Raw genomic sequence first — 60,948 nt, 5'->3', positions numbered from 1 at the left:
GGTCTTGGTATTATTTTTATCACAATAGTAACATCAATAAACAAGTTAGTACAACCCCATCATTTATTGAATTGTAGCATCAGAAACAAACCTAAGTTCTTCAGTCCCTATCATATACCTAATTATTATAGTCATGTGTAGCAGGAGACTGGCTTGGAGGGTTCTCTTTTCTAAGGTCATCAGCATGTCAGCTTGTCACCTAAGCCCTTGCTGCCTCATAGCAGGGTGCCCTGCTCCTCTTTCTCAGTCTTTGATCTCCTCATTCTGTTGCTTAAAACCCTCAACTTTCTTCTCTCCTGAGCAGAGTCTACATAATTTAGTGGGGCATAATTTATTTTTCATAATCTCTCAGGGCCTTAGTGGCCTTGGCTTCTGCTGCTGAGTCTATAAGTGTATGTTGACTATTCCTAGTTTTGGGGGCTCTTGAGGACATGCTGAGTTCCTCTGTGCTTCTGTGGATTTACACATTCCTCCTCTTTCTAGAGAGGCCCTTTTTCACTTCTGCCTGGATTTTGGGCTCAAAAATCCAAGTTCCAATCATTCTCTCCCCCCCCCCCCCCCACATCTAACCTTTCAGTGTTTCGATTCTCCTTTGTTTCTCAGAAATGTTTACATGGAAAGAACTGGAGTTTTCCTACCCACATGATTTTTTTTTCTTTGAGCTTTTCATGCATAAAATAGGGTACTACGATGCTGGGCACATTGTAAGTACTCAGAATAAACAGTCATTATTTAGCTCCTATGCAATTAAGACTCGCATGTATTATTCTAGCACAATAACTTTGAGTCCACTGCACTTCCTTAGTGATGCTCTGCCCATCCTTCTACGTTCAGCACAAACTATTCTGGGATTACTTCTCTTAGTTTTTGCACGTGCATGTATGCACTTGCACGTGTAGGGATGGATGCATGCGGGACATGGGTTTGTCCTGAAGTTGCTATCCTAGTCTTCCTCAGTCACTCTACACCTTATTCTTTGAGGCAAAGTGTCTGCACTGCACTCAGATCTGGTTGATATAACTACTTCTAAGTAGCTGGCTTGCTGTGGGGTCCCTTCTCTGTATCCTCAGGGCAGGCTGCCATGCCCACCTTTTGCAGTTTGCCAAACTCGGGTCTCCATGTTAGCACAGCAAGTACTTGACCCACTGAGCCCCATCTCCAGCCTCCTTTTTGGTAAACGCTCTACATTTACTCCATGGTTGTCCATTTTCCTTAAGCTCCCATCTCTTCTGCTAGCCCAGAACTCTGTGAGTACAGGGACTATTGCTTATCTACCCCAGCCCAGTATAGATTGGTATTTAATAGACGTTGGCTGATTGGCTGAACGGATATATTCATGAGTGGACACAAATTAGTCTCACAGGACTTATAATGAGTAGCAGCATGCCCGGTAGTATTGGTCTCATTTGGCAATGTTTACTGAGTATAGTCTGCTTTATACTTTCCTATCTCCTTCACAGTAACAGCTTCATGCATGGTAGCCAAGTGCTCTTCTCCCGCATGACATCCCCAACTCTTTTGACCTTCTATTTTGAGACTGGATCTCACAAGGGTACCCAGGAAAGTAGTCTTGAACTCATTCTATAGTACAGCCTAGAAATTGTGATTCTTCTGGTCCAGTCTCCCAAACAGCCGGGAGAACATACTACCAAGACCGTTGGTGCCCACTGATTCCATTTAATTCCCACAGTAGCTCAGTTAGGTCTTGCCTACATGAAATCTATTTTTAAAGTTATTCAAGATTATTCTCATTACTTTTTAGATAAAGTAACTGAGGTTGAGGGTAATGACATAGAATTCTTCAAGCCACATGGCTAGTTAAAAAAAAGTAAAAACTGGCTTTGTTGTACCAGTTAGTCAGAGGACATCTTGCAGGAGTTGCTAGAGGTAGGTCTGAGCATTTTATGCCTGCAGTGATCCGATAGGCAAGGTGGCCCTGAGTTCAGTCCCCAGCACTGCACAAGGCTATAATCAAAGCACTTGGTAGGTGGAGGCAGGTAGATCAGAAGCTCAAGGTCACCCTCCATTCTATAGTGAATTTGAGGCCAGCACACATACTGGTTAAAGGACACTTGGCGGGAGTCATTTCTCTCCGTTTACCACCAGGGTCCCAGGGATTGAATTTAGGTTGTCAGATCTGGCAGCAAGTGCCTTTACTCATTCAGCTGTCTCTTTCTCACTGGCCCTCAACAGTTGACGGTTCTGAGGTGAATGGACTAGGGTATGGTGACTCCTTAGAAGGGAAAGATAGGGAATGACTTTAGAATTGTCACTGGCTGTTGTATGGTGGAGTTGATATCAGATACATTCTGAGAGCATGGGGAAACAGCCAAGACAGGTTAAGGTAAGGATGAGCTAAGTCAACACTGGGTGAAGCCATCGCCTGGATTAGGAAGAAATGAACCGAGTTTAAAGGTTAATTGCAAAATAGAGTTAATTGTCAGAGTAGAAAAGCACAGGTGTCCTTGGCTTCTAGGAGCCACCCAGACTTTGAAATGAAACGCCCAAGGGCTCTGGAATTGTGGCAAGAGCTGTGTGAGACATAAAAGCTGAAGGTGGATCAAGTAGAACACTGTATGTATGTGTGTGCATGTTACCTCTGTGTGTAGGTGTGTTCACCTGTGTACATGCTTTTTGAGACAGTGTCTCCTACTGAAGCAGGAGCTTGCCTTTTTGGCTAAAATAGATGGCCAGTGGGCCCCTGGGATCCTCTTGCCTCCCAGCTCCTCGAGATTGCAGGTATGCCAGCATATTAGGAAAGGACAAAAGGGCAATGCATTTAGAGAATAAAACACAGGCTAATATGCTACTACCAAGAATTCACCAAAGCGGGGAGGGAGAAAATTTAAAAGGACAAATAGGATAAAAATCCCTTAGTGTTCGATATAATCAATGAAAAAAAAAAAAAGACTAATTCTAAGATACATTATTGGGATGTTCAGGCTTCCAAGCATAATGGGAATGTCTGGGAAGAAAGAGTCAGAGGAACTGTAGGAACTGTGGAAGCTCCTTTGTCTCAACACCACTGGGAGAACAGCAAATAGAAATTTTCCCAGACTGTGCCTTCTGTGGACGCCTCTGAAGAAGGTGCTGAGTTGGCGCTTCAGCAAATCGAGAGTGGAGTCAAAGTGACAGGTTTGGGTGTTGGAGGGTGTTACTGATGGGTATTTGATGGCTATGCTAAAAACTGAATAGCATTTAGGCTAGATACATGTTCTAAAATATCCAAAAGAGCCGGGCCAGTTATTAACTCCCCCAAGGAGGGCAGTCAAGAAAAATGTTATCATGCACGGGACTTGACTTGCCAATGAGTTCTTCTGTTCACCTGGTCAGGATGACGTAAACCCTAATTACTGTTTATTGATTGTGATGAGGCTAATTTGGGATCAAGGGCAGGGCAGGTGTTGGGGGAAAGAACTAGATCCTCAAATACTGTGACAAGATGCCAGTCTAGAGCTGAAAATCCAGAAACATAGAACAGTATTGGGAAATACAGAATCCATAGCAGAGTTTGAGGAATGTGGCTGAGGCCAGGTGAGAAAGTAGGCAGGCTATAGTTTTTACTTGAATCTTTAAGAATCATTTTAAAATGTCATATAAATTTTAAATGACTCATATATATGTATATATATGAATTTCATTTAAAAATAAAATGTAGGGACTGGAGAGATGGCTCAGTGGTTAAGAGCACTGACTGCTCTTGCAGAGGTCCTGAGTTCAATTCCCAGAAACTACATGGTGGCTCACAACCATCTATAATGGGATCTGATGTCCTCTTCTAGTGTGTCTGCAGACAGCTACAGTGTACTCATATATAATAAATAAATATACCTAAAGTAAATACATCTTTAAAAAATGTAAACAAAGGCAATGCACATATATTCAGGGAGAAAAACATAAATGTAAGCACAAAGAACTCAAAATTTATCCAGAATTTTACCCCTACAGGGATAACATTTCTTAATATCTTCAAATGGCTTCTTCCTAAAACACAGTTGAAAGTAGTTTTGAATAAATACCCATAAAATTTGGCAAAAAGTTCTTAATATATAAAAGTCCTAGAGCAGTTATTCATTTTTGTTACTAACTGAACCACGCCCCAAACCTGCCCTCACCCCTCTCTTCCTCCTCCCTCCCAGCCACTCCTGCTTGGGCTGTGGATGAGCCTAGGGCTTTGTACAGCCAGGCAAGGGCTTTGTCTCTGAGACAGCTCTAGCCCAAACTTCTGATCAGAATGTGTGGTATCATTTAGGCCCCACCTCTCTAACAGGAAGAAGAGAATGAAGCAATTTTTTCTGAGTTCCATTGTTATTTTAAAAAACCAAGTTGGGGGGGGGGGTTGCTGGAGAGATGGCTCAGTGGTTAAGAGCACTGACTGCTCTTCCAGAGGTCCTGAGTTCAGTTCCCAGCAACCACATGGTGGCTCACAACCATCTGTAATGAGATCTGATGCCCTCTTCTGGTGTGTCTGAAGACAACTACAGTATACTTATATACAATAAATAAATAAATCTTTTAAAAAACCAAAGTAGTTTTCAGTCTCATTTATACAATCACCTGTATTAGAAGTATAAAGATTTTTTAAAAAATTATCAGGGAAATTTGCATCATTTAAGAGAATTTTATTTTATTTTAATTTATTTATATATTTTATGTATGAGTATTTTGCCGAATGCACACCTGCACACCAGAAGTGAACATCAGACCCCTTCTTTATGGTTGTGAGCCACCATGTGGGTGCTGGGAATTGAACTCAGGACCCAGTGCTCTTAACCACTGAGCCCTCTCTCTGGCCTTTACTAGTTGATGAATAAATATTTCTACTTCTCTTGAGCTGTTTCTATGACTAAAAAGCATAGAAAGTACAATTTAGCTTTGATGCATGCAACACATGGAAAATGCAGGACTTCGTAAGGTAAATCCAGAATTTTGCAGAGGTTTTGTGAAGAGTAACTAGAATTTAAAGGTGAATAACTGAAACGACCTAAAGAAATTAAATTGCATAAAAAAAATTCAGAAAACATACAATAGGTATATTCTCTTCTAAAATCACCTTTTAAAAACCAGACTAAAATTTAACGTTCAGCCTGGGCATGTATTAAGGTGGATCTTACACGAGTTAGACGTCAGCCCGGGCTAGCTGAGACTGTCAGATCTGGAGGCAGTGGGGGAGAAGAGTAAGTTTTGAAATTCAACTAGTACTTTCAGATCTCAGGCACTATGTAATCTCAATACACTCTTGCAGTTTGGCAATGCATTTATAGCGGCCCATGAAGAAACAATGGGACAATCATATTTCCATAGTGTATTTCTATAGGTTTACCTGGCTTGTTTGGTTAACTGCTGTTGGTGTTAGAGGATTAAGAGACGTTAAAGGCAATGATGGTGCATTTATCAGAAGAGAACAGGGCAACTGCCCAACAGTGATGAGCTAGGACAAGATGACAGCCATGAACTAGCACTGTGAAATTTGTCCTACCTGAACTGACCCTGTAGATATCTGCTTAGCACCATCACACACCCACACAGCTATGAGATGGGCACATGAGTACCCGAAGCAGCTATGGGGCAAAGCAAAACAATCAGGGGCCATGCAGGTTGTGAAATATCCGTGACGAAACAGGTGTGGCCATGGCATGGCTGTCCTGGAATGCTGAGACTCTTGGGCAGAGCTTGGGGAACAATCCTCATGGTCTTTCTGGCTGCTTTCCTGACCATGTAGCTGATAGAGATTTTCTCTGTGGTTCTGCCCTGACCGGGGGCTTTCAGAAAGAGTTGAACTGTTCCATTTCTAAGATGAAGAAGTGAGTTTCAGTGAGCTGGGTTAGCTCAGTTAGCTGAAGACAGCTCCTCTAAAAAGAACTCCAGGTTCTAATAAGTAGGATTTGGGTTCTATTGTTTCCCATGTTGAATATAAATACAGATGTGGTGTGAGATCATGTGTGCATTTTCTGGCCTAAATCGGCAGCAGATGGTCCCTGTGTGTATACGTTAGGTCAAATGTGTAAGCTTTATTGGTAGGTATTTCTCAACTGTCCCACATCATTAATGGTGGACTTTCCAAGTGATTCGATTTATGTAGAATTTACCTCTTTCCAAAAATAGGACTTTTAACTGCCTTTTTGCAAACCATGCAGCTTGTGTGTACCGCTGCATTATTTAGTTTTACTCCAGGTAATTCTATCTGCTTGATACAGCAGGTCAGAAAGCATCGTTTATGGACTCCGCAATTTGGCATACTAAGCCAGTATACATAAAACAAACAAAATCCCAAACAGTCCAGTCTTATTTAAACATCCTGACCACAGATGGGCCCACGATGTAGATGGATTGCTAGTGTACCCGTTTTTGTTACGTGGGGAATCGAATCCAGGGCCTTGGACATGCTAGGCAGGGGCTACACTCGGACTGCTTGGGGTGATCTCCAGCGTTTGGGAAGAGGCTGCTCTGAGACGTCCACACACTTGCCTCCTACCCGGTTTGGCTCGCACCTGCAGCCTCAAACCAGAGCGGGGCGGAGCTCGACTTTGGCCGTGTCAGACGTGGCAGGAGAGAGAAAAAAAAAAAAAAAAAAAAAAAAAAAAAAAAAGATCAGTTGCCCTTTCATCCCCTTCTCGGTAAAGCACACCATGCCGATCTTTTGCACAGCGTTTGGGCATATAAGGCAGAATTCGCCATTGACAAAAGGGCTTTGGTTTACGTGGCGAGCCGGGGCGCTGACCGCCGCGGAGGCGGACTCACGCACTTCTCCCCACTTGTGAGGTCTGTGACTTGCTGGGAAAGCCCGTGAACCGCACACTGCACCCGGGTCGAGGTGTGAGCTCTCCGGGTTCCGTCCCAACCCACCGCCGAAGCTCGCGTGCGGCTCTGAGCCCCTCGCGGTGCTCCCAAGTTCCAGCGCCGGGAGGTGGGCCCCACGCGCGGCCTCCGGGCCCCGCCCACTCTGGCCTGGGGTCGGAGCCCCGGGCTAGCGCCAGCCCAGTCCGAGCGGCCGCGGCCCCTTTAAGGAGCCGCTCTGCGGTAACCCGAGCCCGCAGTCCGGGCGGGCGCGGCGGCGGCGGCGCGAGCCTCGGCGACAGCTCCTCCAGGCTCCCCACCACCCCCGGCTTCCCGCGAGCATCTCGCGCGTGGCTCCGGCCGGCGCAGCCCTCGGGCCGGGCTGGATGAGCAGGCGTCTGTGAGCCCCGCTGCGCTCTCCCGGCGCCGCGCAGCCGCCTCCCGCGGGAGTCGTCCCGGGACTCGGCACAGGTGACGCCGTTTGGACGGGATCCGGGAGGAGGAGGGCGGCCTCGCCCGGCACAGCTCCGGGCACGGCGCCGCGTCGCACCGGCCTAGCGCGGCCGAGCTCGGGCGCCCGGGGCGGGTGGCAGCGCGCGGGAGGCTCCCGCAGGTGTGCGGCGGCGCAGCATCCTTCCTGCCGCCGGCCCCGCGCCGCTTGCCTTGGAGCAGATGACGTCCCGGGCCCGCGGTCCCCGCGCCGGCCCGGGATCCACTCGGTTCTCCCAGGCAGCTCGGTCCATCCTCCCCGGCTTTCCTGCTTGGCTAGCGGCATTCGAGGGGTCTGAGCCCAAAGCGAAGGGGTGCAACCTTTGGGCCTGCGGGAGACGCTTTCTTGCAAGAGACCCGCTCACAGTCAGGAGCATCAAGTGGCAACCCCTTTGTCCCCCATCCTCTTTCTAAAACATATAGCTTTTATTTATCGCCCCCTCCTCCCACCGCTGCTCTCAAGTGGGTCCCACCCGAGTGCTGAAGTCTAGTGGAGGGAGAATTGGTTTCTCTTTCCAGCCACCGTAACCCCCTGGCAAGTTGATTAAACTAAGTGCCTTCGTTTACCCTGGCAGGAAATGGGGTTTCTAATTCCAGTATTTATTTTCCCACCTTTCCAAGATGGTAGGACAACCTCTGTGAAACTGGCTTTGAGTTAAGTTCGTTCAAGAGCCACTTGCTGGCCTGTGTTTTTGTTTTGTTTTATTTGTAAGCATTTTCGAGCCAGTGGGTATGTGTATGTAAAATTGCAGAATATTAAACAGTAATCTTTGATGTTTACATTATTTCAGATACTGGTTTGGAGGCAATGTAGAAGAGTTTGTGTGAATGGTGGAATGTTTATAGTGGACATGTTTGTCATTTTATTTAGTAAAACCTTTACATAGTCAGATCATTGAAAAATAAAAAAAAATGAATCTAGGATGGGGATGCTTTAAGGTGAAACACTTCTGTATGAACATATAGTGCTAAGTGGAACATTTATCAGTAGTTTCTAAGTCAGTATATTCAGGAATCCCACTTCCCAAGTTCCATCCGGTTAAAGATTTTATTTTTCCTCTTTGTTTCTGTTTTCCTTGAGTTGTATGGATGAAACGAAATAAGAATGTGTACCTGCAATGTGGAGCCTCCCCTCCCCTGTGCCATGTGATGATCCAGAGAATTTATCTTCTCTGGATCCCTGCACCGACTCTTTCACCACACTGCCTCTGTCCAGTGACCCTGCTGTGCCATCCTTCATGGGTTTTATCCGTCTGGGCTGGCTGCCTTTGCTCCAGTTGCTTAGTCATTATTATTAGCTTTGTGTTTCTGCTCCTTCCAGTAAAAGCCTTCATCTGGGGGAAAAGAAGGAAGGATGGCTTTTGCCACCAAAGTCCTCTAGTCACTTGGAACTGGCTAGGGATAACAGTTGTCTGAGGCTTGAAATGTCAATCCTCAGAGAAGATGGACATTTACTTAGAGTTTTCTGAATAGACTCACAGAGTAAGGATGCAAGAGCTGGCCTGGCCTTGTATCATTTGCTGAGATCTCCACTAGAGAGATTCCACTGGACTATCAAGAGAAGCCCTGTGGGGGAACTGCTGAGCTTTGAGAAGTCCTACTGTGCTAAGACTGCGCTAACCCTAACTCCTGCAAAGGAGTGGGAAGGCAGAAGAGTCCTACAAGAAGGGATGGCCACCTTCCCAGACTAACATAACCAATGGAGCAAAGGAGCCTGGGTTTCTGAAGGGAGGCAGGAAAGGGCCTGGGATGCAAAGAGGAAGTGGAAGAGTCTGAGGTTTGCTCTGTCACTCTTTGAGAATTTATTGTCCCTCACCATCAAGCGCAGCTACATTATAGTCATCAGACCTGTTCCCTCCCCTTCCTTGGTGCCCTAAAGGAGGCCTGGCACTCCTGTGTCCTCTCAAAGCCCTGTTTATTAGGGGACACCACGCAGTTTAAGTTCATAAACCCCTCAGACCTCAAATCTCCCTCCGCCCTGCTTCCAAGTTAATGTTCTGTCTTACAGGTTAAAGATTCAGTGGATCTTTACTATGGAGGGTTAGCTGAGCAGACTGCACTGAGATACAGAAAAGTTATCCTTTTCTACAGTTTTCCTTTTGAAGAAGACAGTGAACTAATTAGAGTGGTGGCTGCCTGGAGGGCAGAGTTATGTGAGTTCTATTGAATAGCCTGTGCCATCGCCCTTGGGCAAGGCAGGGATCCCAGCAAGTGCAGACGGTTTCCCGCTACTCTCCCCACTTCCACTTGTCCTGGGGTGGGGGAGGGAGGAGCAGCATGGGAGGTGCACATCCCATCTGTCTGTGGGATGGCAAACGGGACTTTGGGTGATAAGGACAGCGGACACGTAACTATTTGTTATGAACACGCCCCATCAGGAAAGTGAGGTGATTTCATAAAGAAACCCAAAGCATGTTGGCAGTGTTTTCTCTTAAGCCACCGCCTTGGAGATCCCAGCAGACCCCAGATCCTGCGAAGTCAAGATAAGGCAGCACTAGAAAAGAGGTTTCTTTGCTCAGATGGCATGGTGCATTTAGGAAGAGGTAATCCTGTGGATACACGAGGAGCCTGTAAAGCAGTGTAACAGGCCAGTGCTCTTGAAAGTAGCCCCTGAAGATCGCTGCACATCTGCTCAGAGCTTAAACCACAGGGGAGAGGAGATGTTGAATAATGGGACCAGTGCCCCAGACCTGATGATAGAAGCAGCGTTCCAAACGTTACTGGGCCAAGACACCAGAAAGTGCATTTTTACTTTGAGGCCCAGAGCACAAATAAGTACATGAGTATCTATCTAAAACAAGTTTTTATTCTTGTTCTGTTTCTAGTTGGAATTTTTAGAAGACCCCTCTAGTCCACCGTTTGATCAGTGGAAAACCCCTAGCAGGGTGGCCTAGAGATGCTGGAAGAGGTCTGTCTGGATCTGTCTGTCGACAGAAGGGAGTGTGGGACCTGTCTGGTTTGTGAAGGTATGAGACTCATAGAGCCACAAGGCAGCTAGACCGGACAGATGCAGGCAGGGACCTCCCGCTTGTTCCTTCACTGCAAAGCTTTTGAAGGCGGAGGAGGACAAAGTTGCAGCGTGGAAAGGAAGTTGCATTTGGATTTCAAAGCAGATTTCTTTGGAGCACTAGCTTTTTCTTTGTCGAGTTTGTGAGGAAACAAATGGGCCAGAACAAAATAGCTGATAGATTTAGGTCATGTCCACTTCTGTGGGCCGCTTAGGGGAGCGCAGGGGCTCAGATGTGGGAAAGATGTGTAGGAGGCTCATGCTTCCTGGCTTGGAGAAGTTCTGAGCGAGCTCAGGGGGGTGCGTTGTTCCTAAGCCTCACTTGCTGGTTGTTCTCAGTAAGAAGTTGGCTGCTTGCCTCACCAAGAATTGGAACAGTATTCTCATTCCCGTTTATGACACGGCGAGGCTATCGGGACTCCCTCAGAGGTCTATTTTATGGTCTATGATCAGATTCAAGCTTCTGCCTCAATCATTGTCAAGCAGCTAATTCTACTGGGCGCCCTAGAGTTGGCCAAGAGCAGAGACTATTCTTTGGGCTTTTGATTTCCCTTTTCCTAACAATTAACATCTGACTCCCACAGCCTAACACTCCCAACACAGGTAAAACAGAGCTTACCGAAGAAACTACACAGGTATCAGAGCCTGTTGCTTAGTTACTGATAGATTTTTTTTCATTGACATCTGACCTACTTGGATTCTCCTTTTGAACCATCTGGATTCCTGATGACCCTTTCTGACTGCAGGTGATATTTTTTAGGTGTTTAATGTCACCCCTCCCCCCTTTTAAAATCTGTCTGGCATTTGTCTACTGTTTTCAATACAGGTTTCATTAATATTATCTTGTATCCTCCAACTTATTTTTAATGCCCAGATGCTCCTGTGAGCCCAGTTTTGGATCACAGACTCTAAAGACAACTATATGCTGATGAGTTTTTTGTATTGGCTTTAATTGATCTTCCAGTTTGGAAGCATAAGGAGAAAGTACCTTGGGTCAGGCTCATTCCAAATGATTCTCTCCAAGGGTACTCAAAATCCATCGAAAGAAGTGTTTTGGGGGCAGAGACTGCACATAGTAGGGGAGACCGTTCTGTAAGGCTATGTGCTGAGCCCTCTGTACTACAAAGAAAAAGAAAAGCATATCTTGAGAGCACTGATAATTTCTTCTGTCTTGGAGTGTGTTTATTTGATGAAATGGCAGCAAAAAAGAATTTTAATTGATAAATTTTTAGTTTTTTTTATTATTATTAAATTTCAAAAGCCCCCTAACGGTTGCATTTTAGGTAATTTGCCTTTTTTTTATTTCCTTCTTTCTTTTCTTCTTCTTCTTCTTCTTCTTTTTTTTTTTTTTTTTTTTTTTTTTTTTTTTTTTTTTTTTTTTTTGTCTTTTTCTCCTCCCCGAAATCCCCCAGACTTGGTTTCTCTGTGTAACAAACTCACTCTGTAGAGCAGGCTAGCTTTGAGTTCAGAGATCTGTCTGCCTCTGGCCAGCTATTCATGTGAGTGTGTGTATGTGTGTGTGTGTGTGTGTGTGTGTGTGTGTGTGTGCCAGGAGTCCACATCTAAATTTTTACCAATCATTCTCCACCTTGTTTGTTTGCTTGTTTTCAAGACAGGGTCTCACTATGTAGCTCTGGCTGTCCTAGAACTCAGCTATTGTAGAACAGGCTGGCCTGGAATTCACAGAGATCTGTCTGTTTCTTTAGGCTAGGATTAAAGGCTTGGGCTCTATCACACCTACCTGGCTCTTTCCACCCTGATTTTAAAGACAGCATCACCCACTGAAACTGGAGCTCAGTGTTTGGCTGAACTAGCTGGCTAGAGAGCTCCTTCTATCTCTGTAGGTGGGAGCTACAGAGGAGCTCACCAGGGGAGGATGGAGATCCAAATGTCCTCAGATTCTCATGAGGATAGAGCAGGCTCTTTATCGACTGAGCCATCTCTCCACGCCCACTTTTCATGTTTTTTTGAAAGCCTGTGTATTACCAGAAAGATGGTTTGTAGAAAAATGGCATGCTGTGGGGCCAGATAAAGATCGAGTGGGTGGTGGAGAGGAAAGACTCATCTCCTAAGCAGAGGCGGCGTACTGGCAACTCCTAGATTCACATCTCAGAAACAAACCCTTAAGACACTGAGGATTTGGAAAGCTTGGTAATGCCTTTGAATGGCCCAAGATAATAAATATTTCCCCAAGCAGGAGTATCTTAGGTACTTGGGAGTCTGAGGCAAGAGGATTGCAAGTTTGAGGCCAGCCTTGGCAACTTAGGAAGACCTCTGTCTCAAAGTAAAAGTGAGTAGAAGGAAACCTGGGGTGGTGACACAAACCCACAATCATAGCCCTTGGAAAGATGAGGCAGGATAATCAGGATTCAAGGGCAGTCCCTGCTATGTAAGGAGTTTGAGGCCAGTATGTGAGATCCTGTCATAGATAGATAGATAGATAGATAGATAGATAGATAGATAGATAGATAGATAGATAGATACACACACACACACACACACACACACACTCATACATGAATGAATTGGGATGTAGCTCAGTGATAGTAAGCTAGTATATATCAAAGCCCTGGGTTCAGTCACAGTGTTGGAGCTGCGCAGAGAACAATTTGAAAAGATCTATACACTACAGCAACATAAACTAGATATAGGGGTAAACAAATCACAAACGCAATGGAAGTATGAGTAAGGCTGCCTGGTGCACTATGAACTCCTCTTCTCTCTACAAGCTCTGCTTTGTAATGCTCCAGTAGTTCAGGATCCTGGGCTGGGAGATGAGAGCAGAAAGCCTTTGGTTCTGAAGGTCCTGGGAGATGGGGAAGGGAGTGTGGTTTGGGCCAGCTAGTTTAGCCAGTCGCCGAGCTCTAGTTTCAGTGAGTGATGCTGTCTTTGAAAACAAGAGGGAGAGTGACTGAGCAAGACACATGTGGACTCCTGGCTTCCACACATACATTCTCACACACCTACACAAGGTAGATCTCTCCTTTTGAGTTTTTAATTGGCAACACCATACCTGCAAAGGCTTGGTGAACATACCAGCCATCTGTGCTTCATACAGTAAAACCTAGTGGCTTGACTTTCTGATGCCATCTCAGATCAAGTTCTTCGGTGCTAGCCAGGGGCCTCAGGAAAAGGTCAGTAGGGTGAGGTGTGAGTTCATGGGCTTAACCCAGAAATAGCTTTAACAGGACCTAAAGGGACACATGATCAAGATAAGTAGCAATGTGATCCTCTACCTGGATAGTCCTTTTACAAGGCAGTGCACAGTGTACAACTTGAGTTTATAAAGCTGGGGACCTTGATTACTCAGAAGTCACCTGGATCTCAGCTTCTGTAGTTACCAGACACGTGTCTCAGTAACCGCTCCCTAGAATAGATCTCTGTAGCCCCGGCCAGGGGGTCACCCGTGATCCTCCTTCCAGTCTCTCAGGTAGCTGGAATTAGAGACCTGCATTATCAAGCCAAGTCTTCAGGACAGCCCTTCACGACTGAGGCTGTGGGCCACCCTTAGTTTCTTTTGCATGATTCGCAGTGTTTAATGAATTCAAATGTGAGACTTGTAGTTAAACTGTGATGTTAACGAGACATGTGCTCGATTTGTACTGTAACTCTCTAGGCCAAGAACTGGTTAAAACAAAACAAAAGGAAACCGCAGCTGTTGGGTGTGGTGGCACACACCTTTAATCTCCTTGAAGGATCACTGTATGTTCAAGGCCAGCCTGGTCTATATAGGGAGTTTCAGGCCAGCCAGCTCTGTGTAGTCGGCTTCAGACAACAAGAAACAAAGCAGGAACAAAATCTACTGTGTGTTTTTGACTATCCGACAGGTTCCACGCTGGATGCTGAGTCAGGTTGGTAAGTATCCAGTCTTGGCTAATAGTAGTAAGATCTGGTGTTAGGTGAAGGTGTTTTCATCGGGAGAGGTCAGAAGAGAACTTGCTCCGAGTACTTTCAATAGTTGTGATGGCTCTTAGGTAGCTGAAGGAAAGGCTACCTAAGAATGAGTAAACTCCTTGGCTATCTCAGTGTTTGTTTGAGAAACATTATTCATGTCATATATATTAAACAAAACAACCTTGATGCCACATGAGAAGACATGCAAGATCTGTCTTTCTCCTACCCATTCCCACAGATGCTATAACTTTCTCCTTTTTTGTGGCCGAGTAGAATTCTGCTGTGATGTCAACCAGATTTCTTCATCTGTGGATGGACACCTCAGTTGATTTCACCTTGGGCACTGGGAATAACTATACCGTAAATATGGTCATGCAGGTTTTCTCTGTGCTGTTCATACTTATGATTCCTTTGGGTCTATACCCAGGAGTAGTTTGGCTGGATCCCATGGCGGTTCTATTTCTAGGCATCAGAGGAGGAACCTTTGTAATGATTCTCTCAGTGGCCTCAGTAATTTACATTACTGAGGGAATTACACGTGGGAACCCAACAGTAAGTCCCCCCCATCCCCCTACCTTCTCTCGATTGTTTTCTTGATGTTTAGCTCTTAGGACTGGGCTGAGATTTGCATTTCCATGATGACTAAACATGTCTGCCATATATCTACTGGCCATTTGTACTTTGAGAATTATCTGGTCCACTTGCACATTTATAGGCTCGATTTCTCGGTGTTTGATTTTGAGTTATTAATATACTGTTAGAGTCCCCTGTTAGAGTATACCTAGCAAAGATGTTCTTCCATTCTATAGGCTGTCTTTTCATGCTGTTAGTTTCTCTGCTTTGGGAATCTTATTTAAACTTTCAAACTCAAACCAGATCATAAATATATATGAAGAGCTTTTAGGCCTAGGAACGATTTAATGGAGTTAGATACAGAATGTCAGATCGTATGGTTCAGGGCTAACAGTGAGCTTAGGTGCGATTTTTCTTACTTAGGAAAGGACTTAATAGTTGGAGGCGCTGCATGTGTATTTATGTGTGTATTCTTTATTTTTTTTAAAGACAAGAGTCTCACTGTGTATCCTTGACTGGCTTGGAACAAACTATGTAGATCAGGCTGGCTTCTGCATACCCAGTGCTGGGATTAAAGGCATGAGACACTAAACCTAGTCAAGCTCTATTTTACTTTGTTTTGAGAGGGGGTCTCTGATATCCTCTGTTGGCTTTGGACTCCTGTGTAGCAAAGGATGACCTTGCATTCCGGATCCCCCTGCCTTTACCTTTTAATCTTGAATATTTTGCATGTGCCATCATACAGAGATCAAAATTCTTGATTGGACATCTTAAAATAATGTTATTTCTTGGGAATCAGGGGACTGGCTAGGAAGGTCTTCATAGGGGAACTGCAATAGCTATTTCTGGTTGACAACTTGACTATATCTGGAATGAACTACAACCCAGAATTCGAGGGCTTACCTGTGATCCAGATTTTGAGGCTGGAAGTTTCTGACCTAGATCTTGTTGGCATAGTGACCATGAAAAGTTTAGGCCCAGGCAAGGTAGTACACACCTTTAATCCCAGGAGACTAAGACTAGTAGACCTCTGAGTTCAAGGACAGCCTGGGACAAAACAAGTCCCACATGTAGGCATGGAGGTACACACTTTAATCTGGGCCACACCTTCTGCTGCAGACTGCATACTATGGAAAGAAGACTCTCTCTTAGCTACTTGTACTTACTTGCCAGCACATCTGTTGGGATCTACTTCTACAGAAGGCCAGCTGAAACAACTAGCCTTGTGGGACTGAGCAACTACTATATCCTTGGACTTCCCGTCCACAGCAGACCATTGGGGGGGGTAGTTGGACTAAGACAAATTCAAATTTGGCATCACAACAAATTCCCTTAGTGTATAGAGACATTCCATATGTTCTGTGGCTCTAGAGAACCCTGAGTAATACAGGAACAGACTCAGGAAGTAGGTGCGTTAGCTTCAGGGTCAGGTCACTGGGCTGGAAGATCCCAGATGGCCTACTAGTGTGGCTAGTCATTGTTTTTGAATGTTGGCTACCAACTGCAATTTCCAGCCTCAGTTTCCTCATGGGCTTGTGGCCAGCACTACAGTTTAGAGGAAGAACAGGCATGGAGAGCTGCCCTGAGAGCTGCCTCTGTGCTGTAACTCTCACACCCTCCCGTCTGCTGGATTCTGTGTATCAGCAGATGGCGAGGCCAGCCCTTGTGATGAAGGTACAGACTCCTGGTTGGGAGTCATAGTGTCAAATTACAAAGTAATTGCGAGCCATTTGACCCTACTCTTATTGTGTAATATAATGGTGACTGTTAAGACATTAAAACCACACAGACTTTTGGCCACTTAGGCATTCTTAAGCATGCCTATTGTATAGAGTTTGTAGTTTACAGAGGATAACTACTACTTCCTCCTTCCCCTCCTTTTCCTCTTTATCTTCCTCCTTTTTCTTCTGACTGAGACCCACCTGCCTCTGCCTCCCTGAAATTAAAGCTTACTGGGCTTAAAGGTGTGCACCCCAAGTCTGGTCTACCCAGGGTGTATTATTTCTAATTGACCTGGTTCTTTCCTGCTACATGGAATAAATCTTCCAAACCCATGGAGTGGGCCCTTCAGCTTCTTTAACCTCAGAGAATGCTCTCCTGAGGGGAGCAGGAAGGAAAAAACACAGAGGGAAGAGGGCGGAGTCTTGCCTCAGCCACTCCTCAGCACACCAAGGACTGCTGATTGGATGGTGAGAGGAATCTCCCAGCTCTTTAGGTTCTGACTTCCTGGGAAGCTCAGCAGGCCTCCAGTTGTGTCTCCCTCTCCTCCCTTTAAATAGAGAAGAAATTATTCAGGGAAAAATTGCGTGTTGTCCAGTTTTTCCTTGATTTCATGGCGTTGGCAGAGGGCCAGAAGATGCTCTAAGCCAAACAGCTCCTGCTGGGATCTCTCTCTGGGAAGGGAAGGGCACTGATTTGAAAATAAGCATATCAGAAGCTTGGAAGAAAATGCTGGCCTCCAGCCTTCCTAGCTGCTGCTTTGTCACCTGGTCTCTCAGCAAGTGACAGGACCCTTACAGCACAGACTCCGAATGCTCAGGTCTAGCATGCACTGGAAATGTTAATTTTATTAAAGACTAGCTTTCAAATGGTACCAGCTTTTAAACCTGCAATTCTTTTGATTTGTGCCAGAAACTGCAGTTAGTAGTGTGACTTCCCAATTACCGTGGCCCCTCCCCCAAGAGGTTCTGGTTTATCCTAAACTTGGCCACTGTACTCGGAACTTAGGAGTTTAAAGAACAAAAGCTCCTTTATGAAAAGAAAACAGTTTTAAGTAGGGTGAGATGAGAGAAAGCAACTTTGATCCCTTGTGTACTCAGAGCCTCTGGGCCCTAGAAAGCCAACTGGATTTCCTAGGGGGAGGCAGAATCCAGTGTGGCTGGAGCAGAGGGGCATAGGGAGAGCTGGTAAGGAGGTCCTCACCGGTGGGGGCCATGTTTCTTGTTAGGCATCCCTGCAAAGTCTGGGGAATAAATGCCAGCTGCAAAGAATACAAAGCAGGAAGAATACAACCCAATACGCCAAGAAATAAAATAAAAGGCGATGTACAATACACGAATGCCAGATATCATTTGTTTTTAAGATAAAACGCTAGAACATGAATCGGAATGGGAAGGCAAGGATGGAAAGTTCAACGATGGGCACTTGAGAGTCTGTCTCAAAATGGAAAGTAGACTGAGTCGGTGGTGGAGTGCTTGCCCAGCCTGTGCGGGGTCCTGGGTTCAGTATTGAGACCTGAAAACAAGCAAACGAACAGGAAAGACCCCAACAATGACAATACCTCAAATTAAAGCATATAAAGTACAGTCAAGGAAAATAAAAGTTATTTAAAATCCCAATTAATAACCTCTGAAATGGAAAGAAAACCTGATCAGAGGGAGCAGGGATTTTCGGGGGAGGGGAGTAAGGAGATGGTGTAACCCCCCTTTTGCCATGTCAGGTAATGTTGGCACGGACTAGCTCTTTGAGAAAATCTTTATCAGAAAACTCCTATTATAATAAACTACAGGAAGACCTTGAGATGGGTATGGTGGCTCATCCCTGAAATGGTAGCGCTTGGATGCCAGAGGCAGGAGGATTGCAGGGAATTCAGGCTTTGCCTTGAGTCTATCACTCGATCCTAAGCTAGAGAGTCCCGTTCACTTCCTCCCAGCAAAAAAGTAAAGACAGCAGAAAGGACCTGAGCAGAATTCAGGGAAAGAATCCTAGAAGTCATTTAAGATAGCAACAAAGAGACAGGATTGTGTCAGATAAGGTAAAATCTGTGATTAAAGAGATTTTCAGTAGATATAGGAATTATCAGGTGTTCTCTCTGACCGGTGGATAAGGTGGGGCCACCTAGAGCTGAGTGCAGATACTCCCTGGTAACCCACACAGAGCTTCTATTAGGGACTACATTTAGTTTTTCCTGTGCTTAACTTATTACATACAATTGTGAGGGCACCTTATGCTTTGTTACTATTAACACAACTGCTAAGTCTCAGTTGCCAGGGTCTTAACAGGAAGAATTGGAGAATTTGTCTTTAACTTAAATTTTGTTGCATGCTGCTGGGGACAAAAAGATTGGAAGATTGTTACCAGAATCAGGGGTCACAGTCTGTGCTCCAACATGCCAGGTTTGGCTCCTCATCCTCAATAAACTAAAGGAGATACATTAATAGTGGAAGGCTGGACAAGGAGATTTGTTCAAATTGGGAAGACAGAAAGAGATCCAGTGACTTCCCTAGTCGATCTCCAGGGGGTCCTGACTTGAGGGTGTGGCTTAATTAACAAGAGAGGGGCATAAGGCTAAGGCATGGTCTCCTGCCCCCCATTGTCTCAGTAAAGTCTCTGAGAAGGACATTTTTCTCCTCCAAAAAACTCCAGTCATTTTATGAGTTGTAACTCTTTCTCCTAGAGGCAGGTTTCTTTTCTGGATGCCCCCAAGGTGTCCTCCATTTTTTTTAAGCAGAAAAGGGAATGCTAATTTCTTGGGCTTATTCATCCACAGTCTGAGCCAAAAGAGGAGAGGCCCTGTCTCTTTAGAATGTATTCATTCCTGCTGGGTAGGTCAGTTGTTGGGTAAGGGACCAGAGGGCAGACATAAATGACCTCTTATTCCTGTGGAGTGTTTGAATCTTCAGGGAAGAGTGAGCCTTGGAGAATTTTCTGCAGTAATGAGTGTTTCCTTGTTAAACCCTGATCGAGATCACGTTCCAGATAAAGGACTTAGCTTAGGGTTCCTGAGCTTTTCTTGGCCATTTTCCCATTCAATGACTTCTGGTTAAAAAGCAGTGCCATTGCTAGGTTTAGTGGCACATACCTTGGCAGATATCTGGGAGTAGAGGGAGGGGGCTGTTAGGATCTATGTATCCATATGGGTCACCTGTTGATTGTAGGCTCTGCAGACTTGAGCAGAAATGCTGAGGGTTCTTTAACTTTGCTCAGAAAAGAAAACAAACGTGCCTGATAAATGTTATTCTCATACATAACCTTCAAGGCATAATTTAACAAAAACAAGGGTCCCTTAGCTTTTAAGAGCAGTGGCTGCTCTACCAAAAGACCCAGGTTTGATTCCTAGCACCTACAAGTAGGCTTACAACTGTTCTTAATGCCATTTCAGGGGATTTGAACCCTCTCGGTGACTTCCTTGGGTGCCAGGCATGCATGTAGTGCACAGACTACCAGCAGAACACCCACTAAACATAAAATAATAAAATAAAGTGGGGCTGAAGCCAGAATATACAGAATGAGTTCAAGGCCAACATAAGCAACTTAGAAAAGAGCTGAAGACATAGCTTGGTTGTTTTGCATATCTGAAGCCCCAGATTCAACCCCAAGTATCACATAAAAATTAAACAAACAAACCCGGTTCTACATGAATGAGAAGTTCAAAGTGTTGGTTATTCTTTATAGAGATTGTAAAGCCTGTGACCAGTTGTGGACATTGTGTCAGCATTGTAATGAGCCCAGAGTCCCTACAGGGCCTTTAATAGGTTTTTAGTTTGTTTCCTGGGCTTGGTAAGAAGCTCATCTGCTGTTCACTTATTCATGACTTAGAGTTTGCAGGGAAGAGATTTAGATCCTATGTGTTAGGCCCATTAGAATACTAACAGTTGCGTAAATACCTGGGCAGTTGGTCTTGGAAAACAGTGCTGATTGTTATATGCACACATGAAACTTTGGAACGCACGTCATGTGTTGAATGGAGGGGATTAAAGATGGGAAAGTATTACCGTAGTATTACCCATTCATATTGGCACTCAGCTTTTGGACACTTTTATAAATGAGGTCTTTTTGACGTCACCGTACATTTATGCTGCAGTAGCTAGGTTGTAACTTAGAACATAGACGGTAAATGATAAAGTTTTTGAAGGATAGAAATCACATCACAGCAAGAATGTATTCCGGCATGGATAGGCAGGTAGTTCCTGCGGCAGATGGAGTTCTTCACGGGTGTGGCTTTTGGGAGGACTTTGTTGGGTTGATTGTGGGCTGCACAATTTCAACCTGTGGGCTATTTAAAAAAAAAAAAAACATGAAGTTAGGAGTGGGATGTCTATATATGGGAAGATCTAGGAATAGGTTGGGGTGAGGGAGGAGGTGAATATGAAATTCTCAGAGAATAGATAAGTATATCAAACAGTAAACTGACCAGAAAGAATATGAGTGCCTGAGAACATGATTTTATTAACCGGCATTGAATAGATGTGTGCTTATGGGAGACTATACCTTAGATCTGAGGAAGTGAGGGTGGAGTGAGTGAGGTTGGGAGTCAGGGAGCAGGGTTGGGAGTGGAGGAATAGATGTACAAAGGCCTTGTAGAGGGAGGAAGGGAACCCTGTATAAGATGAGGCAGAGCCTCCCTTAGGGGAACATTGGGGTAGTAAGGACTGTGAGGATGGGCTTAGAGGTGCCATGATTGGAGAGGATCTCACAAGAGTCCCTGAGCCCTTCAGTCCTTCACCGTAAGGAGTAAGTGTGGGGATGTGCCAGAAAAGTGAGGGCGTGGCTAGGGGAAAAATAGATCTTTTGAAAGCTATTTAGGGAATAAAGTCTACAGGACTTTATAGTAGACAGGCTATGGTAGCGTAGAGAAGGCCATTCCCATAGCAGATGACCTTTAGGAGCTGGTTTGAGATGGCCTCGAGATGGCCCTATGTAGTAAGGGCAAGGAACAGCAAGCTCTGTGTACCTCAAGAACTCTGGGGATAGAGGTTTTTAATTTTAGTTTTCTCCATCTAAATAGTGACTAAAGCTACAGGTATCTACTGGTGGATTCACAAAGGAGGCCGAGTGGCTTAGAGAATTCTCGTATTTAATGGCTGAGCTGGGAAGCACGGGACTAGGAAGACACAGTTCACAGGAGGACCAGGTGGCATGAGCACCGTGTGCAGGAGGCACAGCTGAGCTAGCCACTGAGAACAGCTGGTGCCACCGGAGAGTGGCCATGAAGAAGGATGAGGATGGTGTGGGTGAAAACTGAGATGGGAAATGATGGAAGATATTTATGGGCAGAAGAACAGACAAGCCTTTCTAGAGCTTGTTATTGCTGTTGCTTTGTTTTTTTTTTTTTTTTTTTTTTTTAATTTTATTTATTTTTGAGACAAGGCTTCTCTGTGTGTCCTGGCTGTCCTGGAACTCACTCTGTAAACAAGGCTGACCTCAATCAAACTCACAGAGAGCCTCCAGCCTCTGCCTCCAGAGTGCTGGGATTAAAGGCCTTGGCCACCATCCCCTGGCTCTAGAACTCTGAGCAGCGTGGCTAGAGCAAGAGAATGCAGTTGTGAGGAAAGGCACAGCAGTTGTAGCCGCTCTGTCAAAACACCCGGCTAAGGCAGCTTCAGAGACGAGTTTATTCTGGCCCACGGACTGATAGGATAGATGGCTCTCAAGTACAGTCCATCGAGATCACAAAGGCATGAAGCAGCTGGTTACACTGCACCAAAGGCATGACATAGAGAAAAGGGGAAGTGTGCCCTGTAGTGCAGAGAGCAGGGAGTTTCAAGCTGCAGGCCAGGCAGGCAAAAATAGTGTGTTAGAGATCAGCACCGTTAAAGACACGGCGCCTGCTCTGCAGCCAGACTGTAGGAGAGGTTTCTGGACGCCAAGAAAGAAATCCTCCCACTGAAGACTGTCTTCACACATCCACCTTAATTAACCCTGGCTACAAATTTCCCCACACACATCCTGAGGTTTATTCTGTAAGTGATTCTCTCGACCTTTTCAGGTTGACTGTTAACTACAGATTCAAGAAGAGGCTGTGGGTCTGTTGATATTTGTTTTTCGTTTGTTTGTTTTTTATTTTGCTTTGTTTTTAAACTGGGGATTTGAGCTTGTTTAAAACCTGAAACAGGGGCCAGCAAGACAGCTTGGAGAATAAAGGCACTAGCTCCAAGCCCTCAGATCTACTAGACCCCTGAGCCCTAGGACCCACGCGGTGGACGGAGAGGAATGATTTCCTCTGCAAGTTGTTCTCTGGTCTCTTCTCCTGTGCCACACACACATGCATACATAATACATACATTAAAATATAATAGAAAACAAAAAGAAAAGGCAAGATAGCCAGTTGAGGAGACATCTATCAGAAGAGGCCCACGGAGGTCAAAGGATGGCCCGCAAGTGCTCTGGTGAAAGAGGCAGGCTTCAGGTAGATGGACAGATAAGTTAGATGATGCTGAAGATTTTCATAACCTGCTTTCTGTGTTTATTTTTATGTAGGAGGCTGGGGTTATCTGTTGTAATGGGAATGGGTGGCCAGAGGTTTGGGAATTCTGTTGTGAAACCTGAGATGATTTCAGTGTGGTTCTAGTGTAGGACAGTGTAGAGGGCTGTTAGGACCTTCTCATTTCGTGCTCACTAATTTCAGTCTCTTCTGGTATGTGGTTGCTATATTAATTACTATTTGTGTTGTGGTAGAACACCATGCCAAAGGTAACTTACAGTAGAAAGAGTGAATTTCAGCTTTACTGTTCCAGAGTTACAGTCCATCTGCCATGACACCCAGAGCTCACATTCTGAACCATAGCATGAAACAGAGAGTAAACTATAAGTAAGACTAGAAACCCTCAACATTTTTAGCGTTGACTGATAAAAAAAAACAGGGATGCGTTGGGGCCAGGTATGGTTATCTCTCTGGCTGGAGAGGCACCAGGGCCCTGGATTTCCTTTTCTGTCCTTCCAAAGCCCATTAACCCTTCATCAGGTGGGATGAGTTTGAGGTTTGTTTCTTTCTGCATGGTTTATTCATTGTGCAGTTATCTCTCATTGATACACTATCGAGGCTCTCTATCTCTGTGTCTGTCTGTCTGTCTCTCAGTGTGTGTTTTTAAGTTTATCCTCTCATAATTTTTCTTTGTGACCCAGGAGAGAAGTCCAGTTTTTCACATGACCCATCAACTAGCTTAGGATTCTACAAGTTTTGCTAGCCAGTCACTTTCTTTCTTTCAAATTAGTCATAAATCCATCACGAGGAATATTCAGAACTTTTGCTGGACTTAAGTTTGCCTTTTATTTGACATCCTCTTATCTCTTAAGAGTTTCCACCTTGACACTTGTGACACCGGAGGGCATCAGGGATGGCTGAGCTGAAGTAGATTGGGAGATGGGAAGTGGGACCTGCAATACTGCCATTCTCTGAGCTAGGAAGCCTCAGAGGAAGGGCTGCTTTAGGCTCAGCTCATCTGGGACACAGCCGTGGGACCTGTGTGATTCCATGGGGAACCATCCGGCACTGGCACATGAAGGGATGAGCACCGGAAGCCATCCAGAACTTGTGCACTGGGGGCGGGTACCAGAGCTGCACATAACCAGAGCCGTGCGCAGCATGATGAACGCATAACCAGGCAGAGTCTACTGTGCCGAGAGGAGGTTCCAGCTACAGCCAGGCAGCAGACATTTGTCAAGCTAAGATAGTCTGCCTGATAGATAGCCTTCATTTTCTAGGCGAAAGGAGAAGAGTTTCTATCAGAAGAGAGAGACAACTGGGGATTGACTGGCTTGTGTATCTAGAATAAATGTGGAAGGCAGGGAAGGGAGCTTGCTGGGGATGGAAAAGGAATGCTAAGCATGAGTGAGGCATTGTTCTCAGCTTCCTTCTGCCCTGTTGCTCTTAAAGACAAACACACAACTCTACCCCATGGCCCTCAAAGGGTTTTTAGCATTACACATCGTGGCAATGTTTACTTGCATGTCTGAGTGGAAATATATTCCCTCAGAAATCCCTGTACTTGCAAGTGAATAATGAACGGAGAGAAATGAGGGTCTGGGCTGTGGCTGTGGGTGAAGAGTTGGCTCTAAATATTCTTAGGGGGACTGAGTTGTTTGAGTGTCTGCTCAAATTGGCTAGTTTCAATAAAAGGGAAGGAACTAGGCTGTGGAGATGGCTCTCACCTGGTAAAGTGCTTACCAGACAAACATAGGGACCTAAGTTTGATTCTCAGAATCCATGTTTAAAGAAAAACTGTCAGTTCTCGGAAGGTGAGAGACAGGAAGCTAGATGACCAACACTCACTGGCTAGGCAGTGAGCTAGTTCTTGGCCAATGAGACATCGAGTCTCAGAAAGAAACAGGGAAGACAGCTTCCAAGGAATGACATCCAGGGTTGTCTTCTGGCCTCTGCACACCTGTGTGTCCACTTCCCTACAAAGAGAAGGTATTCTTCCTTTTTCTCTTTTATTCAAGTCATTGGATGGCACTAGATATCTCCTTACCATGTGTGTCTGCTGGGTATTATATCCTAGTGAGAAAGGAGCAAGCATCCTGGTGCACCCTGGATTTTAGGATTATTAAAATAGGTATCCTTGCCTCCCTACTGGCTCACAAAGGTGTCTCCTCCCACTTAGCGCTCCGAGACACAACCACAAAGCCTGGCAGACAGCCGACGGGTGGCAAATGTTGGCTGTAGGCTTGTTTTCTGAAGTGCAGATGTGAACAGCTCTTTTTGCTATTCCCAGGACCATGTGTCCAGCAATGAGAAGGACTGCTCTCCTGCAGGAGGAGGGCACTCATAGTCAGGGGAGAGAGAGGCACACTCTTTGTGACCTAAGACCATCTCCTGGGAAAAGGACAAGCAAGCAGCATTGTACTCAGCAGAGCGTGGAAGTTCTTTTAGGGTCTACAATTCTTGAGAACCAAGACAGCTAATGATGTGGTAGAATTCCTTTCTCAACAGTCTTGTTCACTCTCCCTGTCTGCTTCAGCTGCTCTTTTCTAGGACAGCTCCCACTAGGACACCTTCCTCCCTGCTGGCCACGTGTAGAGGTACATGAATGAGGCTGAATGCTTCTCCACTGTTGCTGCGATTCCCAATGCTTAACGATTGCCAACTCGAAAAGGCCCTTTAGGCTAATATTAGGCACTATTGTCTCTGTTACCTTTCCATCCTCTGATCCATCCTCTGATTGGCACCTGAGGCAAAGGGACAGGGGCAACTGCTGCTACCAAGAGGCCTTAGCTTTCTGGGGGACATTTAAATAATCTCTGGATGAGGTCTTGATTTGACATGACTGATTAAGCAAGCAGCTGCTTATTAAGAAGCAGATCTGAGATAGAACAATTTAATTAGCTTCTGTCTGCTGAGCCTTTAATAGAAGCCGCAGCTTGAATGTATGGTACTATTTGTTTAGTTATAAATGGAACCTCACCCCCTGGCAGAGAAATAATCTCATCATATATCCCAAGGAAACAGAAAATAAATCCGTTGAAAGTATAAAATACTGGGGCTGGGGAGATGACTCAGCAGTTAAGAGCACTGACTGCTCTTCCAGAGGTCCTGAGTTCAATTCCCAGCAACCACATGGTGGCTCACAACCACCTGTAATGGGATCTGATGCCTCTTCTGATGTGTTTGAAGACAGCGACAGTGTACTCATATATACAAAATAAATAAATCTTAAAATAAAAAGTTAAAAAAAAAGAAAGTATAAAATACTGGGGCTGCAGTTAAATGCACTTACTCTTCTTCCAGAGGACCTGGGTTCTAGTCAAAACACCCATGTGCTGACTCACCATTATAACTCTACTTCCAGTGAACCTGATGCCTTCCTTTGGCTTCTGCCCACACCAGGCATCACTGGGTATCCATACACGCACATGTGTAGGCAAAACAGCAATACACATAAAATAAGAAATATTTTAAAAAATATATAAAACATTTGTTCACCATAACAATTAATTCACAAAAAATAGAACTTGTAGGGAAGTAATGTATTTTTTTTAATTAAAAAAAGTCTATATTTACTTAATGTATGTGTATATGTATATATGTATGTATGTATGATGTGAGCATGTATGTGTAGGGGTGTGTGTGTGTGTGGTGTGGTGTTGTGTGATCACAGTAATCTACCTGTCTCTGTCTCTGTCCCCCTTGTGCTGGGATTAGAGGTGCAGATGCTGGGAATAAAATCATGTGCTACCACTCCTGGCCCCGAAATGCATTTCTTAATGGTGAATTGTTAGAGTGCTTTCTTTAGGATATTAGTTAATATCCACAAACCTGGTAATGCACATTAAGTTTTATGACAACTTTTAAGGAAGCAGTCAAGAAATGCCCATGTATACATTGAGTTGTAACACGCGTCAGCAGCCCGTGCTCCAGGGCCTTCAGGCAAACCATTCACACTGTTGACTGTACACTCAGTATCTCAGTTACTGATTCTATTTTTTTCTAATTATCTAAACCCTGGCCTCCCAGTTTGCATTTTCTTCTAGAAAAGGTTGCACAGAGGGGTGGAGATATGGCTCAGTGATTAAGAGCACTGACTGTTCTTCCAAAGGTCCTGAGTTCAATTCCCAGCAACCACATGGTGGCTCACAACCATCTGTAATGAGATCTGATGCCCTCTTCTGGTGTGTCTGAAGACAGCTACAGTGTACTTATATATAATAAATAAATCTTAAGAAAAAGAAAAGGTTGCATCTGCTGTAACACATTTAGCTGATGTCTAAAGCCTACTTTCATGTACCATTTGGTTAGTAGTAAACCTTGACTGAAAGACCACAAATCAATTTTTAATGTCCAGTACACACACAATGAACTAAAATAAATATAAAAAGTAAATAAGCCATGAAGTTAATGGAGTCATGCCAAGAAGAAAGGTAGTATCAATAATTTTATCAATCATACACCGAGGAGCAGGAGAGAGCCGAGGGTGAAAGGAGTGAGGGAGAAGACAATTCATTACAGAAATGAATTTTGTCAGAAGGAGCCCTGTGGGAGACTGATTCAAATTACGGCGTCCCGGTTGGCAGGGGATGAAGTGGCTTTAATGCTATGGCTCAGGCAATGACTTGCTTTTTTCTCTGGTGAGTTGGCTTTAGTAGGTTGACTTTATTTCTTCACATTAGGAGCTTGGAAACATGTATTGATTCATTTCTCTCTCCTCCAAGGACCGGCTGGTCAGAGAAATGCTGGGTTGCTAGATATGAGGAAATGTCTTAGTTCTTTTTTTGGTCGGAATATACTTAAGGTCTTACTGAGTTGCTCTGGCTGAACTGGAGCTCACTTCGTAGACCAGGTCAGCATCAAATCATCAGACCTGCTTCCTGACTGCTGGGATTAAAGGCAAATAAAGTTCAGCCAAACAATATAGAAAACATACTTCAAGCCAAGCATGTGTACACATATATGTGGATACTACTGTTCTTTCTACTAACTGTTCTAAAGTGCCTTTATTTTATTTTAAATAAAAACAGTTTTAAAAATGAGATTAAAAAGCTGTGGTTTTTTTGTTTTTTTTTTGTCCAAGAAAAAATACTGACATTATCACTAACTTTATAGTTACAGTGGTATGGTTTTTTAAAAAAAATATTTATTTATTTATTTATTTATTTATTTATTTATTTATTTATTTATTTATTTATTTATTTATGTGTGTATGTATGTAAGGCAGAGTTTCTTTGCGTAGCCCTGGCTGTTCTGGAACTCGCTCTATAGACCAGCCTGGCCTCAAAACTAGACATCCACCTGCCTCTGCCCCCTAAGTGCTGGGTTAAAGGCATGTGCTAGCACTGCCCTGCAGATTTATTTAATAGTTAATTGTGTGTATGTGTGTGTATGTGTGTCCTTGTGTAGACAGGAGTACAGTGCACATAGAGGCCAGAGAGGGTTGCAAGTCACGTGCACTGGGTGCTGGATGCTAGGTGCTAGGAGCTAAATTCTAGGTCGTTGCAGGGTTACACAGGCTCTTATCTGCTGAGCTATTTTTCAGCCCAGGTGGTTCTTTTAAATTACTTATTTCTTAAAATTTAACCTTTGTCTTCAATGTTGTGCCTCACAATGCGATCAGTTTTTAACTTTGTGATTTTTTTTGTTTGTTATTGCAGGCAATGGTCTGTGACTTTGGCTTAAATGATTCTTAGAGATTATCCGACCAACTCTGTCAATTTATAGATGAGAAAACGGAGTCAAAGAGAAACAGGTGATTTGTTTATATAATTATTAAAACAATACTGTTAAAAGAGTAATTTCAACCATAGCAATTGAAATTGTAGCAACTGAAATTCCCTCTTAGTGCTAAATTCCTAAGATAAGTTTGAATCACGATGTTAAATTTTTCTTTCTTTTCTTTCTTTCTTTCTTTTTTTTTTATGATACAGAGATCTGTGAGGTACTAGGGTACCTTTTAGGTAACTTAAAAACATATATTGAAAGTATTTTTTGTTTTCAGTGACAAATGTGTGATATGACACTAGAAAATGAAGAAACGGGAGAGGCATAGGATTCCTGGGTTATTTTCCTTAGATTAAGGCATTTACTATATTCTTGTACTTGTATTAAACTTAGTGAGGTAACTTGCTAAATTTCAAAATGGCTGTAGGCTGGCTGTGTGGTAGCAGCTGAGAGCTGTCTTTTCCCTCACAGGTTGAAGGACGATGGAGGACGGCACCCAGCTGCTCTTTTTCAGCATTGTCGCCAGCAGCTTTGTCGTGTTTCAGGTTCTTTTCCATTTTGTCAGTTACTGGTTTTCAGCAAGAGTCTCCTCAGGCTACAACAGTCTTAGCATCGAGAAGAAGATCGAATGGAACTCAAGGTAAATCCATGAAAAATGTAACAAATTGCCGGGAATAGTCTGATGAGGGAGCTGGAGAGATGGCTCAGTGGTTAAGAGCACTGACTGCTCTTCCAGAGGTCATGAGTTCAATTCCCAGCAGCCACATGGTGGCTCACCACCATCTGTAATGGGATCCAGTGCCCGCTTCTGGTGTGTCTGAAGACAGTGTACTCACATACATGGAATAAATAAATCTTAAAAAAAAAATAGTCTTAGGAGAGATGAAAAAAAGCCATCACTTAGGCTCTTAGAATTCAAGGTCAAACGTTTGGTTTTATTTTTAGGAATAGAAGAAAGATGAGATACAAGAAAAGATTTAAGGGTTTTCACACCAGAAGATGACTCCAGTCCCTTTGTGTGGCCTCCATGGGCACTAGGCACACATGCAAGCACAGCGTCCACACACACGACACAAGAGCCTCAGGGGCCCTTTTTTTTCTTTTTTTAATACTTTCCAGTTACATTTGAAAAAATTAAGTAGACGTTACCTGACTCTAGGAAGTTCTGTTTTCTTCTGAAAAATTCACAACAACAAACACATTTATGTAGTGTAGAAGTTTGGCTTGCACTTGTGTTGTTCAGCTCTGTGGGCTGGGCCAGCAGAACCTGTTGAGGTCTGAAGTGGGTGTTGGATCCCTTGGGACTTGGAGTTACAGACAGTTGTGAGTCTCCATGTGAATGCTGGGAATCGAACTTAATTAACCACTGCTCATACTTTATTTAAAAAAAAAAACAAAAACAAAAAACAAACTTGTCTAACATTTGAAGATGCAATGGTGGGAAACACGAGAGGGAGAGAGAGACTTTTCTGAGTGAGTTTTGAACTCTTTGTTGGCTTCCTTCTCAGTGTGGTTAGAATCTGTAAAAGCTTTCGAATCTTGGGTGGCTGCAAGCTTCCTAAGACATGGGGAGGACCCAGGGAGATGGAAGCAGAGATGAAAATGAAATTGGAAACTAGTTTGTTTTTCTCAGTCTTGCTCTGTTCTGTGGCACAGGAAGTTCTGCTTTGAAGAAGGGAATCTGGCTTGTTTAAGATTCATTTAACTGTTCTAATGGGGTTTCCTAGTGTCTGTCTCCTGCTTCCTGCTGCATCTTGTATACTTGGAGCTTAGAGATAAAGACTACAAAGGAAAGCCAGGCAATTTTTTAAAAAGTACAACTTTGTGCCTTGAAACTCAGCTTCCAGCTTTGAAACATGCTCCAAACAGCAAACTTTTTTGGGGGGAGGGGGAGAAAAAAAATCAACAACCAAAATCCAACTATTTCTACTTGGTTATTTATGATGATGATGATGATGATGATGATGATGATGGTTACCAATTACTATCAGGACATCAGGAGAGGCCACATTTCACGTTTCCCTTTCATAGAATGTCGGAACTGTAGGAAGCCCTCTGTAGGTTGAGTGCCACCTTTACTTCCAGCCCTTGGGACGCAGAGGCAGGCAGATCTGTGTGAGCTCCAGGCCAGCCTGGTCTACTGTTCAGGACAGTCAGGCCCACCCAGAGGAAAACCTGTCTTAGGACAAGAATAACTAAATAGATGCGTGTTTGACTTCATATCCTGGACTTTATCTTCCTATCCTGCTGTTTGGAAGTATGCAAGTGTGCCTGACTTGAAAATGTCAGGCTTGTAAGCCAGATCAATGGATTAATTACCCTTCCAAATGCTGCCCTGATTTTTTTTTTTTTTTTTTTTTTTTTTTTTTTTTTTTTTTACAATAGTTCCCTTGTCACTAGCCAAACTCATGATTCTCTTTATGAATTTAAAATACAGCTTGGGAATAACATGGTTTATCTACTTAAGATATTTAGCTGATCAAGTAGACTCACTGAGTTCAAGGACCAACATCCAACATGAAATGTAATACTGGTTGATGAAGTTCTTTTGCTGTTAGAAACTTGGGAGGTCATATTCTAGACACCTTACACCAGTAGTTTCTAGTTTATCGATGTATCCTACATTTTAATCAAAAGAGGCTTCATTACTTGTAAATTCTAACGGATGTGAAAACCTTGGAGCTGGTGTAACAAAGCAGCCTCACTGTACGTGGATGATTGCACAGTGTCTCGGATGGTCAGGTTACGGGCCATCTCATCATGGACTAGATAGGCTCCAAGAATGGATTTTCATCCAAAACTTTTCTGCTATAAAAGAAAGGAACCTGGATCTTGTGAACTCTTTCACTTTAATATCTCCTAAAAGAGTTGCTGAGGGTGTAGCTCTGTCTGTATAGAGCTTGGGGTGTTTCTCTAGTATGCGTAAAGCCCTGGGTTGGGTCTGTGGCACCCCATATAGCCTGATGGCTCATCTGCAGTTCATGCACTGGGAGGTGAAACACAAGTCTCAGAGGGGTGGGGGAGGGTTTTCTAATGCCATATACCTACACTCCAGGTTCTTGAGCAGATCCTTTGAACTCCCCAAGCTCAAGCCCAGCTTGAGGAATATAGCGATACCCTATCACAAAAAGAATCAACACTAGACAACTAAATAAAAGCAGCAGATCAGTGGCTCTCAGCTTTTGGAAGTGTTGTGCTAATAATGATGGAGGGGTTCCATGAGCACCTATGTGCTATGGCTCCTCAGTGTGCTGACGCGTGTGACTACGTGCTGGTAACTGAACCTCTTAGACAGTGCACCTTCCGGTCACGACCCATTCAGATTGCTTTTGGGATAGGGATGGCCTGGCACGTAGCTCAGTTATGGAGCCCTGTATGGCATAAGTGGGCCTCGGTTTTCTCACTAGCAGTGAGGGGCATAAGAAGGAACCAGTTAAGGACAGTAGTTGTGGAAGTCATTCCTGATGAGAGCAGGAAGCTCATCCTGCAGTCACGCCACTGTTGATGGGACTTGAAGGGTGCAGGGTTGTGGCCTTATCAATTGTGTGGGAGAAATGATTCACCCAGGATTATAGAACAAGTTGTTCATTACAAGGACTGAGATCTCTGTGTGCGCCTTGTTTCATTTCAGGGTAGTGTCTACGTGCCACTCTTTGCTGGTTGGGGTTTTTGGCTTATACCTCTTCTTCTTCGACGAGGCTACCATAGCTGATCCACTCTGGTAAGCTGTTTCCTTCCTAGCTACTTGATTTGATGCATGCTTCGCTATTAATTATTAATAAAAGCCTCATTTACATTCGTTTCAAACGGAAAGCATATCGACTATGTCTGATGTATGCCTTATTAAAGTGCTTATACTCGGTCCACCTTCAGCCAGTTGCATTAAAATGATTTTAAATTTGAGCACAGATGCTGAGGGCCATTTTGCTGTCATGCTGCAATTGCTAGCTCACACACGCAGAATGTGATTAGTTGAGCAAAGCCAAGTTATTGCAAACAGTTGTGAGCAAAACAGGGTCTTGCTGGAGCTGGACAGTCAGCTGCGCTGCTGAAGACTTTTCAGAGTTGTGTGTGACCATTGTTTGCCATCAGAGAACTGAACTGGGTCTTACAGATGGCCATGCTAAAGGAATTAAACTTGTAAATATTTGGTGATTTAGTATATGTAATCATCTAAGGCAACCATAAAAGATGCAACTTTCTGAGCACAGTTTGCAAACTGATGTAGTTCCTCAGGAAGGCTTAGGTCACCTTAATGTAAGCAGTTGGTGGGCAGCGAGTACAGATATGAGGTGACTCTGTGTTTTGCGGGATACAGGACAATTTAACCTTTGACCGTCACTACATGACTACAAGGATACCATCCCTGCCATAAATGTGAAACTATCCCTCCAGGATTTACCAGCTGATACATCTTCGTTTTTATTGGGAAGTTTTTTTTTTTTCCAAAGTGACTCATTTTTAGCCTGTTTCATACCTTTATGACCAGACTTTATATTCTCAAGTTAAACAAATCAACTTCAATTCCACCCATGGTCATTTTCTTAACGTGATTGCAAACAGAAACCAGTTCTTTGAGAAGTAAATTTTATTTAAAAAAAAAATTGTCTCTCCTTGGTCAAGTTTTGCCTTGGTAACTTTAACCTAATGTAAATTACAAATTTTGCAGTTTTTTTTTTTTTTTTTAATTCTGCGATTTATTCCAGGTCTAATTTTCCTGGTTTGCATTTATAGGTCAAAATGTATGAAGAAAATGTGACTTCTCTTTTGAATTTTCTCTGATATTACCAGTTTCATCTTGTGTTAACATTAAAGTCATACAAGTTACAAATCACACAAAAAATGGAGTGAGGCAGATACGTCTCATTCTTGGCTAGTGAGGTGCTCAGCAGGTTACATCCTGCCTAGGCCTGGAAACCTGAGTTTAACCCCTGGGACCCATATAAAAAGTGGGATGACCAGACTCCTAGAAGTTGTCTACAGACACAGTAGCATTTATGTGCCTACACTCACCACACGTCATACACACACCATATAAACACTACTACTAATAAAAAAGGAATAGAAAGTGTGGGTTTTTTTTTTTTTTTTTTTTGCTATGAACAGACACCATGACCAAGGCAAGTCCAACAACATTTAACTGAGGCAGGCTTACGGGTTCAAAGGTGCGAACATGGCAGCATCCATGCAGGCGTGGTGCAGGAGGAGCTGAGAGTTCTCCATCTTCATCTGAAGGAAGCCAGGAACAGACTAAGCATCCCCAGGATGCTAGGAGGAATGTCTCCAAGCCCACCCCCACAGTGACACACTTCCTCCAACAAGGCCATGCATTCTAATAGTGCCACTCCCTGGGCCAAGCATATGCAAGCCACCACAGAAAGATTAAGAGAAATACATTGTATTGATACAGATTTGTGACTCTGGCCACAATACTAGGGTCAAATTGTCCAGTTCTGACTACATTCCTGGGTAATAGGTAAAACCCTCTAATCCTCAGTAAAGTAATATTGATGGGACAATATTACCTCAAAATTAGGGGGAAGAGAGATGATTTCTTCATTTAATTGAGTCCCTGCTTCTAACTAAGACATTAAAAAAATAAGCCAGCATCTAAAATTAAATTTCGGTGCCCATGTAAACAAATAATATGAAGGCATAAATCTTTTTGTAAGGTTATATTTTTGTGCATTTTAAAATAATACATGTACGTGTGCATAAAATTATGGTTATTTGTGTAGTCAGAAGTATTAGCGTGGCTAGCACTGTGCTAAGATGGGTTTAGAGCAGAGTCCAGAGTCGGCCAATGGGTCCTTAGGCATCTTCCAAGTGCATGGAAAATATATGAGCTGCTCTTGACCATCCTTAGGTGGTCTGTTTTTGACTGCCAACCCCCATTATGACTTGGTATTAGATGGTTTCTTGGAAGAGTTCAGCCTAGCTTAAATATCAAGAATCAATGATTAGTCCTTAGGAAGATTCTGGAAGCTGGCTTGGACTTAGAGTAAGCTTCATGCGAAGTTTGGGCAACTGATCTTCTGATCCAAACAATCCATCCTGTGTGCAGTGTGCTGGTGCATCCTGGGATCCTAGCAGGGGGAGTGAAAGCAAGATAGCAGGAATTTACGTTCTAGGTGGTCCTAGCAAGCTTGAGGCCAGCCTGGACCATATGAAGCCTTGTCTCAAAAGCCAGACGAAAAAGAAAACTGTCCATATATGTTTAGGAGGATAATGTGTTTTTGTTTTGTTTTAAATATGTATAGGGGTGATCCGACGTTTGTGAACATAAATATCTCGACCGCTTCAGGCTACCTCATTTCTGGTATGTGGTAACACTGTTCATGCCTTAATTTTTTTCAACTACCCATGCAATGATGCAAGGAATATGTTGTTTATGTTTTTGGCTTATTTGAAAAATAGCTTTAAGGGTCGGTATAGGGAAAATAAAATGGTCGATGATGGCAGAGCCAGAAACTTACGTTTTGGCTTTCTAGATCTTGAGAAAAGACACATTTGCAAACTGAGACTTCACCTAACCAAGGTCTTAATGGCCCCTTCCCCCCAAAGAGCAAAACAATGGTCTTTGTACTTTTTAAAGAGCCTTTTAGTATAATTACTATAGAGCTAATGGGCTAGGGCCCTTGAAGACTGTACCTGTAACCATGAGTTTTAATTGTCTGGATAAAATTTTCACATTTATGCTGTGACATGGCCAATTAAGTATGGGCTCCGACTCGAATTTCCCTCTGCTCTGTTCCCTTTCTTGCTGGGTAGAGTTTGGGTTGGCATTTTTTAACAGTGAGGGCAAGGGAAATAGAGAATATACTATCTTAACTGCACTTAGAAATATTTTGGTTTTTCTTAATCTAATCATAAAGATAACAGCTGCAATTTGGATGCTTATATAAGAATCCTATTTTACAATTTTAAAACTTGCCAAATAACTGAAAGAAAATACAAACAGAAATAGAATATGGCATAACAGTGACTTAGGCAGGATGAATTTAATAGAAGATGCGAATTGTTACAAAATAATTATATTGAAATAAGTGATTCTTTACAAGGAAGGGAGAAGGCTTATGGAAATGATAGGCCGTTGATTTGATCACAGTTTTAAAAAGGAACATATCAACATACTAGGAAAAGATTTGCTCATTTGACTGAAAATGGTGTCACTGACAAGATCACAAAATTCATAGTGTGCCACTTAATGATGTTGCCACTACAGGACAGTAGCCTTCAGGCAGTCCTTTAGTTCCTTTAGTTTTGTTTTAAAAATAGGTTGCCTGTAGCCTAGGCTGGCCTCAAACTTGCTATGTAGTCAAGAATAACCTTGAAATTTTAGACGGTTCAACTTAAAATCACTGATATTAACAGCTTTATGTAGTACTAGGGACCAAAGCTAGGGCTCTGGAATGCTCTGCAAGCCTCCTGTACATAGCGACATCCTCCACAGCTCCAGGATCTTACACAAAATTAGATTGCTAAGATTCTCTCAAATAAGACAACCCATAAAACATGGAGCTACACACATGTGTAGTTAACTCAGCTTCCATAGAACATGCTACAAAATGGTCATAGCTGTGATCAAGGAGTATGCAACCAAAGAGAAAGGTACCAGGTAATGCCTGATATTCTTATAGTATTTTTCTTACAGTATTTGGTTTCTCTTTAAAATGTATTGTTTTGAGTCCTCTTTAAAAATGTGCTCATAATCTTTGCTTTTAAAAATAATCTCCACATTCTAGAAGCTCTAATCTGTTATATTAAGTGTACATTAAAAACGTATTTGCTAGACAAAATAGTGTTTTAATATTCTGAACGGTTTCCATTTTGTTAAACTAAACTATTTTCTGACTCATATGTCAACTGAGAGTCTCTTAATAAGAAATTGATGACTTCTTTGTAGACTTCTGGATGGCCATAGTTCTTAGTGGTCTTACTGGTTTTCATTAATATTTAGCTGTGTGTGTGTGTGTGTGTGTGTGTGTGTGTGTGTTGTGGGCAGTCATGCAGTGTACACCTATATCCCAGCATTGGAAAGGGAAGATAAGATGAACCTTGACTACATAGCAAATTGGACACTAGTTGAAGCACATGCACTCTTTTTTAAAACAAACAAATAAAAAACCGCACAGTATTATGGGAGACATGATAATTATACCTTTTACCGATACCTTGCCTGTTTGCCTTGATGTAAAGTTAAAAATCAAGAACTTGCATTCAAGTTGTTTTTGATTGATCATCGTTTCACCTTATTTAACTCTGGAAACAAGTTATTTGCCAATCAATACTTTCAGACAGCTGTTAGCATCGTCAGGGGTTGGCCTTCACTTCCCATTCCCCACACCACTTTCTGAGATATGAAACTTGTCCTAGTCCTAGCTTGTTCTGGAGCAGCCACAGTAGGCAGGGTGAGGCAGGAAAACAGGGACAGATGCTTTGCTCCACAGTGGGTGAAGTCAGCAATGTACAGAGAGCTGTGGCATCAGAGTGAACAGCCAAGAGTTAATAGACAGTGAGGGAAATACATTTAGGAAACCAAGCAGCTGTTTTTCCAATGTGACATCTTTTTGTCTCTCTTGCAGATTTATTGATTATACTTTTGAATTGGAAAGTGATCGGCGACAAATTTTTTATAATTCACCATTGCGCAGGACTACTTGCGTACTACTTTGTATTGGTGAGTACCAGCATTCACAGTAGCCTACCCTGCAGACACTGCTGGAGACATGTGAGGCTGTCTATAAATCTAAGCCTATCAGTCTTGTTTGTTGTTTGTTTCGAGACAGGTTCTCTGGGTAGCCCTGGCTGTCCTGGAACTCATCATGTAGAGCAGTTAGACCTCAGACTTAGAGACATCAGCCTGCCTCTGCTCCCCGAGTGCTGGGATTTATGCCTGGCATTCTGTAAGCTTTAATTCACAGTGGCCACATCCGTGCATGCAGGGAGCCCTCTTAATTTAACTTATAATAACTAAAACAGTAAATTTACATGTGTTTTCTACTAGTGTTTATTCTAATTTATTTAGTTTGGTTTTGGTCTTTTCAGATGGGGGTCTCACGTAGCATAGGCTAGCTAAGGCAATCTTGAGCTAATACATCACCCCTTTTCCTCCTTTTACCAATTGCACCAAACATATATTAGCAGGAAAAGCAGTGCCTTACATTCTTGTTAAGCTGATTCTAAGGGGTCATGTGCATTTCCTCCAATGCTTTTGGGCTGTAATTGTAGTGGTAATTCACAGCAGACGGCAGTGAGGCTGAAGTTACAATTACAGTATCTTGGTTTTTGAGAATTTCATATGTGAGTGTACTATATTGACATCATTTCCCACCCACTCCAATCAGACTTCTCCCATATGCCCTCAGCTCTTGACTCCGCTGCTTTCACCTCTCAGGTAGAAGCATGACAGGTGTGGGTCACCAACTCAGTGTGTCTTAATGTATTCATAAACCAAGTCAGGCAAATGACACTAATTACTTGAATTTCCACTTTAAAAAAAAAACCTTAGGGCCTTGCAGATGTAAACACTTGTCTTTCTAGATGCATTTGCCATTTAACAGCCTTGGCTATGTCTAGATTCCTGTGTGCTGTGGTCCCTTACTTGGATCTGTAAGCTTAGATATTATAAACTGCTGTTCTGTTCTGGCCCCTGGAACCACATGCTTGGTAAATGGCTGGCTGTGCACAGATTGACAAGTTGAATGCTTAATTATATGAGACGAACACTAGTTTCCCTTTGGACGTTCATGCCTGCTTTTAAAAAATCAAATGCATGCTGTTTTAACAGAGAAATTAATGGTTGTCTTAGTTAGTGAGTTGATGAGTAAGACCCATTGCCATCTTGTTTTAATGTCTTCCTCTGTTACGTTTTAATATGAAATAAATTCATCTAAAGTTAGTCTGTTCATAGCAAAGCAAAACTGGGACTGTTACCCAGAGCAGGCTGATCTTGCCCACCTCTGCCTCCCAAGGGCTGGAATTGAACACTCAGCAACTCAAGTTTTAAGGACAGAAATCTCAGCTCCCAGGACCCCATTAGGCATTTAATGACACCAACGGAAATGGTGAAAAGCAGAGAGAGGGGATTTCGTCTGGAGAAATGGCTTCCTGAGTTCATCTTCAGGGTACTGATGTGAGCTCCAGTTTTATGTAGAGGAAGACTTGGCCCAGGACAGTAGGTCTGCATGCGAAGTCCTGGTCAGGGTGTGATCCTTTAGATCACTGTCTCAGGTCTGGTCCTGCAAGCTGGTCCAATGAGAAGTCATCCCTGTCATTGCTGAGGGGACTAACTTGGTTCTTGATTTCTCTGGCTCAGGGTGGCCTGCCTTCAGTGTGTTCAGTGGTCTGTCTTAAGCTTTTGTTCTGGTCACTTTCAGTCCCCCTCAGGTCCTGTTGTTACTAAAATCTGAGGTGACTGCAAGTTTAGGATAATGACAAAAACCTATCTGTGAAAGCCTGGTGCTTTATGAAGTGCCCAAGGAGACAGATGAAAAATGAAGGCAGAGGTGCCAGGCTTACAATGCACTTTTAGTTACCTTGTGGGGCCAAGAGAAGAGTCAGTGCATTTTAGCAAAAGCAGCTTCTCCGTGTCTGCTATGAATGTTATAGTCTTTTGAATATATAAAGGGTTTTCCCCCATGTAGTAAACTCACAACTCATTTTGTTACTCTAAGAAGGTCAACAAAGGAGTAACTCTTTTCTGAAGTAAAATGTTACAGAAGTCTTATTTGTAAGAATCCTTATTTAGAAACACTTGACTTCATGTCTGCAACTGTTTAAAGACCTTTTTCTTTAATGATCTTGTTAAAGAAATTAAAGTAGGGGTAGAGGCAAGTTTTCAGTATAGACACTAGTGAAGTAATAGTTTGAATAGCAGGATGCAGATTTAATATCTTTTAGGTTATACGCATGATTTTTAAACACACACATGCATGCATACATGTTTATGCACTTGAGTGTTTTACTTGTATGTACATATATGTACCACTTGCATACCAGATGCTTGGGGGAAGTCAGAAGTATGCTCTGGAGCAGGAGGTACAGGCAGATGTGCACCACCACGTGGGTGCTGGAAATTGAACCCAGATCCTCTGCAAGAACAAGTGCTCTTAACCATTGAGTTATCTCTCCAGCCCCATATACTTAGGTTTTGCAATGCCTTTGTATGTGTGTTTGAGCATGCTGTGTGTTTATGCCTGTGGAGGTCAGAGATGCTAGTTGGGCTTTGCCAGGCCTGGCTTTTGTATATCTGGTTGTTAGGTATTGAATTTAGCTCCTCCTGCCTACAATGTAAACACTTTACTGACTGAGTTTTCTCCCTAGCCTTTGGTTATTTTGTATTCATTTGTATTTCCTAGTACATTTATTAGATTAAACTTTTTTCCCTACCAGTGTAGTTTGAATCTTGGGAGCTCTGCTTCCTTCTGTACAGAGAGGTAAGCATATATTTTAAGTGACATTCAGCTTTCACCCCTGAGAGAGGATGCTGGTCGGCGAGGGCATTATCTCTTACTGCAGGAACATGGGTTGACTTGTGTTGACGCATTGAAAATACCTATGATTTATTTTATGTGTGGGGGTGTATGTACTTGGTGGCCTTGGAGGTCAGAAGAGAACACTAGGACCCCAGAGCTAGAGTTACAGATAGTTGTGACCCACCACGTGGGTGCTGGGAATCTTGAAGAGCAGAACCTGGTCTTCTGGGAGAGCAACAGTGCTCTTAAGCTTTGAGCCATCACTCCAGCCCCTTAATGCCTTGTTTAGATGACATTCCTCCATACTGTGGCTTCCTGTCCTGATCTTCTTCTCCTTCTTCTCCTTCTCCTTCTCCTTCTCCTTCTCCTTCTCCTCCTCCTCCTTCTCCTTCTCCTTCTCCTTCTCCTTCTCCTTCTCCTTCTTCTTCTTCTTCTTCTTCTTCTTCTTCTTCTTCTTCTACTACTACTACTACTTCTTCTTCTTCTACTACTTCTCCTTTTTGTTGTTTGTTTTTGACTCAGTATGGTTAGTTTTCTTTTTTAAAACTTTTTAATTAGATATTTTATGTATCTACATTTCAGATGTTATCATCTTTCCCCCTTCCATCCTCCTCCCCCTGCTTCCATGAAGATGCTCCCACTCCCAACCACCCACTCCCACCTCATTGCCCTGGCTCCTACACTGGGGAAACAAGCCTTCACAGGACCAAAGGCTTCTCCTATTGATGCCAGACAATGCCATCCTCTGCTGCAGATGCGGCTGGAGCCATGGGGCCCTCCATGTGTTACAAAGGGTTGCAAACCTTTTCAGCTCCTTCAGTCCTTTCTCTAACTCCTCCATTGGTGTCCCCGTGCTCAGTCTGATGGTTATCTGTAAGCATGCTCATCTGTTTCAGTTTTCTTTTTACTTACAACTCACTGCCTGGCTCACACCACGCTTGGCTATAATTAGTTACATGTAAAGATGAAGGTCATTGCGGGTACATCATCCTTTGTTCTGCATCTATGTCATGTTCTAGCAACTATTTATTACATCGATCTGCTACAGCTTAGGAGGAAACACTTCTAATAGGTCTTCATGAATTCATTTAAAAGTATTGATTGGAGTGTGGTATCTTATGGGTCAGGAGTTCTGTGTGGTTTCCTGTTTAACAGTTCATCCTAGTTTCTTCATTTTAAAAATACTTTAAGGCAATTTGTGTATGAAGGTCCTATTTAAAGTGAAAGATTGTTCTGCCGAATGCACCAAACTGGTGCTTTGTGATAAAGATTAGGGAGATGTTGGCTCTTTATTTAGCCTTGGCAAAAATATCCAGGGGCTGGAGAGCTCTTGGCCAGTAAGCATTGGAACCTTAGCCTTTGCGTAAAAAACATGGACTTGGTAGTTTACACTTGTTTTTCTTGCCCTTGGGAGCAGAGCAGGGTACATATTTTAGCCAGCTAGTTAGCAGAATAGGCATGTTCCAACCCAGTGAAAGATATAAGGGAGGCTGTGACTGAAGAATTCTGTGTACCTCTAGTTGCCACATGTGTGGACACAGACACCTGCACACACATACATGTACATGTAAACATACATGCATCATAAATTTTATCTACATAGCAATGTCATAAAATAAATACTACTCTCTAGTCTTTTATGGTTAATGGACTTAGGAAGCAAAATCCTTAGCTTAAAGCATTTGGTTTTGGAGACACAGTTTCACTGTGTAACCCTGACTTTCCTGGAATGTGCTATGTTGACCAGGCTGGCCTTGAGCTCTCAGAGATTCATTTGCTTCTACCTCTTAAGTGCTGGGACTAAAGTCTATATGCTACCATGCCTAGATAAAGAGATTTTAATAGTATATTTAACTGTATGCAACACATAAATACTGTATCCTCCCATTTTTTTCTCTATTAGGATAGCCTAGAAAAAAAGTTTAGGAACTAAGTAGGCGCCTCAGTGGCTTAAAAAAAAAAAGAAAAGAAAAGAAAAAAAACTTGCTATGTGTACCTGAGGACTGAGCTTCGATCCCCAAAACCCACATAAATGCCTGGGGTATGCAACATTCCTGCCTTAGAAGGATAAGATGGGGTCCCCAAAGGAAGACTAGGTGTACACTACCAACTCTTGAGTCCTATTGAGAGAACCCCCTCCGGTAATAATGTAAAGGGAAAGCAATGGAGGGTGATTTCCCACATCAGTTTTGGACCCCCACATACATAGTCATTGTGTGTCTGCAAACCTGCATACACGGTCCTTCTGAGTGTATGGAAGTTCTCTGGAAGAAAGGATTTGGAAATAGGCATGTGTTTCTTTGCATGGTGTCTTAGTTAGGGTTTTACTGCTATGAACAGACACCATGACCGAGGCAACTCTTATAAGGACATTTAACTGGAGCTGGCTTACAGGTTCAGAGGTTAAGTCCATTATCATCAAGGTGAGAACATGGCAGCGTCCAGGCAGGCATGGTACAGGAGGAGCTGAGAGTTCTACATCTTCACCTGAAGGCTGCTAGCCGAATACTGGCTTCTAGGTAGCTAGGAGGACGGTCTTAAAGCCCACACCCACAGTGACACACCTACTCCTATAGGGCCACACCTTCTAATAGTGCCACCTCTGGCCAAGCTCTTAATGTTTATTAGTTTTGGATTGCTCCTCATCTGGAGATATACCTACGTGGAGCTCTCCCAGCAGCCCCTACTTGCAGCCTCTCCCCCCTGTTCACCCTCTACACTGCCCCTCACCTTCTCAGTACTTCCACAGCTCTTGACAGCCGCACATCTTTGCTCTCAGGCCTGCCTTTTTCCCTCCCATCCTCCGACCCTTCTCTCCTTCCAGCTGTCTGTCTGTCCTGAAACTCACCATGTAGACCAGGCTGGTCTTCAACTCAGATATGCTTCAAGCCACTCTTTCTGTCCTATGGAAGCTGCTGGTGTGCCTGGAGCTGTCAGCCTTGCCGGCTACCCATTGTTCATGGCAACCAGCTTAGTCTGCCCTCCCTGCACCACAAGTGGACAGTTACACCATTTGGATGATGCCAGTGCGCTCCTTCACAGAGGTTGTGTACAGGAGGAAAGCTGGACCGCTGCCGATGGATGGAGAAACTTCTGCTTAAACATCCAGGAATAGATGCACCACACCTGTGTCATGGGTGTAGTAGGAACCAGGGTGACATTTGGTCCAGGAAGACTAGCATATTTGTGGTTAAGGTTATCTAAAGGGCTGCAGACAGGCTCATTTAAGAATCATCTGAAGCTGACTTTGGCAAAATAGAACTTAGTGGTGGCCGGGCAGTTTGGGTGGCTCCCTAACTTTAGCTTCTTGTAGTATGGAGTCTCATGAAGGCCTTGGTGGCTGGATAAAAGGCTTCTGCTTTCATAAGGGTTGTTAAACTATTGATTGTCCAGATAACCATTGTGGGAGCCACTGGAAAAGTGGCTGCTTGACTGACAAGCTCCCATTGCCCCTTTGTGTTGGTGGTTGGAAGTTTCCTTTGTCCCTTCCCATATGCGCCTTGTCCAGAGGCCACAGCTCTGCTGTTCACAGCCTTGGCTGATTCCCAAACTATTGTAGGGGTGTTTTTCCCATCCAGGCTTCTTCTCTTCCTGTCCTGGTGCAGTTACTCAGTTTCCATACTCGGCAGCTGCTGCTATGGCTGGGCATGAGGGGAGGGACTTGACAGCTGTCAGTCAAGCTGTTGAATTGCCTTCTCTGATAGCTCCGGTCACTTCAAAAGAAAGATTTCACATTCAGTCAACACTTTTTAGCAATCTTAACAAAAAGTAATGCTTAACTCTAGATATTAAATTACCTTAGCCTGGGCCTCTGATCTTGGTATAAGTCTGAGACAACATGCCCATCCTGGCCAGTATTTACTCTTAAATTAGGTTTTCCTAAGAGCAATCTTGTCATATGACTCTTCTTAGAGATGCTACAATTCTCAAGTCCACAGAGAGGAAATAGATTCCATGTTGCTAAGAACTGGGCAGGAGGGATAACGAGGGTTCATTGTTTCACGGGACATTTGGACACGTTCTGGAAGAGTGGTACTGATGGTTGTGTGGCAGAATGTCCTTCCTGTCATTGACTCTGTGCTTCTAAAACCTGCATGTTGTCATATTTTATCACAGTAAATTAAGGAAAAGCTTACTTAGAAAAATTAGGAAGAAAAACTGTTGCGTTGAACAATACGTTATATTTTTAAAAGAAAGCTACATACTTGAGTGATAAGCCTAGGTAAGTAGAGGTCACATTCACATTTAGATTTAATAACCTGTGACGGAGAGAGATGCCCTGGTGATAGTTGACCACATTCCATCAATAATATGTCATGTCTGAAAATGGGAGCCGTTAGCAAATTTAGACTCCACCAGGAATTTTTATTAGGAAGTGTTCTTGTTCACCTGGTCAGAGCACACCCAGTGGAGCCCTATCTAGAGTCCCTAATCTTGCATGTTCAGGAGAGAGATACTCAGAAGAGAGCCAGTTGACTGTAGAGGGAGGATTAGATTAGGTACCAGTTGTATTTAGACAGATAATTGAAGACCTCAGTGATGAGAGCCTGGACAGGAGAATGGGTACAGGACACCTGGCTTTGAGATGTCCCTGAAATGTCAAGGGTCTGTGAAGTGGAAGAGAAGAGACTTCCTCTGTGTTAATGCGGACACTTCAGCCATAGCTAATGTGAATGTTCAAGTTAGGGTGTTTAGAGCTGAGAGGTGTGTGAGTAGGGCAGTGGCTGTCAAGATGAGGGTGTGTATCTTCGTGTGGTTTCACTAGGGAACTCATTCAGAAGCAGCCAGGCATGGTGGTGCATGCCTGTCATTCTAGCACCTATTTGGCTGGGGCAGAAAAAGGGCAAATTTGAGCCAGCCTATGCTACAGTGTAGCAAGACCCTTTCTCAATGATTAAGTAAATAAATAACCAGTAACAAGTCAGTGGCACTTCAGTAATGTAGGGAATGAAAAGATCTTGGGTCAGTTTCTTTTCCTCCATAGTATTGGATATAATTGCTGTATGTTATTATAGTTTATATATTGCACATATATACTTCCCTGAATTTTCTGAGAGCTTTTGAGATATGTAGTAATAATTCTGCCTTTAAAAATCATGTTGGGCTGGTGAGATGGTTCAGCAGTTAAGAGCACTGACTGCTCTCCTAGAGGTCCAGAGTTCAATTCCCAGGAAACACATGGTGGCTTAAAACCATCTATGGGGGATTGATCTGACACCCTCTTCAGGCAAGCAGATGTATATGCAGCATAACACTCATACATTAAATAAATAAAACAATGCAAAAAAAAAAAAAAAATCCTCATGTTGGGCTGGATGTGGGGTCCATGTCCTTTAACCTCAGCATAGCACTCAGGAGGCAGAAGCAGGCAGACTCCATGGTTCCAGACTAGCTTGAGATTCTGTCTCAGCAAAAACTCATGGGATGTAAAGTGAATAAATAAATAAATTTAAAAAAATCCCATTGACATTCTCAGAAAAAAAGAAAGAAAGAAAGAAAGAAAGAAAGAAAGAAAGAAAGAAAGAAAAAGTAGAGAAGGTTTCATAGGTCAGAAAACATTATGGAGAGAGTTCCCGGGAGGAGACATCACCTGTTCTCGGGAGATAGTCAGAAGTTGGACAGGAAGGAAATGGGATTTGTGGAAGCATGGTAGGCTTTGCAGGAAGAGGGGTTTGTGGGGCATCGAACATTTGAATAAGATGTATCCACTGAGGGGTGGGTGAAATTTCAAACATGACTTTTTTTTTTTAACAGTTCATAAAATGGTTGTAGGATCTGTAGCCAGGGAGCTTGTTAGAGTTGGCATGCTGGTCATGTCTTGCAAGGAAGAAAGAAGGCTGGCATTGTGGTGCACACCTTTAATCCCAGCACTTGGTAGACAGGCAGGTGGATCTCTTGAGTTTGAGTCCAGCCTGGTCTGTAGAATGAGTTTCAGGACAGCCAGGGCTACACAGAGAAACAGGTGGGCAAGGGAGGGAGGGATAAGAGTGGGGAGGGTGTTCTTAGCAGGTTAGAGAGGGGAGAGGTCAGAGTGGGGGAGGGTGTTCTTAGCAGGTTAGAGAGGGGAGAGGTCAGAGTGGGGAGGGTGTTCTTAGCAGGTTAGAGAGGGGAGAGGTCAGAGTGGGGAGGGTGTTCTTAGCAGGTTAGAGAGGGGAGAGGTCAGAGTGGGGAGGGTGTTCTTAGCAGGTTAGAGAGGGGAGAGGTCAGAGTGGGGAGGGTGTTCTTAGCAGGTGTCAGGTGCTGTAGGCTCTCTGCTGGGATCTCAGTGAGAACTGGAAGACAGCATGGCATGTGGTTGTTTCTCCTGAAACTGGTTGTCTTCATGCACCGGGCAGGCATTTTCTGAAAGAGTGATGTTTCAGGAGTCCCGGGGAGGGAGCAGGGCTTCTTCTGACCCATCTGGGACACACAGGACAGATACCACAGTCTTCCATCAATCACCTGAGTGGCCAGTGCCAACCCAGCTTCAGGGAGGAGGGAGGAGACTTCAACACCTGCTGAGAAGAGTCTGCAGGTGCAGAGAGAAGGAATTCACAATGTTTTCCGAGATTGTTCTGTGGTGGTGGCCAGTTGTAGATATATCATGCAATAGAAAGGGTTTCCACTTTCTGCTTTTAGTTGGCTTTTCTTCAGAGGTGAATGAGCTCTTGGCCTCAGGGGATGCTCCTGTTTAAGACAAGATTCAGCTCAGGGAAAATGGGTCAACTGCTGTGCCAGTCTTTATGGATATAACACCCAGTAAGGTTCAGGACTTCGGTCCTTGTCAGGCACTGGGCCTGTAAGAGGCAAAGAGATCTGTGGAGAAACTGACCTAACCGGTAGTTAAGGGAGACAACTTTTGAGGAAGTGTGGGAGATACTCCTGGAAAATACTGTCTGATATGCTGGAGGTGTTTGTAAGTGATTGTTAACCACAGCAAAGAGAGTTAGCTCCTTGAGACATAAAGGTCTCAAGACACTACTCAGTTTGCTACATACTGGGACCACCTGCACGCCTGGGAAAACCTAGACTACTCATCCCTAGCTCCAGGGTTGGCAGAGTACATTTTGGATGAAGCTCAAGAATAATGCATGTCTAGGCTTGCAGAGATGGCTCAGTGCAAAGTGCTTGCTGGGTAGGTGTTAGAACCTGAGTTTGGGTCCTCAGTACCCATTCAAAAGCCTGACTTGGCAGTGTGCATCTGTTCCTCCAGTGTTGGAGGGATGGAGAGAGTCAGATCTCAGTGAAAGAACTTGTCGGGTGGAAGGGAGGCAGCTAGCCATGGAAGCTGGTGAATTCTGCCTCTGCCACATGTATGCATGGGTGTACCCATGAGACCCATATGCAGAGAACACGTAAACATTAAAGAAAGTAAGTGGGGCCGTGTGATGGCTCAGCAGGCAGAGGCACTTGCTGTGTAAGCATGGGACCTGAGTTCCATCTCCAGGTGTTTTATGAAGGTGGAAGAAGAGACTTCAGAGTCTGCTTTCAGTTCTGCTGTGTGCACACACACATAGCAATCTCACACACAATAATAAATCTTAAAAGAAAAGGACTGTTGCATTGCTGAAGTATATTCATTGCTGAAGGCCTGGAGAATCATAGGAAATGGACTCAGAGCTCCATTAATCTCTCTCTGTCGCTCTGTCTCTCTCTGTCTCTGTCTCTCTGTCTCTGTCTCTCTCTGTCTCTGTCTCTCTCTGTCTCTGTCTCTCTCTGTCTCTCTCTCTCTCTCTCTCTCTCTCTCTCTCTCTCTTTAATTATTTTCTCATCTTTATTCCCCTCTACCCCAGAGACACTGCCATATAGACCACAAAACCTAAACATCCTCCAATGACCAGGCCGAGTTCCTCTGTTCACTCCCAGGGCAGAATTCAGACACGTGTCCACAGAGGTTACAGCACACATGGTCCTGTTATCTCATGTATGACCTTCATGTCCTAAGGAAGATCTTAAAATCTGTGTTAACTTGCGTTCATCTTTTTCTTGGATAAGGAGCATACTTTTGTGTTTGTGCTGTTGCTATTCACAGCTTTTCTTAACAGGTCTGGTACAACCTTGGGAACAGGGTTGCTGTGTGCTGAGGGTTTCAATCTCACCCGTCTTAGGTAGTTAAGCTGCACATCTTATTGGTGTAATATGATTTGTTCCTGATACTTTCAATTTGAATTTTTTTTCCTGGGAAATGGAGCAGCAATGCAACATCCCTTTATTAAAACTCATCTGAAGCCTTTTCAAAAGAATAATAAAGGCCTGTGTATATCTAGCAAGTTCCCAGACCACTTTGTTCAAGGCACCAAGGAGCTGCTGGGCTCCAAGTAAGAAAGTGAAGGTTTTCCTGGGAGGAGAGAATTTAGAAGGCCTCTTGTCTTACAATGTGGAGGATTTGCACTTTGGGTGAATATGGGTAGAGAAAGACATGTCAAAGGTACCATTTTAAACTTGATGTTTAAAGGATATCGTAAATGATGTTGTCTCTGGTCATAATTTGGTGCCTTGGTTGAAGGCCACATTTTATCCTATGAACTATGAAAGGAGCTGGAAGGAGTGGCTGGTGACTGTTTTCAACATAGTCTACTTCCTGAGAGTACTTTTGAGCTTGCTATTAACTATAGAGAAAAATTTTTAGATTTAATTAAGACCAGGACTCTTGCTACTTTATTACTTCATTATGTTTTTATGACTTTTGGATGTCTATTTTAAAATGCTTTTAAAGTTATAAGTTTTTAAAAATTAGGGACAGCTGGAGAGATGGCTCAGCAGTCAAGAGCAGTCACTAGCTGCTCGTCCAGAGGACCTGGCTCAATTTCCAGTACCATATGGTAGCTCATAACTGCTTGTAACTCAGGACCCAGGGGTTCTGACATACTCTTCTGGCCTCCCTGGCACCAGGGACACATGTGGCACACCTATAAACACATAGGCAAAGTAGCTGTATACACAACATAAGTAAATCAGTCAATAAGTAAGATTTAGGATAGAAATCTGGTAGTGGCACTTACCTTTGCAAAAGCTGGGCCTTTGAAGGACACAGGAAGTCATTTGGCAAGGAAGTTGGCAGACTTTAGGAACATATTAGCTCATGTTTTGTACATGTCTGCTCAGCTACACTGGGCATAATTATGTCACGTGCCAGACTTAAAACACCTAACCTAAAGGAGTGACTCAGTGGTGGCCCACACCTGCAGTGCCAGGAGGGTCACAGGCTTGTGTCTAGTGTATAATGAGTCTGAAGGCTTGCCTATGGTATATAATGAAACCCTGTCTCAAAAGAAAATGAGAATGGAGGTAAGGAGAGACAGCTAGACAGACAGACAGAAACAGCCAAAATGGAGGGATTGTTGGAACAAAATAAAAGATTTTGCATCTGATTCAAGTAAGAATCCCATTAAAAATAACTTTTCCCTTTGTGTGATTTACCTCAAGAGTTATGTATATATTTTCAAAGTTTATCTCTCTTGCTTTAATCCACTACAGAATTTATAGAAAAAAAAAAAAGGCAGAGAATCCGGTTTTCTTATTTTATTTGGATTACATAAATTAAACAATTATTCTTCTAATCTTATTTTTCTTTTTAATGTACTGTTTTCTTCTGAGACTTGTTTTGTAGCTACATTGGCTAGAACCTGCAGTCAGTACTGGCAGAGCAGGCATGCTAACTTGCTGACACTTAACCCTTTAAGTCAAATGCCCACCAGCTCGTTTTTAAAAAGATTTATTTATTATTTTTATATGCATGCGTCTGTATGCCTAATTGTATATGTGGAGCATCACGTGTCTGGGTGCCGTGAGCCAAAGGCGAGTCCTCTGCAAGAGTGGCAAGTGCTTTCATCTGCTGAGCCCTCTCTCCCACCTCCCTAACCGATTCTTCTGGACAAATTTATCTGTACTTTAAACAAGTCACTGCAGTTTTTTTTTATTAAGAATGCACATAAAATATGCATGAACTTGCATTGTGAGTAGTAATTTGTTTCCTGTTATTTTAAAGTGCTTCGTGCTGCACAAATTGGAGAGGTCAGGATGTTCTGCTCTTCATCCTTTTGTCTCCTAGCTGCAAATGTGATTTGTGTTAAAATTGGTTTATAACAAAACAAAAATGAGTGTGACCTACCAATGGGAGACATATTCAAAATCCTACATCCCAGGAAACCCTTCCCATGATGTGAAACTGTCCGTGGCAACTCTGATCATCACTGGGACATTCTGATGAAACTGAAGCGTGCTTTCATTGTGAGCAGTGATAGTCCCTCTTGAACTTTAGATGTTGGACTTACAGTTGTGATGCGCATTGAGATAGTATTGGCTTAATCTATAAGTTGAATTTTCTAGAGTGACTATATGCTCTAAGAGTTTATGTAATAAAAATAAGATGACTTAAGATACTATACCAGAATACCCAGACATCACTGATAAAAGGTTATTATTCTTGTATATGGAAACATATGTATATGTGTGTATACATATTTACATATATATATATATATATATATATATATATATATATATATATATAATAGGTATATGTGTGTGTATACACACACTCATCACATGACCTATAACAGTGAATTACAGAGAAATGTAGTAGAAACAAAACAAACTATGCAGTGTGCAGAAAAGAACTGGGGACTCCATGGGCATGAGTTGGATGCAGTTCCCTCCAACATTCATATGTTGAATCTCTGAATGTGTATAGGAAATAGGTCTGCTTGCATACATAATTAGTTAAGAGGAATTCATACTGTAGCAGGAGAGGCCTTTAATACAGTTACTGGTGTCCATTTAAAAGAGGGTAATTTGGGCCCAGGAATTCTGTGTGAAGAAGAGAGTTAGGTCACCAAAGTGGGGGAACCGTCTGGGGCTGGCAGCAAGGGTGGAGCAGAGAATTCCTTGACCTTCATGGTCATACACATGTTCGCACCGTCACCTGGACTTTTGCCTTCTAGAACTGTGACACATTCTTTTGAGATCCTTCATATTTACCCAGCACTTGGTTCTCAGTTACAACCCTCCCAAATCAACCCAGTTTTAGTGGAAGAGTTAAAGGCACAGAAGCTCGTGGAATTTCACAAGTCTAGGATGAAATGGGCAGCTCTACCTAAAGCTGTACTTTCTTTATCTTCCAGAAAAACATGGATGTTCAGTTGAAAGCAGCAGGACTTGAGTTAGCTTGTCTGCTACATGAAATTGAATAAACCTGAATTTCCTAATTCCAGGGCTGTAACTCAGATTCCTTCTTGACAGAATGGTTACAGGGAGGAAGATTGTGGGACTGAAAAGATGCTTTGACCTTTTACAACATAGACCTAACTCTGTCTATGGGAGCAGTGATCAGACTCCCAAAGTCACATGACACTTTGAGTCATGGCAACAAAAAGTGCCCAACCCCCACTTTGGGGTGCTTTTTGAAAAACAGAATTTCAAAGTGAACTTTACATTTCTGTAAAGATTTTAGACATAGAAAACAAAATGGTGGCACATTGTTAACATGCAAATGGGGTGTTGCTCATCTGCATATTTGGCAGGTACCACATGCACACATTTTGACCAATGTCAGCATGTAAATGTCTTGCCAAAGGTGGGAAGTATTTGATCATGTTTAAATTTCATCAAAACCTACAGAACCTCTTAACTAAAATATTAACTTTATGTGAGGATAAGAGCGTCCGAAGACACATGCCCACGAGACAGCCATGATTCTTGCTGGCCACAAAGATCTTCATAAGCCAGCTGCTACAAACTCATATTTTCTGAGTTGTGACTTGGAGGATTTACTTTAATTATAAATAAGTTGAGGATGAAATGAGAATAGTATAGTAAGGCAAATGTTTGTGGGCAGTTTCTCAAGAGTGCCTTGACTGGAGGAGGTCATAGGAGAGAACCATCAACATTTAAGTTTGATGTTGTATGTTGATTGCAAGAAAAAATTCACACAATAAAGTAGTTACTCAATTTTTTGGCAACAAGGTAGCTTCAAAATGTAAATACAAAGTAGGGGATGAAAATGTAGCTGGGTGGTCCAGTGCTTGTCTAGTAAGCATAAAGCTCTGGGCTGTATAGCTGCTCTTAGTATCAGATATGGTGGAGGCAGGAGGTGGAGCTGAGATAAGGGGTTGAAAGTCAACTCTGGTTATCTAGGGAGTCCAAAGTCAGCATGAGCTCTATCAGACACTGTCTCAAAAACAACAAAATGTACTAGAAAATGTTAGCCCCATCAAACAAGACTCTGTCATAACTTGTCAGGGAGTCCAGGGGACTTTTGAGTAGAAAAACACAATGTCATATAAAGGATGAGTTTCTCCCTGCCTTGAACTGACAGCAGCTGGTCTCCTAAAATAAGAGTTTAGATACAAAGTGGCCAGATGTTTCTGGGGAACCGGAAATTTACTTTGATTTTGCAATCAAAACTCCTTTTCATATCCTAGCATCTTTGTTGGAGAACATGTAACCTGGGCTTCTCATAAGGATGGCCAATGGACATGCTGGCTGAGGAGCTGAAGCCCAAGTCAAAGCAAAGCCTGCGCTTCATTGTAGTAGTTTTATACAATGTGTCTAAAAAAAGGCTGCAGGTTGTCATTGGTAACGAAGAGCTGTTACTGAAAAAGGGAATAGGAAAGAAACATGTCCTGCTGTTGTATCATGAGACAGAAAGAAAAGTTGTTTAAACTCATTCTAGATAATACCCTTAGTTTGTCCTGTTGCGTTTATATTGTTCTTAGGTTGTGCTGCATGTTTGTAACACACAATATACCCTGTAGAATTGCAGTGGTCAACAGAGGTAAGGGGACACTAAAGAATGGCAGTTGGGAGTAAAAAACAACGAACAAACAAAAGAAAACCCTTTAGTTTTGTTCCTAATGTTTTGTTAGTTTTGTTCCTAATGACTAATTGGCACTGTTACCATTCACAGGTTTCTGTGTGAAGTGTGTAAACACACATCCTGACACCTCACACTTTTTAGGTCCCAGTGTTCTGGGTCACTGTGACAAGTTAGCTAGTCGTTCACTCACAGAGCTCATCTTGCCTGCTGGTTTGGTCCTTGGCTAGCCCTCCTCCTTTCTTAACACATACATTCTGAGGTCACCAAAGACAATTAACTTGAAAACAGGAAGAAAAAAAAAAAGTAGATTCAGTAAAGCAATTCTGTGGCCAAATCCCCCAAATAATGATGTAGATAAGTAGTAAAAAATGTTTTCAGATAAAAATTCAATTTGTAATGCTTCATGTCATTTTAATTTAGCATGGCACGACTGGCCAGAAAATAGCTTGCCAAGTTCAGTGTACGTCTACTGGACTGGGGGTGGGCAGATTCTCTGAGATGTATCATAACTCAGTATGACTGGAGATGCTGGAGTGACTTCCATTTGCTAACGGCAACTTTACTCCCACCCCCGTGTGCGTGTGCATGTGTGTGTGTGTGCGCACGTGTGCGTGCATTCGCACTCGTGCATGGGTATGCATATGCTCTAGAATCTTCTGATTGACAAGTATGTATTTCTAGATCAAATGTGATAGACAAGATTTGGCATGTAGTTGTGTTTAGCAAATATATGCTGCAGATTGTTCAAGCACTTCTGCTTTATAATGGATATTAACAGTATGCCCATTGGTGTTGACTGTATGATGCTCTAACTTTTGAGATGCTCACTGGTATGTATTGCTTTTCCTACAGTGGTTTGAGGATTCTGTGACGGTTGTAGAGTGTGTTAGTTTAGAGTTAGCCAGTTGCTGGCTTTTCTCCTAGGAAAACATGTATCCAAGTGTGTGACAGACTACTGCTTATCACCTGTAGAGTTCTTAGCCCATCTGTGAAGTCTGCAAAAGGAAGTGAGGCTGGAGAATAATTTAGTAGTTAAGATCCCTTACTGCCCTTCCCAGCACCCATGTGATGGCTACATCTTTCTGTAACTACAGATCTCGGGGATCTGACACCTTCTTATGGTCTCCCAGGGAAGTAGGCATGCATATGATGCCCATACATACAAACATTTAAGCTCACATTCCTACACCTAAAAGAAAAAGTTTGTAAAAGAAGAAAGTTTGTGTAATGATAAAATGCAGAAACCTGCTGTTTTTATAGCGATGGACAGCAATGACTGTCTAGGACGTTTTTTATATTTTGGTAAGTCTCTGATACTGTTTCTGTCTCTCATCCAGAAATACGGAGTGCTTGCGTATATTGCCAACTTCCGCCTGCTTGCTGAGCTTTCCAGCCCTTTTGTAAATCAGAGGTAGGTTACAAACCTTACCAGTTTTTAAGTTGTGTGGTTTAATGTTAATCTGTGGAAACCTTTTCTACAAGATGCTGAGTCTTTGGTGTGAATTGTTACCATTGCACAAATGAGGAACGTGTACAAGTGAACGTTCCTGAGGTGTGCATTTCCACTGGTCTCTCTACTTTGTTCCTTGCACCTTGTACAGCGAAGCCTTCCTCCATGTTTGTGTCCAGGATGTTTGTAGTTTGAGTTCCCATGTCAGTGTTCAAACCATCACTCCCTTGCCATTAACATCTCTCTTTCCCAGAGACTAGCTGTGACAGCAGAGAGCTGTGGCTTGGACAGCTGGTGGGCACAGGACTCCACACTCAGCCTCCTCCTCCTGTTCCAGGATCTCTGTCATACTGGACATGACATCTCTCTGGTCTAATAGCATGTCTCTGTCATCTCCTGATCTATAATGGCTTCTTGACTTTCCTTGATTTCCCTCACCTAGATTCTCTGCTGAGAACTGCCGTTTTCTCATACAGTATCCCCCAGTTTGGCCTCACTGGATGCTTTTCTCATGAAGAGATTGCAGGTAGGAGCTCCTCCTGCTGTGCCTTGGCAGGGATGCTTGGCCTTGACATTGTCAACTCCCACCACCAAGAAATGTTTTCTTCTCTCTTCTGTTCTTTGAAAGCAAGTCTTGATTGACAGCCTACCCTTACGTTCCTGAAGGAAGAGAGGACGCCCATCCCCCTGCCCATTCTGCTTCTGTTTCCTCTGTTGTCTGTGGTGGAGAGTTTTTACGATAGATAAATACAGATGTCTGTTGAGTCAGATGCTTGAGCTGTTGAGCAGTTCCGGCCTTCCCATGTCTGGTTCTACACTTAGCCTGCAGATTCTCCATGCTTGGCTGCTTCAGAGCTGTCTTTCCCGGCATTCTTTCAATGCCAGTTTTCTTCCTAAAAGCATCTTGCTTACTCGTCTCTGTACTTTTCAGAGTCCTCTGTGGCATGTCCCATGTATTGCCAGCTCTGTCTGTGACTTTGAGACTACTGAGCATGGATTTGTATTGTCTCTGCCTTCCCCGTGGGCTGTCCTCACCTTGCTTCCTGAAGTTCCCTTATCTTTCATTTCTCCCAAATCTAAGAAAATGAACTACCCTTCAAGTCTTCAGCCAAAAATCCCAAATCCAAAGAAGGCCTTTATTTAGCCTTTTATGATTTACTATGGGATATCACAGAGCAGGAATCTCAAATCAGATACATGTGAGTTATGAAGCTTACACCATTTCAAGCCTTGTGAATGAGTTCACAGATACTGGTAACCATAAGGTATGGGCACAGCAGGGAGATGTCATGAACACGAGCACATCCTTTCTGTATTGGACACACTGGATCATCTGTGTAGTATGGCACAGATGAGTTCACTAGGTATAAGACTTCTTTTGCTTAATATTCAGATGGCTGACTAGCTTCTGTAGCATCCCGAGAAGGTCAGTCACAACCATACCCTCCTTGGTTGTTGGTGATAAGCAGTCCTAGATGACCATATTCTTCTAAAAGCATCCAACACTCGAGGCTGGTCTGCTATAAATACCTTTAATCTTTTTATCAGGAGATATCAGATATTAGTATGTGTGTGAGTAATTAGCCTGGCTGACTTCCCTCCTCCCTCCTTTCCTTTCTTTCCTTTTTTTTTTTTTTATGCAGTGGGACAGAGAGTTGTCATTTCTCATGCCAATCAGAAAAGAAGAAATGGGAGAAGCGTAGTTAACCTTTGTTTGCCCATGTCTCATATTTATTCTAATCTTACTTGCTTCAGGAGAGAATGTTTATATGTTTTTAATCTCAGCGGTGGGAATTAGAAGCAGGAGGCCCAGGAGGCGCAGGAGTTCAAGGTCACTACCAGTTTCCTAAAGGTTCCGAGCCAGGGTTTCAATTCTATTGCCTCATGTCTACAGGTTGTTCTGCCGCTGCTGTGCTTTCATTCTCTCTGGTCATCACCACAATTGATTGCTTCCTTATGCTTGCTTTCGCCCAACCCCCCACAAAGCCAAAAAGCTGGACCGTCCGGTCTCCAGAGTTCCGATGTGAATGTCCACATCTTCCTCTTCACTGATCTGTCTGTAGACCACTGAGCTCCCGCAGCTCTGCTCTCTGCGCTGCCATTTTTCACAGTGAAAATGACTCGAGGCACCTTGCTGCTTAGAGGATAAAATTCGAGCCCTTTAGTGTGGCACAGAGTTCTCCCCAGCTGAGGCTGTCTCACCCGCTTCTGCCACACCTTCCCCCAAACTTCCAACTCCATCTTTGCTTCCTGGCAAGCTGTCCTTGTCGCCTTCCTCGATCTTCACCATCATCCATTTCTCTGAAGTGGGTTGAGTGCCTCAGGCCTGGTGTTTCTATAATAGCAACGTGAGAAAAGCTGTAGCTTTCTACCTGCTAGACTGCCTTCTAAAGTGGCTGTGTCTGTCTCCATCTTGATGTTTTCCCAACGACAGACGGCATTGAACATGTTTGTTTTTGATCTTTCAGCATGAAGGGGGTTTTTCTGTGTTTGCTTTTTTGGGAAAGGGCTGTACCACATTGTCCAGACTTGTCACAAACTGCCCAGGCTCAAATATGAGCCAGTCTCAACCTCCTGCACGCGTCACTGGGCTTCATATGTTCATTCTCCATCTCTATGTGTTGGCCCATCTGTAATGGGATCTTTGCCATCATTTACCTGTGTTATAAGTGGGTTGTTCCCATACTGTCGAGTTTTAAGTATTTTATTTTTTTAAAGATTTTTTTTGTTAAAGATAAAGATTGTTTTATATAAGTACAGTGTCACTGCCTTCAGACATACCAGAAGAGGACGTCGGATTTCATTACAGGTGGTTGTGAGCCGCCATGTGGTTGCTGGGATTTGAACTCAGGACCTCTGGAAGAGCAGTCAGTGCTCTAACCACTGAGCCATCTCTCCAGCCCTTAAGTATTATTTTAGATATGCTATTTTACCAAATATTAATGTATTTTTACCCACTGTATGGTTGTCTTTTATTTTCTTTCAATGTGAAAATTATATTTATTTGTGTTTTGAGACATGATTTCTTGTGAGGCTCCGGCTGTTCTGGCATTCGCTGTGTTGACCAGACTGGCCTGGAACTCAAGATCTGCCCGCCTTTGCCTCCTGTGTGCTGGGATTGAAGGTGTGCACCACCACGCCTGACCTCAAAGTACAAATTGTTAATTCTAGCAAAGTTCAGATGACCAGTCATGTGCAGCCCCCACAAGCCCCCACCCTGGGCTTGCATTTCAGTGTTATATCTAAAAACTTTCATCAAACCTTTTCTGTTTTTTTGTTTGTTTGTTTGTTTTTTAAGATCTTTTATACTTGTGCATTTTACGTACAGGTTTTTAATCTACTTCGAGTTAATTTCTCTGCTAATACCCCCATGGATATTTCCACAGTAGAGAAAAGGCATACTTTTTCTGTTGAGCTGCCCAATGTCGGAGTGAGAAATCACTTGAGTATATTTGTATGTATCTGTCTCTGAGGTTTTTGTGACACTGCTTTGTGTCTCTCATTGATGCCATGTGTCTTGACTGTAGCTTTACAGTGATGTCCCAGAAGTAGGTATCATGACTCCTCCAGCCGTTCTTATGTGGTGTGATGACTCTCCAAGGCACTTTGCCTCTTCATTTGACTCACCCCATGGGTGTGCCATGCACACACATGGATATAAATCATTTTGTGTGGGTGTGGTACACACATGTATATGGTTGACACCCAGATGTTTTCATCAGTTGATTCTCCACCTTATCTTTTTAATCTTTTCTCACTGAACATGGCGTTTGCCATTTCTGCCTGCGTTCAGCTCCCCTCCCCTAGCACTAGTGTTGCAAGAGTGTTTTTACACCCACGTTTTTTATTTTGAGTGCCAGGGATCAGAATTAAGTCCCCATGTTTGCACAGAAGACCGTGCATCCACAGAGTCATCTCCCCAGCCCCTCCACAGAAGTTGTTGTGTGGTCCTTCAGCCTAAAGCAAGAGAGTAGGGTGGCAGATTCCCGAGCTGCGGAATAAGTGTGATGTTTCTTTGCTTCTCTTATCAGGTGGTTCTTTGAAACCTTGAAGTACCCCAAGTTTTCCAAAGTCAATGTCATCAATGGAATTCTTATGACAGTGGTCTTTTTCATCGTGCGGATCGTTGCAATACCTCCGATGTATTTCTACCTTTACTCCGTATATGGAACAGAGCCCTACATAAGGTTAGGATTTGCAAGCCAGTATGTCTGGATTTCTACTTGCACTGTTTTAGATGTGATGAACATCATGTGGATGATCAAAATCACGAAAGGATGCATCAAAGTCATCTCTCTCATCAGACAAGAGAAAGCCAAGGAAAGCCTTCAGAACGGAAAACTCGATTAAAGGCGTGCCTCGTCAGACACCTTGTTTCTGTAAGCCATCTTCATTCCTGTCTGTCTGATGGAGCGAGCCTCTGCGCAGCTCTGTTGGGAGGGTCGTTACCCGAAGTTTCAGTGTTCTCTCTCCTCCTTTCTTTACTCTTTAGACAGGAGGGAAAAAAATTTAGTTTTCGCTCCAGGATTTTTTCTTTCCCTCTATATTTTTAAGCATGGATGGAAATTGACAGGTTTAAAAGTTGTAATTAGAGTGGCAAAACTTTTCTGAACTCTCGGGGGTATGTGTGCAGGGGGGGTATGTGTGCAGGGGGTATGTGTGCAGGGGGGTATGTGTGCAGGGGGTATGTGTGCACGGGGAGTAAGTACTCTCTGCAGGAAAATGCCTGGTGGTCTGGTGTCCTTTGTGCTCTGCCCGTGTTGCTGAAGGACTGAACATACCCGTGAGCAGCTCAGTTTGTTTCTTTTCTCGAATGTCAGTGTAGGGTTTCATTTCTAAGTTGCCAACATGTTCCTTCCCCAGCCCATCAGAGACGGCACAGTTTCATTGGGATGTGCAGTCTGTTAAGATGGAGTGTCACGTTGATAATGTCCTATCTGAAAGTACTTTATGCATTTTAAGATTTCAGATGCTGCTTTATTTCCATCTTTAGTGCTTTATCCAATTGTATCTTTAAGACTTGATAGTCAGGCAAAAGTTTTAAGACCCATTGTGTAGACCATGTGGTTGGATCTCTACAAGAGAAGGCGATAGGTGACTGCTTGGGCTGATGGAGGACTCTTGAGAACAGGCCCTCAGCACTCTGCCCTCCCCTCTGCTGTCTTGTACTCCCCAGTGAAGATCCTATTTCTTCTTGCAAATACTTCCCCGAGTCCCAAGCATGGCACCAGAACATCAGTCTTTTCTAGAATACACTGGACATGCTCCTGAAATCGGCCCGGGTTTGGTGAGACTGAGCCGACAGACACGCCACAGACATGTGCTTTGCTCATAGATTTTACTCAGGCTAGCTTAGCTTGTCTTTGCTTTTTTGTTTTCTTAAAGAGCAGGAAGGAAGGTGATTTAACCCAAGTAGTCTAATTATCAAAACTGTCATTTTATGTGAAAAAAGTAATCATGTGCATGCGTGTGTGTTTGTGTGTGTGTGGGGGGGGTTTTCCTTTTACTTTGATTCTTGCAATCCAAATATAGAATTATATATTTAGCTATTTTATTTATTTTTTTCTGAAGTACTTGACTTTAATGATTGTTCTTAAGAAACAGACTTAATCTAATTAGTGGTGAATACTTGAATTTAACTGAACCTAAACCAAAAGATCTAATCTGTTTAGAGTCTCAGACTGGAGGAGACCACTTGACTCTTTAATTATTCATCTTATGACGATGAAAGGAGACTTGTGGAATGTAATCAAAACATTTAATGTAATATAGTTTAGTTTAATTGTCCAATACAGATAGAATCTGGCAAGTTCTGGTATGTTTAAAGATGGAAATTGAAATTCCAGTCAATCAAATGATGAAAATCAAGTTGATTGTCTTGTACTTGGTGTGTTTACTTTTGAAAGATAAAGTCATGTAAAAGATAGGGCTTTGTCTTAAAGTAGCTAAAGTCACACTGGTAATGGCTTGCTAAGCTTATGGGGGGCATTCGAGTGTGTACTGGTTGTGTAAAGGTGAAGGTATAGAAATGCAAGTGGTTTTATAGTGTTCATGGCTCTTTTACAAGAAAATTGGGCTTTTTTTTTTTAAGAGAAGACATTTATATTATAAAACTATTTTGGAAATTCACTAAGAAAGGAATTGAGGTAAATATTTTGACTTTTTGGATATCGCCACAGTTCTGAACACAGATTTTAAACTCCCCATCAGAAACGATGCCCCATGAAGTTATGAGTCTCCATGGAGGCAATAACTGTTTCATGCCTAAAGGTCATTTGTAGTTTATCGACATAAGCAATAAGTGTGCTCAGAATATCAAACATTAAGATTTGCCATTGCCTTTGTCAGCGATCCTTATTAGCTGCAGCATCCAAAATTCAACTGTCTACATCCTCTCTAGAAGGGAAGTGCATTGGAACGTCCTGCAAACTGCCACTGCAAAGCAGCCATCATTAGGGCTGTATTTTGTTATCCTGTGATCATATGTACCAACCTAAAATACAAATAAAGACAGAACATAGTATTTATTAAGACAATGAAATTTTCATTTATCGAATGACAGAATTTTGCTAGATATTTTAGATATAAGTATTTTGGCTACATGAATTAATTTAA

The 60,948-nt window shown here is 43.1% G+C and overlaps 1 protein-coding gene across 1 annotated transcript; it reads left to right on the top strand.

Moving 5' to 3' along the window:
• The first annotated feature begins 7,063 nt into the window (after positions 1-7,063).
• LOC308420185 (TLC domain-containing protein 4) lies at positions 7,064-58,904 on the top strand. Its single transcript, XM_080916093.1, has 8 exons — positions 7,064-7,248; positions 28,544-28,638; positions 29,082-29,250; positions 32,242-32,331; positions 34,871-34,929; positions 37,196-37,290; positions 54,221-54,294; positions 58,365-58,904. Exons 3-8 carry the CDS (start codon positions 29,093-29,095, stop codon positions 58,681-58,683), a joined length of 795 nt encoding a protein of 264 aa, XP_080772219.1. The 5' UTR covers positions 7,064-7,248; positions 28,544-28,638; positions 29,082-29,092; the 3' UTR covers positions 58,684-58,904.
• Positions 58,905-60,948: the final 2,044 nt, after the last annotated feature.

This window comes from Micromys minutus (genome assembly GCF_963924665.1).
Source record: "Micromys minutus genome assembly, chromosome: 4".
NCBI lineage: Eukaryota > Metazoa > Chordata > Mammalia > Rodentia > Muridae > Micromys > Micromys minutus.
This window is presented reverse-complemented; position numbering and strand designations above follow the sequence as displayed.

Excerpts from the sequence above, each read along its gene's own strand:
- LOC308420185 (XM_080916093.1), top strand. The coding sequence starts at position 29,093 with ATGGAGGACGGCACCCAGCTGCTCTTTTTCAGCATTGTCGCCAGCAGC. Across the intron at positions 32,332-34,870 it reads ACCATAGCTGATCCACTCTG|GGGTGATCCGACGTTTGTGA; the intron begins GTAAGCTGTTTC and ends AAATATGTATAG. Across the intron at positions 37,291-54,220 it reads TTGCGTACTACTTTGTATTG|AAATACGGAGTGCTTGCGTA; the intron begins GTGAGTACCAGC and ends TCTCTCATCCAG.